Source organism: Syzygium oleosum, unplaced genomic scaffold (genome assembly GCF_021117445.2).
Source record: "Syzygium oleosum isolate NSW1041296 unplaced genomic scaffold, Sole_v2.1 Sole_v2.24, whole genome shotgun sequence".
Lineage (NCBI taxonomy): Eukaryota > Viridiplantae > Streptophyta > Magnoliopsida > Myrtales > Myrtaceae > Syzygium > Syzygium oleosum.
In genome coordinates, this window is record NW_026607508.1 from 6,067,527 (window position 1) to 6,139,615 (window position 72,089).

The 72,089-nt window shown below is 40.4% G+C and overlaps 2 protein-coding genes and 2 long non-coding RNA genes across 6 annotated transcripts; all 4 read left to right on the top strand.

Moving 5' to 3' along the window:
* Positions 1–18,650: 18,650 nt before the first annotated feature.
* Positions 18,651–25,549, top strand: LOC115661859 (uncharacterized). The gene is made up of 3 exons (XR_008814388.1): positions 18,651–18,689; positions 19,671–19,786; positions 25,447–25,549. It is a non-coding gene; the product is annotated as an uncharacterized LOC115661859 (long non-coding RNA).
* Positions 19,996–25,170, top strand: LOC115667658 (uncharacterized). 3 transcript variants are annotated; one of them, XR_008814385.1, is made up of 7 exons: positions 19,996–20,077; positions 20,203–20,292; positions 20,560–20,586; positions 20,722–20,751; positions 23,453–23,570; positions 24,418–24,520; positions 24,856–25,170. It is a non-coding gene; the product is annotated as an uncharacterized LOC115667658 (long non-coding RNA). The 3 variants fall into 3 exon arrangements; XR_008814387.1 differs by having other exon boundaries at positions 23,453–23,552; XR_008814386.1 differs by lacking the exon at positions 24,418–24,520.
* A 2,834-nt stretch (positions 25,550–28,383) lies between the features above and the next one.
* LOC115664017 (putative receptor like protein 25) lies at positions 28,384–29,175 on the top strand. The gene has a single exon (XM_030585966.2). It carries the CDS (start codon positions 28,384–28,386, stop codon positions 29,173–29,175), a length of 792 nt encoding a protein of 263 aa, XP_030441826.2.
* Positions 29,176–39,841: 10,666 nt separating this feature from the next.
* Positions 39,842–42,822, top strand: LOC115684155 (receptor-like protein 7). The gene is made up of 2 exons (XM_030608854.2): positions 39,842–41,123; positions 41,927–42,822. The coding sequence occupies exons 1-2, from the start codon at positions 40,043–40,045 to the stop codon at positions 42,820–42,822; spliced, it is 1,977 nt and encodes a 658-aa protein (XP_030464714.2). The 5' UTR covers positions 39,842–40,042.
* The last annotated feature ends 29,267 nt before the right edge of the window (positions 42,823–72,089 follow it).

Consider the following 72,089-nt stretch of genomic DNA (forward strand, 5'->3'; position numbering starts at 1 on the left):
ACGCCTCAGGCCCGACTTTCTTTCCAATGACCCGCGTAAACACGCCTCAGGTTCAACTTTCCTTCCACAGCCCGCGTAAACACGCCTCAGGCCCAACTTTCTTTCCAATGACCCGCGTAACCTACGCCTCAGGCCTAACTCACCTTTCACAGCCCGCGTAAACACGCCTCAGGCTCAGCCCTCCGATCGATCCGGGCTTTTCTCATGCACATGCACCACAATACAAAATTCACCATGCTCTTAGTCATATAAATCAATTTCAATCACCACCATTTTACCAATGTCAATCTAGCACGCCACATCAGTCAACTCAATTCATGCTCCCCACATCGGTCCACCGATCCGACATTCAAGTCAACACATTCAATAAATTCCAATTCACCCACAAGCGTCACGACAATTCAGTCATGCTATTTACCTCAGTCAATCACTAAATTAGCCACACAATTATCACCACAATAATTCATCAATTGGGCACACTCAATCTAATTAGCCCATGCCTAAATTAATTCCTAACCCGATATTAATCAATCCTAAACAAGTCTAAAAATACCCAAAGTACTAGGTAGGGTTTAGGAAGTCACTTACCTAAGTTTGGCCCGGGAAAAGTCGGCTCGGGCCCAAAATAGCCCGGGTGAACAGTACCGGACTGGGCGCGGGTGCGGGCCAACAGGCGCGGTGGCCGGCCAAAGTGGGCACAATGGCCGATCGGCGTGCCTGGCGCGCGGGCGCGATGGCCGTGCGGCGTGCCAGGGGGCGCACGGGCAAACGGACGGGAGAGACGCCCGGTCGGACGGCACGGCGCCAGCGAGCTCGGCCACGGCCCGGCCGGGCTTAGCCGCTGGCTACGGCCCGAGCCGGCCCGAGCCGCTTGGCCACCTGGCTGGCTGGCCGGGCCGGGCCGGGCTACTGGTCGAGCCGTCGACCGAAGCGGCGATTGGCAGTGGCGGCGGCGAATCGAAGAGGAGAGGTCACCGGGATGAGGGTGAGGGAGAGAGAGAGAGAGAGAGAGAGAGAGAGAGAGAGAGAGAGAGATCGGGCTGAGGCGGAGGGGCAAACCGGCGGCGACGGAGCGGCACGGCGCGGCTGCTGGCGGGGTCGGGTGGCGTCAGCCGGCCGGCCGGAGCGACGGCAGCGGCGGCGACGAACGCTCTAAAGCCAACTGGGAGAAGAAGAGGTTGGCTAAGGCGTTTGGTGCGGGCCGGGGGCGCTCGGGTGACGACAAGCGACACTCAAAGGCTCGGGCGGCGGCTGGGAGCCGGCTGCGACGACCGGACGACGGCCGGGGCTCGCCGTACGCGGCGGCGAGCCGAGCTCACGCTCTCGGGAGGAGGGAAGGCGCTGTCGGGACGGAGCCGCGAGCGACGCCGCGGCACGGCGAAGACGCGAGGGAGACGGCGGCGCGGCGGCGGGGCTGGTGGAGCGGCGTCGGGCGGAGGCGGAGGACGGTCGAGCGGCGGCTGCGGAGGCGGGGAGGAGCTGCGGTGGACGGGAGTCGGGGGAGGGAAGAGTGACCAGGTGACGGGGCGGCCGACGGGGCTGCAGGCGGCTGATCTGGCGGAGCGGCGCGGCGCGGCGGCCGAGATGGCGACGGCGATGCGTGACGGCCAGGCGACGAGGCGACCGACGGTGGTTGCAGTCGGCGAGCAGAAGCAGGAATGGAACCAGTCGGGCCGAAGACGAAGAAGGAAGAAGGAGAAAAAGGAAGAAGAAAGAAGGAAAAGAAAAGAGAAAGAAGGAGAGAGGAGAGAGAGAGTGTCAGGGGGGGTTGGTCTGCATGGGCATGGGCAGATGGGACGCAAGCAGGGGGGGAAACGTGCGCGGTAAGTGGGGCACGCAGAGGAGAGAGGAGAGAGAAAAATAATAAAAAAATTAACTTCAATCAAATATTAAATGCGATCCGATGACCCAAATTCAAAATCGAAAGCGATCTACCGGTCCAAAATAAGCCTCGCATATAAAAAGGGACAAAAGCCGAATTAATTAAATCAAACTATAGCGAGGGAGGTCTACTAGTCCAAATTCGCACCCGGTCAAAAACTCCCCTTTTTCCATTATTCCTGACAATCTCAACGCTGGCTACGATAATATTGACACCGTCCAATTTATTTCGTCCTGAAACTCCCAATAATCGACTGCCAAGTTCGGGGTCTAAATAACGGCCAGATTTGATCGAGTGCGATTCTAGCGAAATCTCTAATTTAAAATGATAATCGGGAGTGATCAGTTCCCGGGCGAGATTTTACTATAAGCACACTGACAAATTACGCGTTTTATAAAACCCAAAAATGGGCCGAAATTCGGGATGTCACACCATCAGTAAATTATGCCTATGAGTGCTTGTAATTGCTTGAATAACAGACATGGCATTAGTTTAATGCATAAATGGGTACCATGGTTGGCTAATCGTAATCCAAGGCCATGTCTTACCGACATATCTCTACCCGCGATGTGTTCACTGTCCATTGGAGCTTCGAGAGTTCCCATGAGATTTATCCTAGTTCATAATTCATTGTAATTGGGTTTACGGTCTTTTTTTTATATAAAACTAGGTGATGATATATAAAGTTTAAGATATTTTCAGTCAAAGATTACGATCTTTTCTTTTTGTGCTTCGAGAACTAGGAATACTCCTAAAAACTGTAGAACGATTCATGTCCATCAATCTTAAAGATGGGCAAAAGTCTTTTTGCGAGTTTCTCGATTTTGGCCTTTCTGTTGAAAAAATTGTGAGATGTCATTTCAGCGGACCAACTATGCAACTATAATGTGACATGAACAATCAATCACGGCATGTATGAGAATCTGACCTAACTTGTACCTTGTGGATGTGTGACCATTTTTTTCCCTGTCCAAAAAAATCCCTAATTACTTATAACTCTTAACATTATCTAAAAAAAGGAAGTGAGAGTTAAATAATATGTTGAAATTGCAAAATATTTATGGCAAGATCTACATATGGTATGGCCAATCTTAATCGTCACTTCGTCGGTACCCAATCTCATATGGATTGTTGATTCATTTATAAGAAGCTATGGAAACAACGACTCATCAATAGTCAAGCGGCTAGACAAATTGAGTGTGCTTGTTATTTAAACCCAAATATTTAAATTTTTCACTAGCTTGTATTAAGTTAAATCTCAAAGTCAGATGTCGCATACATATTATTATTATTTTTTGGTCACATGTGTTATAATATGTCTCGACTTTGAGTCCGCGAACAAAATCCAACCTAAGATAAATAAAAGGAAAATCTGGAAGTTGAATATATGTAGATATCCATCGTGGAAATCTATATTTTATGTTCGGTTTTGGAGTCTGGCCAAGGTGCAAAAGAAAAGGAAAGTCCAAGATTGGACTTTGTTGACTAATCCCACTTTGTTTGTCCTCTATGGCCAATTGTGTCAGAGAAGGAAAGATAAAAAAAAAGGAAATAAAAGAAAAAGGTGGACTTGGGTTTGACCGAATCCCACGGATTCCATTTCTTATTGGAAGTTGGCCTGATCGTCACTTGGTGCAATATATGTATTGTTCTTGGTCTTCGTCGTTTGCTATCTATTGAAGCGCCGTTTACAAGGAGTGCTTGGCAGCGGGCTATCTTCGTGCGTTTCTTATTCGTGAATTACATCCAAGAGAATTAGTGTTCAAGCGATTAAATTCTTGTGGTAAAAATTTATGTATAATTCTTTTGTGAGATTGATAGATTATTTCGTGAGAAATTGTAGAGCTAAATACTGCGTTAATTATTAGGTGTAATTAGGACTTGAGAAACACTTCGAGTGTTTGAATAATTCGAGTGTGGTTGTAATCTTTGTTGTATCGTTTAATCTATAGTGAAATTTCGTGTTTCCCTGAAAACGTAGATCACTATGACCGAATCACATAAATCTGGTGTCCGATTTATTTTCTTATTGTGTTAATTTTATTGTTCGATCACTTACTTCCGCAATAGCATGCATATTATATTTGCCTCTTTGAAATTTTATCCAAAGAAAATAGATTTCGCAAACATATTAAAAAGAAAACCTCCTAGATTTTGATTAAACTATTGGCAGCCATGAAGGACAATGACCTGCTTACGTGGAGATGATAGGTCATCCAAAGAAAAATAACTATCCCAAAAGACTTTTGACATTTTGCCTTTAGTCACCCCAACGTGTCCTTTCACGTAGAATTTTGGAGTGGCTAATAAGAAGGCCCAGAATTCCCATCCACTGAAGTTGCTAACCATGAAAGCTATGGCATGACAATCTCCTCTTGCTTCCATTACATACGTGCTCTAATAACAAACACAAAAGTTTAAAAAAGAAGAAGAAGACAATATCATGTCACCCTCATTAGTGTACATGCTTTATACTTGGGTCATGTGTCGACAATAGTCTGCTTCAATGATGGAATGAGCCAATAGGATTTACATATTGATTCCATTGACCTGGATTGTTCAAATACCAAAGATGGTTTGGTTATAACATTTCATAGTGTAGTGTAGAGGTTACATTTTGGTTGGAATTCTGATGTATTTGCCCCTTGGACAAAAAAATAGAGAGATGAAATTATTAGAACTGGCAAACACGAATAAAGTACCTTTTAGATATTTCAATTATATACTCTTTTTAGGGAGAAGTAACTCTCAATCGAGGGAGACTCCATCTTCTCAACTCGAATTGTGATTTTCTCTCTCGATTTGATTGAGAGTATTGTTTTCATATAGTATTTTTTTTTCTTTGTTCATTGTGACGCTTTTCTCTGCTCACTAGGTGTGTTTTCCGTTTCCATCATTAGGAATCAATCTGCTACTTCAGATCCTCTAAATTGAGAAGTCAAACAGGATTGAGGAGAAATACAATGAGTTCATGCTGCACTGGAAGCGGTTATACGTGTCACGCCCCGAACCCCATCGAGCTCGCGACATCCCCTGCTCCGGTCGAAATGATGCGACGTCCCAGGAACGTCGCCGACCCAACCCAAACATCAGAGCCACATGCGGAAGCGAATAATAAAACCCCGGACAAATAATGACGACAACGGGGTAGAACAACTGAACAATCCAGCAACCACATATTCATACAACACCAAATATACAAACATCATATTCCAGACATAAATACAGACTAACATCCTCAGTCACCGTTTAAACAAAAGATCGAGGTCTGGTTAACTTAACTTCCCTATGGGTCAACCCGATTTACACAACCCCTAAAACAGTAGGGAAAAACCTAAGGATCGCCCTCGTCCAGTCTGCTTCTAAATTTCTGGCTTGAAACTCTGGAACTCACCTGCAGCTCCACTGGGCACCAACAGCAGCTCCCCGGACTTCCAAAAAGAAAAGGCGCACTTCCCGGGTTTAGGGCCGGGGGTCTGAAAGTGGCGGTTATACAACCGTGAGACGAATCTCAATAAGTGTACAACCCCAAACCCCACGTAGGCACTCACGTACCGCCAGACGAAAACACATATAACACACAACGATCGGCCAAACTAACAATCACATGCGACCCTACCTGGAATCCATCACGCACGTTCCTGCACGTTAGACAATAACACAGCCAACACATCACAGCAAGGAATCACAGACGCGCGCGTGCCTCAATTATAAGACAGAAACCACTTGGGCACGTCTCATACCGTGCCTAGCAGTTTCTACCCCATAATTAAGCATCACATCACGCGATACAAACACACTCGCACGCTACTCACACCATGCGTCACTTTCCACAATCCTCTCGCTTGTCTTGCCAAATCCCACTCATTCTCAACCTTTCCACCACTACCGCGCCCGCGTAAAACGCATCAGGCCAACGGTCTTCTGACCTCGTCAGGCATCGTCACCCCGTCGGGCCGGGCATCGTCACCTCGTCAGGGACGGCATCGTCCCGCGTAAACATACACGCCTCAGGACGGAATCCTACACACACTTTCCTTCTACCGCGCCCGCGTAAAACGCATCAGGCCAACGGTCTTCTGACCACGTCAGGCATCGACACCTCGTCAGGCCGGGCATCGTCACCTCGTCAGGGACGGCATCGTCCCGCGTAAACGAACACGCCTCAGGACGGATCCTTTCCAACCAATCCCACATTTCCAAACCTTCGTTCCACACTCTCCACACGTACCACGCCACCACACAAACACACTGCCAAACATACACACTTCACACACATTCCATAATTTCGCATTCTCGTCACACGAACACGCACCATTTAACCACACGCGAATTCAATGCACATTCACATCACCATATCACCAAACTTCACGGCTACATAAACACGGCACGCCACCACACCACATTCAGCCCAATGCACAAACCAAATCAGCCCACAACGATTTCCAAGCCAACCAACAAGCACAATCACACAACCACGCACAAATTTCCATTCAAGGCACAATCCCATTAATTAATCGCACAAATTAATTCCGATCAAACCCCAACATCACAGCCCTAATCCAAGCTCCCTAAACCTCAAAATTCTTCGCCTAATCAGTCCGCAACCACCAAATAATCAGTCACTCAAATCAGTCCCGAACAGCCCCTAAAACAGTCACAAATCGCCTAAACCGAGTCCTAAACGAGTCTAGAAATACCCGAGCTCCTAGGTAGTATTTGGGGGAGACACTTACCCAAAAAAGGCGAGACAGAACGGGGCTGGAACGGGCCGGGACAGCGGCAGCAGCGTCGCCGGCGATGTACGGACGGCGTGAACAGTGCACCGTACGGACGCGGTGAACAGCACTCCCCCGCACGGACATCGTAGACGGACAGTCGGGACGGTGCCCATGCGAGGTGCCGGTGATAGCTCGCGGCGTCCGACGGTCCCGGGCGTGAATGGCAGTGAACCTGTGATCGACGGTGGAATGCACTCGTAGGGACACTGCAGTACGGACTGGCTACTGGACGGCGACGCACGGCGAGGCCGGACGGGCCGGGTGTCGACGAACAGCGATCGGGGCTCTGGCTGCGAAGCTCCGCGGCATCGTTGCTTGCGAGACGGGAAAGAGAAAACAGAGAAACAAGGTCTGTTTTGGACAAAAATCTGGGCCGTGGTGGCCGCACGCAGGTGGAAATGGTTGCCGGTGATGTTGGCTTGGTGGGCAAGACCGGCATTGCACGTTCGGCCAACAAGATCGAAATGGCGTAAACGTAATCGCGTAACAAGAAACGGAGAAGAAGAAGAACTTGCATGGGGGAAAATAACCAAATAGCTGAGAGGAGAGAGAGAGGGTCTGGTCAAATAGGTCAAAGATAGCTTAGTGGGATCCAAGTGTCACAATCTAGGTCCATCGGACAATTTTGCCCCTAATCCAAGGGCCCAAATTTGATCCAATCCAATAATTTAGGGGTAGAATGGTCATTTGCTCTTAACCATGGTTGACCAGACCTGAGTTAAGCCTAACTCACCTTGGTTAATCCCAAAATTAAATCCAATTTTCGGAATTAATCAAAAATGGCCTAGGGGCATTTTCGTAATTTTCCGATCCCGAACCGAAATTCCAATTTTTGCACATACGCGTTCCATATATGCGTGGCCAACATAATATGGCGTCGGAATCGCGAAATTCATCGCGCAAGCCCTCGAAAATCCACGTCAAAGTCTCGGGAATAAAATAATATTATTTTTCCAATTTTTTGTCGAAATTCCAATTTTTGGCCAAAACCACTCTGAATGTGCGTGGCCACCCCAAAATGACCTTGGCCGCGAAAAATAACCTCAAACGGCCTCCGAATCCAGCCTCGGTGCCCACAGGGCAAACCGTAATTTTTCCGGCCCCGGACCGAAATCCATTTTTTCGCAGAAATGGGTGGCCCCAAGGTTGGGCAAGCCAAAAACGTCATCGGCCGTCCAAAATTGTCACTTTCAAAATTCTCGATTCCCGGGCCCGAATTCCAAGAAATGACTAAAATCGAGCAATAGCAACTTTAGCTTATCTCTGGCTAACGGGTGGCTCTCTGGAATTACGCGCTCTCGACCCGTGACCGACACTAAGTCAAATCACGTTTAAGTTTACTCCACCCGGGACGACCTCGGTTGTCATATAATTGCGAGGGTCTGTCACTAGTGCCCTTTGGACACGATCAATCAAATAGATCGGTCTCGGTTGGCTCAAAACATTCCCTCGTCAATCGATATGGTCGAAGTCGAACCCAGGTCGAGTTCTTTGGTCGTGCGAACTCAATCCCGTAACGGCCCTACCCCTAAGGTTAGCATCCCGTGAATGCGCATTTCCGGGTGAGACCTCACTATAGTGCATTGGTCAAATTTATTTCTTAAATCCCGGGAAAAGGATCGAAAATTCAGACTGTTACAATACGACTTTTCTGAATTTTGGAAGCTCTCATCTCTCGATTTAGATCTAGATCTGGGAGCTCTTCTCTCCTGATCTAGATTTAGATCTAAGAGTTTCTTAGAGGTGTTGTAGCTATTGGAGAAGGAGATTACGGTGTGTGTTCATCACTTACGATGATGTGAGATTCGGTGATTAGCCACATTCGCGCTGTTTTGATACTGAGACAGATTTGTTCTTGTGAGATGAGAATGTGCTTATCACAATAGTTTGTGCTTTATTGTTTTATTTTACTATTTGGGATTTGCTTTGTTTTGAATATGGCATGTATCATCTTGAGATCTTGAGATATAAATGGAATATTTACTTTCGACGAAAAAGAAAAGAAAAGAAAAGAAGAGTCTAAAGGCTGTAGTTATCAAGCAAGAGACTAGTATGGTCGGAGGAAAATGCAAAAGTTGAGAGATAAGATGAAGCCATGTGTGATATATATAAATAGTGAGAAGATGTTTCTGTGGTGGGACAATTGGCATACTCTTGGGCTACTAAGGATACGAGAATATTCATCATTGGTTTCATCTCTCTTTTCATACGGACAGTGGAAGTCTGACTTATGCGATGACATTGATGTATAAGGGCACGGAAAGGGAATATATGAAGATTCAGTATGTCCTCGTGGCAATTGACCTCTCCAATAACAAGTTCGAAGGGTTCATTCCTAAACTCATTGGAGATATGAAGTCACTTCTTATGCTCAACCTTTCAAACAACTTCCCCATTGGTAGCATCCCTCCTTTTTTGGCCAACCTGACAGTGCTCGAATCACTGGATCTTTCCTAGAACAATCTTGTGGGAGAGATTCCTCAACAACTAGCCTGCCTCACATTTCTTTCGGTTTTCATTGTCTCTCATAATCGACTATTGGGACCGATACCACATGGGACGCAATTTGACACGTTCGGGAGCAGTTCATTTGAGATGAATGATGGTTTGTATGGAAGTCGTCTGCCAAATAAATGCACAAATGGTGATAATGCTCTAACACCACCATCTTTCAAAGTAGATAGTGAAGAAGAGTGTCTATTCGACTTGGATTGGAGAATTGTGCTGGTTGGCGCTGGAGGTGGGTTTTTGGTCGGTATTGTGCTAGATAACTTGATCATTGACAAGAAGAGTAGGTGGTTCTTGCACTACTCCAAGAAAATGGCAAAAAGATGGAAAAGGTGAGGAAAGCTCTGGCAGACAAAAAATACGCAGCTAGATACTTACGCTATGTGTTTAAGTAGCTTGTTGAGAAAAGTTCTACATGCATGTCTGAAGTTTCTAATCTATGTTTGTTTGCATGGTTCATTATACTAATATGGAGATGCTGTTTTCTTGCTCACGAAAGTTATAGTTCTTTAAGTTCTTAGTGGAATGTCTGTCCATATATGCATCAGCAATGTAAGAATGTTTTGTTGTAATATTACTTGCCAAATGACTCAAGAATATAGAGACATAATTGAGATGATTAGATACTAATGAAAAGCCAATTAATATCCATGGTGGACGACAATGTAAAAAATTTCGTTGAAAACAAGAAGATTGGTGTAAAGAATTTCGTGGTTCACAAGTAGAAAGGGCCTTGCTTTAGTTCATTGAATGTATATTCGGATGAAATTTTCATAACAGAGGATTAGCAATCCGTGCCATGTCAAGATATTCGTGTTGGTTATTTATGTCATTTTATGTCGATGGACAAATGTTCCAATTTGTTTAATTATAAAGTGTTTCCCATAAAACGTGTCATTGTGTGTCAATTTCGAGTGTAATCGTATCAAGTTTCAATTTTTCTCGGAAAATTTGTACTTGTGTTCAACTCACCTAGGAATTGCCACTTCCCATACTCTTCTTGACATTAGCTTCCAATTTAAGTGAGTTACCAAGAGTTTTGGAAACTTATTTTTTTAATCTAATGCGGTATCCTACACGAAAGATATTTTCATAGGGATCATCTTAAGTTAAATGTAAAATTGTTAGCTTAAGGAGCATATAATTTAATGAGTGATTTAGTTTTATGATCATAAATGTAAACATGAAATCTAAAGATATAACGATTTTAACAGAACTTTCTTGAATTGAACATGAAAATCCAACGTATAGGATCTGAATGAGTAGAGTATTGAGCAGGGGCCGGGGATAAGAAAAAGTATTATATTTCTGCCAGTTCATTTAATAAGAATGACGAAAAATATGGAAAAAGAGGAGAGATAAGTTTGTAATTTACTAAAGTTCGTACCAATTAATGACATTAGCGATAGATTGAAACTGACTCACAAACTTGTATTTAAAAGTAGGAATTACTAAGGAAAAGTTAATGATTTATAACAATTTAGAAATGACCTCTGCGTTTAATTTAATACTGAACGGTCTGAATATTTAAAAACCTACACATATAAACTTTTAACTTTATTTCAAATCATTGAAAATGTTTTTTTTTATAGAATTTGTGCTGTTGAAACACATTTTTACCGAATCATCTTTTACAGATTATGAGAAAAAAATCCATATGACTCAACACATCCCAAAGATATAGAATAATCTGTTACACACATGAAATGAAAAATTCAAATATGACATGCTAAGTCGGTGTTATAAAAGCTTTGATGATTTCATGAACTAAAAATTATGCCACTTCATGTTGTTTTTGGGTATAGAGTAGCATAAAATTTGCTCTTTTCTATGGCTAAATCCATTTTGAGTTTGATAAATGCATTGCTTATGAAGTGAAGGTGATCCTCCATGACCTATCGATTCATAAAGAGCATGTCACGGGCTTCTCCATGCTTAACGAAGGGCATGTCATAGAGCAGAAATTAGTGAAAATTGCATAGTTATGGGCTACTTCATCCACGCGAAACTTTGGCTAGGAAGCGTCGGCTCCACGTTGTACTAGGGAAAAAAAGTAAAGAAAGGAAAAAAAAAGGGTTGATTTGAAAAACTTGCCAGGAATTCCAAGATGAGCGGTGCGAACTTTTGTCCACTATCTTTTAAAGATAAAAATTTGACTTTTTGTCTCTTAATTTATGTGCCTTTTCAAGGTCTTATACTTTCAATTTATCTAATCAAGTTCAAACCTGGCACTGATTCTAACAAATTTGAATTGACTTAACCGTCCGGACTGTTCCAGAGTACGAAGCGGAAACGAAAAACTTGCTCTTGGGGACAAGTTAGTGCCAAAATGCCTTTCCTCAAAGAAAATTTAGGTTGAGGGTAATAATTCAGTCCACACGAAACTTACATAAAGTGCCAAAATGCTCGTCCTTATTTTCCACCTTCAAAAGACACAAAGGTCCATGGAGCCGATTAAAAGAACTAATAGAAAGTTTCGTCTAGGAAGCCTTATCACCTCCTTGTAAAGGGGCAAAAAGAGAGACAAGAAAGAAGAAAGGTTGACTAGAAAACTTGCATGCAATTTCAAAATGAGCACTGCATCTGTTGAAGGTAATTCTACTTTTCTTCCTGAATTTACGCACTTTTTTAGTTGAGCGATTGAACTTTAATATATCTAATCAAATCCTTAAATTTTCATTGATTTTTTAGTCGAATTTAATCTTTGATACTAATTTTGATAATTTCAAACTGAAGCGGTTGTTAGATCATGTCGGAGTACGATGTGGAAAAAAATTACCTTTGCAGCCAAGTCCATGCCAAAATGTGTGTCATTACAAGATATTTAGTTTATATGTAACTATTATTCGTGCCAAAATGTCCCTCCTATATTCTCACATTCTTCAATAGATAGAAAAAAACTAATTGAAGAAAATAAAAGAATGTTTTGTCTAGAAAGCTTTCTTCGGTCGTCCATGGGAGAAAAATCGAAAAGAAAGAAAAAAAAGGTTGAGTAGTGTTGACACCCGAAATTAATTAGAGATTTCGTCGTGAGGATATATGAATAAAAGGACAAGAGATGACATCACCTGTACTAAAATGACAGCTGGTAGGTACGGACAGTCATAAGCGGGAAATTTGAAATTCAGATAGAGGGGGATGAAAAATGCTGAAGGTATTTTCGTCGAAGATATCAACAAGGAGAAGACGGAGAGAAGCTATAAAAGATTCGATGAAAGCCTTTGTTCCAGAAAAGACAGATGTCCAAGTGCTAAAAGTGCTTCTCATCGATGAAATCGATGAAAAGGGTGATGGATGTTAAGTCAGAAAAGCTCGATGAAGGTCCTTATCTCTGTTGAATAAGTGCCAGACGGAGAAAAGCTATAAAAGATTCGATGAAAGCCTTTGCTCCAGAAAAGACAGATGTCCAAGTGCTAAAAGTGCTTCTCATCGATGAAAAGGGTGATGGATGTTAAGTCAGAAAGGCTCGACGAAGGTCCTCATTTCCAATGGACAGATGTCAAGTGGAAGAAAAGTTCGATGACGGTTATCATCCCAAGAGACAGGTGTCAAATGGAGAAAAAAGTTCGATGAAGGATATCATCCCAGGAGACAGGTGTCAAACGGAGGAAAAGTTCGATGACGGTTATCATCCCAGGAGACAGGTGTCAAACGGAGGAAAAGTTCGATGACGGTTATCATCCCAAGAGACAGGTGTCAAACGGAGGAAAAGATCGATGACGGTTATCATCCCAAGCGACAGGTGTCAAACGGAGGAAAAGATCGATGACGGTTATCATCCCAAGCGACATGTGTCAAACGGAGGAAAGGCTTGATGACGGTTATCATTTCGAGAGACAGGTGTCAAATGGAGAAAAGGTTCGATGACGGTTATCATCTCGAGAGACAGGTGTCGAATGGAGGAAAGGCTCGATGACGGTTATCATCCCGAGGGATAGGTGTCAGACAGAAAACCAATGGGCTCGATGACGGTTAACGTTTCAGAGACTAAATGGGCTCAAAAGCAGTTCTCACTTCGTACGAAAGATAAGATCGATAACCGTTGATAAACAGGTGTCATCACATGAACGGTAAAGATGAAATCAACGGTAGAGATTGGATACAACACCAAGAACGGTTACCAAGTCTGCGCTATAAATAGCATCTGATTACCAACAGAAAACCCCCCCGGCACACATGAACAAAACAAATGTTGTCTTTTATCTTTACTTCCCAGTTTCGCACTTTCAGCTTTTATAGTTATAGTCTTTATTCTCCAGTTTCGCACTTTCAGCTTTTATAGCTATAGTCTTTATTCTCCAGTTTCGCACTTTCAGTTTCTTTAGCTATAGTTGCTCAAATCTTTGTAAAGTTTGGACGCTGCCAGCAATTAGATGGATTTGTCTAGATCTTCCGTAAAACTCAAGTTCCTTATTCACGCCTGGATTGCTTCTGTCCAGAATTAGATCTAGAACTCAGTCTCCTTTTATTAAGAGCCGAGGAACGACTTTCGGTGAATTATATTTTGTCGTGAGGACATTTTTCGACGAAACAAGTAGAAAACTTCCTTGGAATTCCAAAATGAGCAGTGTGTTAGAAAATTCTAAGGAACTAAAGACCCGATTATACATGGACGAGCAAAACTCTCGCATAATTAGGACCTAATGCGGAAACGTGAATAAGTCTGTACTAACCTCCGGCCATTGATATTGTTCAATTGATAACCTGAATCGTCGAGCATTGAACAGTAGGTGAAAGGATATCTCTAGCCAATTGCCCTCTCGAACATGATGGTGTGTTTTCGATATATGAGAGGGTTTAGCTTAGAAGACCCTTTTATGTCCATCGCACCCATTCATACGACTTCTTCCATCAAGAAGTCATGCCTTTTGAGCAGTCACAATATAATGGACAATTATCACGCAACATAATATGGAGAATAAACGTTAATGAAATTAACTAAATGTGAGAATAATAGACCGAATGTGAGATCACATTATGGAGATTATAGCACAATGTTTTTTTGGTCCACTATCTCTCATAAGGTAAAATTCTCCTTTTCAGAAAACTTGACTGGAATGCCAAATAGTAGTGCTCTTTTTGTCCATCAAGGGTAATTCTATTTTTCGTCCTTTAACTTATGTATTTTTTTTCAAATCAAGTTCGTGAACTTCTAATTAATTTATCTAATCAAGTCAAGCGTCCAACACCAATTCTGATAAATTCGAACTTACGTGGTTATCGGACCATGCCAAAGTTCGAACAGACAAGTCCATGCCAAAAGGTGCATCCTTACAGACTATTTAATTTGAGTGTAATTATTCGATCCACGCAAAATTACATAAGATACCAAAACGCGTTTCTTCCACCTTGTTCAAAAGACACAATGGAACCAATTTAAAAAAATCAAAAGAAAGTTTTGTCTAGGAAGCTTTGTCTTCTCCCGTCGTAGAAGAGGTGAAAAGAGAAGGACAAAAATATTTTGATTAGAAAACTTGCTTGGACTTCCAAAATGAGCAGTGCAGCGTCGTCTTGGGCCACCATATGCTAACGGTAAGTTTTTACTTTTCCTCTCTTAATTTAAACTTTTTCTTTCAATCAAGTTCTTGAATTTTTAATTTAGTTAATCAATTCCTTAAACTTGCATAAATTTTCTAATCAAGTTTGACCTTCGGCGCCGATTCTGATAAGTTCGATCTAACGTGACTATCAAACCTTGCCAAAGTATGACGTGGAAAAAAAACTTGCCTCGCCGTGGGATATCCAAGGGGACTTTTCCAGAAAAGTGCGAATTGGAGAGATTAAGGTATCGTAACCTGGAAAGATTGCCGAAGCCGTATGAAATTGAAGAAGAGTTGAAGTCATTCCAAGCAAGATTGAGCGATTCCAAGTGGAGTAGGCGAAAGAGGCTGCTGTTGGAAGTTTATGGTACCAAAGAGACAGCTACTGCGAAGGTCAGGGCCAATCACTTGACCGGTGGTCTCGTCGCACTCTACGCCATCCCAAGATCAACAATCTCATGTCCATCTAGAGACCATGATTCAACCTTCGGATAAACACAAAGAAAATCTACTCTAGTGGTTCGAAAACTTCTCTTAAATTCCATCAAGGTTGAGCTCTCATACGGATGGCATAGTGACATAGCAAGTGAAGTATGAATCATTAGGAGGACGATCCAGGTAAGAAGCGCATAGACTAAGGATGCCATGATTTTTTTGTTTTGGTTGCTGAAGTTGGCTAATGTATGCGAGGTAAAGTGCGATTGAGAAGCTTTTATAGACAGCAATAACTGGTCACATTCATTGGAAGTTAGCGCTACTTGCATCACTTGTTGTATGTGGAAAGAGGCATTCTTACATAGATCATTGATAACATCTGTCTTTGATATGAACCCCGTACCAAAAAATAGCATGATCCAGACATGGACCTTGAAGAAACAAAATCACGCATTGTCCATTTAAATTATCCAATACATCATCTTTGTCTACTTTTCTAGTTAAATCGCACACTCGTAATTGCTACACAAAAATAACAAGGTGTTGGTTTAGATAGTTAGATAGTTTGCTCGTCTCCTTGTGGTCTTGGGTATCAAGCCTTGTTGAGAGCGCTTTAAACTAAAATCCTGAATGCACTGAGTCAATATAAGAGAGGGCGCCCTTACGATCACCCAGGGAAGTGAACTAATCAAGGTGTGTGAAAACTGCCCCGTCCCAACTACCGCTTCATTGCTAAATTTGAATTTAAAAAAAAAATGCTGCATAGAAGTGATTGGCCAGATAACTTATACCAAAATATAATGAACGAATGGATAAATATAATATGTGTATGGATGTTATTCATGTAAGCTTTCATCCTTACTTAGCTATCTTCAATACAACATTGATCAATTAATTAGTTGGATGAAACAACATTTTAATTGTCTAGATTGAACTCGACTAATTACAAATGACTTGAGCTAACAAGTTTTGTATAATTAGTGTATTCTTGATACCATATCCATTAAATATCATACTATACAATTTACATTTACAATTGAACAGGACTATATAGACTCCATGCAAAAATAAATAATCGTGATTTTCAAAGATATTTTGTCATTATTTTTATGTAAAACGAGGTGAAGATACGAAATCTGAAAATTTGCAATCGGTGACTACGATATTTTAATTTGATGATTCGAGAACTAGGTGTACTTCTAGGATATGTAGAACGACTCCTGCTCGTCAATCTAAAAAATGGGCAACGATCTTTTTGTGGGTCTATCGATCTTGGTCTTTTTTGTGGAAAAAATACAAGATGGCAATTTAGGGGACCGCCTATGCAATTATGATTGCCCATGAACGATAATCACGGCATGCACGACAATTCAACCTAATAGGTGCCTTGCAAATGTGTGACCATTTTTTTCCCTTTCGAAAAGGAAAATGCCTATTTGCTTATAAGCCTTACCATTATGTTCAAAGAAAAAAAACAGGCGGTGAGACTTAGGCAATGTGTTGAAATTACAAAACATCTATGGCAAGACATACATACTAATGGTTGATCATAATCGTCACTTTATCATAATCGTCACTTTATCATGACTTCAATCTCTCATGTGGATTGTTGATTCATATATAGGAAGCTATAGAAATAATGACCCATGGGGAGTCAGGCGGCTCGACCCACTGAATCTGAATGTGCCCGTTATTTACGTCGAAAATATCCACATTTTTCACTTATTTGTATTAGGTGATATCTCGCGTCCGATTTCTCCCATAGCTCAAATTTGCATCTTTGATCTGATTTGAGGTAGGCCATTGACAGTGAAACTGAAGATGATAGGTCACCCAAAGTAAAATAGTGAGCCCAGAATGAGAATACTTTGGCATTTTGCCTTTAGTCACCCCACGAGTCCTGTCACATGAAATTTTGGAGTGGCTAAATGAGAAGCCTCAGAATTCCTATCCATGAAAATTGCGTACCGTAAAGGCTACGGCATTACAATCTCCTCTGTCTCTTCTATGACATAAGTGCTTTAATAACAAAGACAAAAATCAAATTAAGAAAGAAAGACCATATCATGTCAAACTCATTAGTGTACATTGTTTATACTTGGGAAATTTGATCTCGATGTTCCATACATGCTGTTTCACTCAGAAAGTGAGAAAATCTTTCACCAAATAGATTGATTTTGTTTTATTGTTTTTTTTATAAGGAAAGGATCTTGTATTGTTCTTGGACAAAAAATTACTTGGCTAGAAATTGAAAGACGAAATGAAGAACAGGTTATAGAATTTAAAGTGCTAGAAAGTAAATGTACGGGACATAAGACCGAACGAAAAATAATTAAACTTCATTGTTTAATGTTTGGGAAAAAGTGCGTGAAATATTCATGGTGAGTATTTATAGCCCACTAACAATAGTTGCATATAAGCAATTAGTACTTCTAAATACAAATACTGCTACAGACCTTTCGTGATCACATGCATACATTCCGTGCATTGATAATCATTATTCACAAGAAGTTATTGGGATAATCAACTGTCACTTGGTACTGAAACCATCGTCTAGTGTTGAAATTGACACATCTCACTTGTCTTCTAATTCCAACACTTGAGCAAAATTTGCAAATGACAAATCATCAATGATCGATTTCAACTGGCAATGATATCTATTGACAATTTCTCTCATTTGACAATCTTACTAAGCTATAATTTAGTACTCTCTAATCAACCCCCTTTTCCACAAATGACCTCTTGGATAGTCGGCCAAACTCATCACTTGTCAATAATAAAAGTTAGTCAATTTTTGGTGTAAACACATGCTTTGTTAATCCAATGTGTCATGTCATTGAGAGATCGGCCTTGATACGGCTCAAGAGGAGTCTTGGAATCAACCGAGCAGGCTCTCGTCATGTTTATCCGAAGCTCCAATCATAGTCATCACTAGGTGGAAATAGAGATGCTCATGGGAGGGCTGTGGAGGGCGACGAATTCAGAGATCACATTGCCAACCTTGACCGTAGTAGCAGTTGTCTCTCCAATACCATACAACACCGGTCTTTTTAAAAAATCTAATCCGTTGAGACGTAACGTGTGTAACGCAAATACTAACGGACTTTGCAATTCAAATTTAACGGGAGAAGAAGAGATTATACGATTGTAAGTCCGAATTATTCCCAATTACCAAATCTTTGACCAATCATCTTTTCTTAAACATATTTAATTGTCCTTTCTCTCTCTTGAATGTTTTTTTTTGGTCGAATCTCTCTCTTGAATGTACAAATAGAGGGAAAAGTTGTAGCTGCACCACCCTATCCGGCCACGGCGCCCCTAATGTCGCCGGAAAGAAAAGGGCCCGCACCGAATCTTATTGGGCCTTGGGCTTTCGGCCCACCATGCTGGTCAAGAAACAGCCAAAAGAATCGGGTCAGGCCCAAAACCCGTTTTCTTTTTCGGATCCAATACGTGAGCCCTAGGGTTTTACGTACGAAGCGATATAAAAGCTTCTCTCCGTCGGAACCATCTCACCGCCTCGGTTCTCAAGCTCCGAAGCAGGTACCGTTCGAGCTCGATCCTTTGGAATTATCGGTGCTGATCATCGCGTGATTGATCTTCGGCCTCTTGGGTCGCTCCTTCTTCGGTTTTGATTCGCGTCCGATTCGCTTCGATCCCATTTCGGGTTCGAATCTGTTTGCTTTTTGCTCCGTTTGGGATCCGCTTGTTCGTTTGAAAGCTTCGGCATTAGTCGCAGTCTTCGTCGTCGTTCGCGAGCTCAATCTGTTGCGTATGGCCTTGTTCGCCCGATCTAATTGGGCCGTTACGTGTTGTGAGATGCGAGGAGGTGTTTTCTTCACGAATCACGGGTGTTTGTTTTCCTGCCGAACGTATTGTGTTGGAAATGCCGTGTGTTGTTCTCGCTCGACCTCGTCTGTTGGAATTGTTGTTGAAATTATTGTTGGAAGTAAGTGTTTCCATTTTCTGGGCATGAGGAGGTTGAAATCAAGTTTTGATTTTTATCTGATTGTACTGCTTACTTGTTGGAATCGTTCGCAATGTAGCATTTTGTTGGTCTAGTGTGCAGGGGGAGTGTGAAGGTTTGAGAATGTCGATGCCCTTCGAATGGGGATTGTAGTTTTAAATCCAGACATGTTTCTTGTAGTTTTAAATGAGATTTACTCGGATTTCTGCAGTCTAGGAATGTCCCGATTTGAGCTCAAACATGTTGAAGCTTATTTAAGCTGTTAGTTGACAAAATTTAAAACTCACTATTGTTTGGTTTACTCGCTTACTGTGTCATTCTTATTCTGAATTGAAATTATTGTGTCGGCAATGTGGAAGATACTGTGCTTATGATATTTAGTTTTCTGAATTTCTATATAGGCTCTGAAAGCCAGTTTTAACATTGTGCAGAGTGTAAAAAACAAACTTGCTGTACTTTTCGTTAATGTGTTTGAATCATTTAAACTTTTGGTGATAACATATAAAGTACATCTCAGAGCCATCTTAACCTTAAAAGCTTTGTCTTTTTCATTTTAGGTAAGTCATGGTTAAATATAACAATGTCGTGCCAAATGGGCACTTCAAAAAGCACTGGCAAAATTACGTCAAGACCTGGTTCATCCAGCCTGCGAGAAAAGCTAGAAGACGCTTAGGTAGGGGTGTCAACCAAAACCGCGCCGGCCCGGCCCGACCCGCGCCGGCCTGGTCCGGCCCTAAAATTTAGAGTATTTTAGGGTCAGGCCTTAATCTTCTTCGAATATGGCCCTAAAATTTGGGGTATCATTAGGATTGGGGTAGGGTCGGGCCGACCCATTAACACTCTGGGCCAACCCATCTCCTCTCTCAGTCTCTCCCATTCTCTAGAGATGAAAAATCCCTAGATCTAAGCCAGCCGATTGCCGACGGAATCGATCGCCTCCATCGCCGTTTCACGACAGCTTCAGGTTTCTTCTGCAAGCCTCCATCGCCACATCTGCGACAGCTTCAAGTTTTTTTGCTGTTTGTTTCTTGCAAAAAGTTGATTCACGGCGATCTCATTCCTATCTTGGTGGATTGAAAAACTTTGCAGGGTATCGATTTGGTCACCGGAGGCAAGAGCAAGAAGACCAAGCGCACGGTGCCGAAGTCCGACGATATCTATCTCAAGCTTCTCGTCAAGGTCTGTCGGTGACTCCACAACGCGGTTTCGTCTTCCTTTGCATGTGCTTCGTTTCGTGTGAAACCTCAAGCGTTCATCGTTAGGCTTTTATTGTGGGGCGGAGGTTCAGCGTTAGTGCAATTTGAAATTCGTTTCCGGAATGCTGTAAATCATGGAAGGAAATGAATCTGTGAGCTGAGACATTTAGGGTTTCATTTTAGTCATTGATGTCTCCGTGCGATCTTTTGCTTCGATTGACTTTTTGCTGGTCTTGTTTTCCTTTTTTAGGGTTGGGAAGACTTCTCTGATGAATCAGTATCTTTTTGAAACCCAAATCTCCTCTTTCTTTTTGGGCTTGATTGATTGATTGATTCATATATATTCTGAAACCCAGATCTCCTCTTCCTTTTGCTTCAATTGACTTTTTGCTGGTCTTGTTTTCCTTTTCAGGGTTGGGGGACCGCTGATTGTGCTGTATAGGTGTGACATTCCGAATTTCGGCCCATTTTTGGGATTTATAAAACGTGTAATTCGTCAGTGTGCTTATAGTAAAAATCTCGCCCGGGAACTGATCACTCCCGGTTATTATTTTAAAATTGAGATTTCGCTAGAATCGCACTCGATCGAATTTGGCCGTTATTTAGAGCCCAAACTTTGGTGTCGAATTTCTTGGAGTTTCGGGACGAATTTAATTGGACGGTGTCGATATTATTGTGACCAGCCTCGATATTGCCCGGAATATGTGAAAAGTGGATTTTTGATCGGATGCGGATTTGGACTAGTAGACCTCCCTCGTGGTAGTTTGATTTAATTAATTTGGCCTTTGTCCCTTATTATACTCTAGGATTAATTTGGACCGCCGGATCGTTTTCGGTTTTAAATATGGGCCGTTGTATCGCAATGATTATTTGAATGAACGTTTGTTTCTCTCTCCTCTCTGCTGCGTTGCTGCTGTGCACGTGTTTTTCCCCCCCTTGTCATACTCTCTCTCCTCTCTCTCCTCTTTTTCTTCTTTTCTTCTTTTCTTCTTTCTTCCATTCTTCTTCTCTTCCTTCTTCTTGGCCCACGACTGCTCCAGCGTCTGCTTCTGCTTCTTCTCCTTGCTGCCCGTCACCGTCCGCCCGAGCTCGCCTGACCACCGCGTGCCGACGCCGATCCGCTCACTAGCCGCCGCGCCGTCGCCGCCGAGCCCCCCCTCTCCTTCTCCTTTCCCTATTTTTCCCAGCTGAGCCGCACCGTCGCCCCTGTCCACCAGCTCGCGACTATGCTTGCAGCTCGCCGGTATTGCTCAGCCGCTCGCCGGCCGGCCCTGCGTCGCCAGCCGCCGCGCCGTGCCGCCCCGACGCCGTCGTCGCCGCCCCCTCCTTAGCCCCATCTCCCTCTACCTCTCGCTCTCGCCCTCACCGCCCCAGCTCACCTCTCCCCTCTCCTTCGCACCGTCGCCGTCGCTGCCGCGTCGCCGTCGCCATCCAGCTAGCCCACCGGCCAGCCCGGTCGGCCGACCCGGTCGCCCCGACCCAGCCGGCCCGGTAAGCCCAGCCAGGCCAGCCCAGCCTAGCTCGCAGCCAAGTCACCCCGGGTCGTGGCCGAGCCGTTGCCTGCTCGCCCAGGCCACGTGCCCGACGCCTTGCCCGTTCAGCCCTAGGCGCCTCGCCCGTCCAGCTCGCCGTTCGCCCCGGCACGCCGTTCGGCCACCGCGCCTGCGCGCCAGGCACGCCGATAGGGCCACCGTGCCCGCGTTGGCCGGTCAGCGCACCCGTTTGGCCCGCGCCCGTGCCTAGTCCGGCACTGTTTACCCGGGCCATTTTAGGCCCGAGCCGATTTTCTCCGGGCCAAAACCAAGTAAGTGACTTCCTAAACCCTATGTAGTACTTTGGGTACTTTATGGACTTATTTAGGGTTTAGAACGGTTAGGGCACGGTTTAATTTAATTATATTGCTATATAATTGTGTTAGTTGGATTGGATGAGATTATATGCATGATTTGGATGTTCATATGTGGCCGATTGAATGTCGAGTTTGTGGGTTTGTGTGGCGTGCCGTGAATTGAATTGAGTTGTGAATGTGGATCGTTGGGTGCAATTGGCGTGAAATTGATTGAATTGAATGGCGTGTGTATGCATGTCGATTATAAGCCCGGATTGATCGGAGGGCTACGGACTTGGGACGTGTTGACGGCGGTCCGTGTGAAGGCATGAATGGCCGTGTGCCAAATGGATGCGGGCTTGAGACGTGTTGATGGTGGCCCGTTAAAGGTGTGTTGGACCGGGACGTGTTTACGTCGGTCATTAGAATTGAGCCCGGATTGATCGGAGGGCTACGGACTTGGGACGTGTTGACGGCGGTCCGTGTGAAAGCATGAATGGCCGGTGTGCCAAGTGGGCCTGAGGCGCAGTGGCGCGGGCAGTGAGAATGGACCTGAGGCGCAGTGGCGCGGGTCGTGAGAAAGATGTTCGGCCACGCATGCGAATTGAGTGTGATTGAATTGGCTGGTTGAGCGTGTGATTGAATTGGTTGGTTGAATTAGTTGGATTGATTGAGTGCAAGTGTGGTTGGTGTTTGAGCGATTGTGATGTGTTATTTAATTACTATTATTGTATTATCACGTTGTGACTAACGTGTAGAGTTGGCGTGGGCTTGATGACGAGGTAAGTACAATGATGCGAATTTTATATGTTATGGGGTAAATTGCATGTATGACTTGTCTGGGTACGCATTGGCCTATGTGGGGTATAGGGGGTTGCTTATTGAGACTTGTTCTCACGGTTATTATATAACCATTTCAGATCCGCGACCATGAGTGATTGGAGACGCTGCAAGGGTATCTCGGAGATCGAGGACGGGTTAAGTACCCGGTATTTTGAGTTCCCCTTTTTGTAGAGGAGTTAAGTTTGTGAACTATTGTCTCTTTTGAGGAATGTGGTTCTGTTGTTGTGGCCTAGCTTGGGATTGTCTTTTTGTGAGCGTCGTATGTATCTGCCAAGAGTAGGAATTACAGTTATTGTTTCGTGCTACTGCTACCCCTTGTCCTTATTATTTGTCTGGGTTGTTTCTATTTGTTTCCGCGCGTGCCTAATCTCTGATGTTTGGGTTGGGTCGGCGACGTGCCTGGGACGTCGCATTCAATGATCGACCATCGAGGGGTGTCGCGAGCCCGTTAGGGTTCAGGGCGTGACAATAGGTATGTGAATCGCAAGTTCAGCAATCAGTATAAGGCGACGATCGGAGCTGATTTCTTGACGAAGGAAGTTCAGTTTGAGGATAGGTTGTTCACATTGCAGGTGAGCCCCAAAAAAAGGGTGAATTTTTGGCATGGTTCCTAGTTTCTTTTCCGTGTAAATTGTATCATTTGAGCATGGATTTTGAATTGCATCTGTTGTGCTCATCGGTTTCTGCGAATTTAATGGCCCTTATTTGATTAAAACGATGTTGATTAGTTGGTGACAACCTTTGGCTTTCCTGCTCTGAAAAATTTACCATGATTACTCTGATACCGGGCTTTGTCTACATAGCATATGACTCAAGCTCAATGACCCATGGACTGCGTAAATCTCTGTTTCCCACTTTTTTTTCCCGATAAATCTGGTTACCTGGAATGCAAGAACTCACCATTTTGCCGCTTAAGGGACCTTTTTTTGCAAATATATGTCGTCCAGATTGGTTGAGCCAATGCCAATACAATCAAATTGCTTAGGTGATTTATTACAAACTATTTGGTCTAACAAATGGTCTGCTGTTTTCAACATGGAATGCTATTATCAATCTCACTTAGATGTTAGCAACAGCATAACAACTTATCACTATTAGCATGGTGGCTGCATTCCCTTTGGGATTTTGTTACTCATAAGGCATATTTGAATCTTAACTAATTATGCAAAATATTACTAGGAAGATATGGTTTCCCTTCTGGGTCCGACTTGGTGAGAATTCAGCTATGCAAAGTTCAGACCTAAATCTCTAAAAAGTCAAAACATGGAGTATATACACGAGGGGGCTCTAATTTGGGACCTATTATGTTGATGAAGATATTTCGAGGGGGCTCTAATTTGCTTTACGTTGCAATCCCTTTGCTTTTCTTTCTTCTTTTTCTCTTTCTTTTTTGTTTGGTGGGTGAAAATTGAAGTTGCTGTTGTTGGGTGTGAACAGTTCCCGAACGAGGTGTGAATTGAGCGTCTCCATTTTTGAATCGGGTGGTTTCTTTCAGTCGTTCAGAGCTTGAGGATTGAGCAGAAGAAAGCCTAATTTAATTGTAAGTTGTTTTAGCAGAGAAGACCTTTGCATGATTTAGTTAATTTTTGATAGTAATTAATTTTTATGCCCTACTCAATGTTTTGTTATATCTCTATCTGTGATAGAATTTGGGAATTCAACATCTTCTTATTTAGTTATGCTGTAATCAACTGGAAATTTTCTTGTAATGACAAAAAAACATTATTATTTTCGTAGTCGTCGTCATTATTATTACTATCATCGCCAACTTAACTAGAAACTTTCTTTTAATGATAACAGCATATTTATCCTTCTTTTTGTCCCCATTGTACTTTATGAATGGTCAATGAATGCTTGTTCTTTTGCTTTGATCAGGGCTGCATACAAAGGATATGCTGACACAATCAAATTACTTCTTTTTAGAGATGCATCCCAGGGAAGACAAGATAAAGAAGGTGTAGTGAGTATACGCATGGCAATCTTACTTCTGTTTTGTTGGTCCTCATGATGAGATGGTTTATCAGTAGCTCAAATCCATGTATAAAACCCATGAGCACTTCTGTTGGATAATCTTAGAAGATGTTGTGATTTTGGCATGCTGTATTAGGTTTTGCACTTTATTCGATCAAAGCAAGTTTTAATGCTAAGAATGGGAGCAATCATTGTTTCTAATGCGGTACTTTTTTTGTATCGTGTGTTGTTTCCAATCTATCTGCGAAAAAAAAAGGGCCCGACCCGACCCGGCCCGGCCCAAACCTTGTGGTGTACGGTGAACAAGGTCTTGGGTGGGTCTGGGCGGGTCAAGCATGACCCTATAGGTTTCGGGTCGGGTCGGGTATCAAGAAAGCCTGACCCGACCCGACCCATTGACACCCCTACGCTTAGGTAATTAAATTGCTCCCTTTATATCGAAGTGCTGTCATTCTTATTCTTGGAGCATTCTGATGTTCTTTATTTTGTGCCCAGCTCGGCTAAAGAAGGCTGTGAAGATTTTCCCGAGGCCAATAGCGGGTCCACTCTGACCAGTTGTTCGTGGTCAAACCCTGAAGTATAATATGAAGGTCAAACCCTGAAGTATAAGGGAAATCTTAGGGCGCGCATGGAATCCATTCTGGAACAAAATTTCTACTCCAGAATGCATTCCGGAACAGAAATGCGTTTGTTAAAAAATTTCCGGAATGCATTCCGGAGGAATTTTTGCATTCTGGAGCAAAAACGCGTTTGGTAAAAATACATTCTTTTTTTGGTTCCAGAATGAGTTTTTGCTTCCAGAATGTGTTTTGGGCCAAAAAAAAGAAGCTAGTTTTTGTAGCTTCTTGATTCCGGAATGCATTCTCCCTATTTTCTCACAAATTTTTTTTTTCAGAAAATGCATAAAAATTGAAAAATTCTAGAAAAATTCATAAAAATTTCCAGAAAATAAAAAAAAGTCAAATTTCGGGAAAATATGAAATTTGGAGAATTTTAAAAAAAATCAAAAATTTCAAAACTTCACAGAATAGCTTAAAATACATGTGACCACCCACTTTGAGTGAAATTTAAATTTTTTGAGGTGCCCAAAAAAAATCAAAAATTTCAAAACTTCACAAAATGGCTTAAAATACCTGTGGCCACCTACTTTGAGTGAAATTTTAATTTTTTGAGGTGCCCAAAAAAAATAAAAATTTTCAAAACTTCACAAAATGGCTTAAAATACTTGTGGCCACCCACTTTGAGTGAAATTTAATTTTTTTGAGGTGCCCAAAAAATTAAAAAATAAATAAAAAAATTTCAAAACTTCACAGAATGGCTTAGAATATCTGTAGCCACCCACTTTGAGTAAAATTTAAATTTTTTGAGGTGCCCAAAAAAATAAAAAAATAAAAAAATTTAAAACTTCACAAAATGGCTTAGAATACCTGTGGCCATCCACTTTGAGTGAAATTTAAATTTTTTAGGTGCCAAAAAAAATTTTAAAAAAATAAAAAATTTCAAAACTTTATAGAATGGCTTATAATACATGTGGCCACCCACTTTGAGTAAAAATTAAATTTTTTTAGGTGCAAAAAAATCAACAAATCAAAACAGATTGTTCAAATCAATTTCTGAGTGAATTAGTCATGTTTTACCAAACAGATTTCTCCTTTAAATCAATTTCTAAGCAAGAATTCCAGAAATCAATTTCTGGCAAGAATTTGATTTCTGGAGGAGAATGGTTACCATTCGTACCCTTAGTCTCTTGAATGAGTACTATGCCTGGGAGTGCTATTTCTCAGGATCGATTTCCTCTTCATTGGGGAATCTTTCTCATCTCACTGCACTGCTCCTCAACGGAAATAACTTGCAAGGTCGAATCCCTATTTCCTTTGCTGATCTTACCCAGCTAACGCTCTCTTCCAATAACTTGAGTGGTGATACTTTGGAGTGGGTGGTCAACTTGACAAAACTTACCATCTTCGACATTTCAGGTAATAGTTGAGGAAGTTTTCTTTTCTTTTTGGTCGGAAAGCTGAGGAAGTTGAGGGAGAAGAAGCCATGGTTCAGAACCTGGCCGAAGTTGCCGAGCCGGAGGGCCTTCTGGCTCATGCCTATCGCTAGACTCGAAGCTCTTGAGGCAGCGATGGTGGTTTTGCTCGTGGCCATCCCGGGGGGTTTTTGGTGGTGGTCCTGGAGGGAGTGAGCGGTGGTGGAGCTTGAGTGTCGGTGGTTCCATGGATATATCGAGAGAGAGAAGGAAAGAGATCCGAGAGGGAGAGGGACTTTCCAACTTTTTTACGGTGGGCCCCACAGTGCCACTTATCATCACAATTGCACCTATTATTTTCGGGCGACTAGATTTTTTAGCTAGAGAGAAAGATGAAATTGAATTTAATGGTGTAACTAACGCTCCTCGTCTCGTATCTTTTTTTAACCTTATGTTTGGTAGATAATTGGTTAAGCGGTGGATTGCCATCTTCATTTGAGAACCTCAAGCAGTTGACTTGGCTCGGCCTTTCTCGCAACGACTTGCGTGGTGATATTTCAGGCACATTGCGGAATCTGAAGGATCTTTAAGGGCTTGGCCTGGAGTCGCTTAATCTCAATGGCGTACTCAATGTAAATGATGTATTCAAACACAAGAACTTGAGATATTTATATTTGTCCTACAACAATATATCGTTCACCAAGTCATTCATCAATGCAGTTACATCGAAGCTTTACTTCTTATATTTGGATTTGTGCAACTTGACTGAGTTCCCACAGTTTATAGGCTACTTAAGTGAATTGGTGCGGTTAGACCTACGACACAATAGAATCCAAGGGACCTTTCCTAGATGGATGTGGAACAATAGCAAAGAATCTCTCAAGTATATAGATCTTTCTCACAATCTTCTAACCGGCTTCGAAAACGACCAGACCGATCATCTTTTGCCAAATGTGATGTATCTTGACGGTAGTTCTAACTCGCTAGAAACAACACTCCTTGTCCCACCACCCTTGGTCATGCTATACAACATCTCAAACAATTTCCTATTTAGGAAAGTTCCAACATCCATTTGTGAAGTGAGCTCTCTTGCAATGCTCGATTTGTCCAACAATGCTCTGAATGGCACACTTCCTCCTTGTTTGGATAGTATTGGTCCTTTGATTATATTGAATCTCGCGAGAAATAAATTCGAGGGCATGATTCCTCGCATTTACCCAGATGGTTGTTCATTGAGGATGATCGACCTAAGAGAAAACCGACTAAGAGGGATTTTTCCGAGATCTTTAGGAAATTGCTGAATGCTGGAGTATTTGAATCTCGGTGGCAACCAAATTAATGATACATTCCCATTTTGGTTATCGGAATTGGCCCACCTAAAAGTTATTGACTTGTAGTCCAATATGTTGCATGGATCCATAAAAGATAATCTAACCTGGCTTAACTTCACCAGTTTACACATGCCGGACCTATCCAACAACAACTTCAATCGTGAACTTCTTTCCAAGTTGTTAAAGAGTTGCTACGCCATGAAGGTCATCGTTGGTCAAGATAACTTGGCATATTTGAGTCTTTTTAAATGGCTTGATCTATCTTCTGTTTCATTCAATGAAGGTATGGATCATGCGATGACATTAATGAGTAAGGGCACGGAAAGAGAATATGTGAAGATTCCGGATGTCCTCATGGCGATTGACTTCTCCAATAATAAGTTCGAAGGGTTCATTCTTGAACTCATTAGAGATCTAAAGTCACTTCGTATGCTCAACCTTTCAAACACTTTCCTGATTGGTAGCATCCGTCCGTCCTTGGCCAACCTGACAGTGCTTGAATCACTAGATCTATCGTGGAACAAACTTGTGGGAGAGATTCCTCAACAATTAGCCCGCATCACATTTCTTTCGTTTTTCGTTGTCTCTCACAATCGTCTATTGGGACCCATACCGCGTGGAACGCAATTTGACACATTCGGGAGCAAATCATTTGTGATGAATGATGGTTTGTGCGGAAGTCCTCTGCCAAATAAATGGACAAATGGTGACAACGCTCCACCACCACCATCGTTCATAGTGGACAATGAAGAAGAGTGTCTATTCGACTTGGATTGGAGAATCGTGTTGGTTGGCGCTAGAGTCGGGTTTTTGGTTGGTATTGTGCTAGAGAACTTGATCATTGACGAGAAGAGTAGGTGGTTCTTGCACTACTCCAAGAAAATGGCAAATGGATGGAAAAGGTTAGGAAAGCTCTGGTAGACAAGAAAATATGCAGCTAGATACTTAATGCTCTGTGTTTAAGTAGCTTGTTGAGAATAGTTACACATGCATATCTGAAGATTCTAATCTATGTTTGTTTGCATAGTTCAGTATACTATTATGGAGATGCTGTTTTCTTAGTCATGAAACTTACAGTTCTTTAGGTTCTTAGAGGAATGTTTGTCCATAGATACATAAGCAACGTATGAATGTCTCTTGTTGTAATATTACTAGCCAAATGACTCAAGAATATAGAGAATCTAATCTAGGACCTGGTTTATCTATCTTGAATAAGAGCATTTTTTTGAAGCCTGTAAATACTGCCATTTAGAGACGTAATTGAGATGAGTTGATGCTAATGAAAAGCCAATTAATAAACACGGTGGACGATGATGTAAAAAGTTTGGTTATCCATGGAAACCAAGGAGATTGGTGTGAAAATTGTCATGATACTTAAGTAGAAAGGGCTTTCATTTGCTTCAATAATTTATCATTTTTCCGGTTGTTCACGGGCTCAAACTCAAGATTTGTTCTCCACAATTTGAATGTACATTCAAATGAAATTTCATAATAGAAGATTACCAATTTGTGTCATGACAGGATATTCGGTTATTTATGTCATTTTGTGGACGTGATTGATTACAAAGTGTTTATCATAAAAAATGATTGAAAATGTGTCATCCCGTGTCAGTTCAAGCTAAGTCATATTGAGTTCGTGTTTTTCTCGGTAAATTCGTGTCGTGTTCGAGTTACGTTGATATCTAGGAATTGCCACTTCCCATGCTCTTCGAGGTATTAGCTTGCAATCAAAGTGAGTTACCAAGAGCTTTTGAAACTAAAATTTTAATCTAATATAAAAATGTTCGCTTAAAGAGCATACATTTAAATGAGTGATTTAGTTGTATGAGTATAAATGTAAACATGAAATCTAACCAAATAACGATTTAAACAAAACTTTCTTATAATTCGTGCCAATTCTTTTAATGAGAATGACGAAAAATATGGAGAAAGTGGAGACATAAAGGGTACGAAAGTGCGTACCAATGAATTCAGAAAAGACCTTATTGTTTACTTTTTTTGAGTTTAACAGTTATTTAATACTCAACAGTCTGAATATTTAAAAACCTACACATATGAACTTTTCAATTTACTAAATCAATGAAAAGTTATTGTAATAGAACTTTGTGACTTTGAAATTCATTTTTCTCAAATCATCTTCTTAAGAATAATGCGAAAAAAAGTCCATATGACTCAACACGTCATGGCGATATTTAATAATCTATTACATGCATGAAATGTAAAATTCAAATGCAACACGTTGAGTCGTTGTTATAAAAGGTTTGATGATTTCATGAAAAATAATATTCTGCCATTTCATGTTGTTTTTCAATATAGAGTAGAATAAAAATTTGCTCTTTTCTGCTGCTAATTCGCTTTTGAGCTTGATAAATGCATTAATTATGAAGTACATGTGATCCTCCATGACCTATCGATTCATAAAGAGAATGTCACGGACTTCTCGATGCTTAGTGAAGGGCATGTCATAGAACAGAAATTAATGAATATTGTAAAGTAATGGGCTACTCTATCCACGCAAAACTTTGGCCGGGAAGAGTCGGCTCCATGTTGAATTAGGGAAAAAAAGAAGGAAAGGATAAGAGGGTTGATTTGAAAAACTTGCCTGGAATTTCAAGGTGAGCGGTGTGAACTTCAGTCCACTATCTTTTAAAGGGAAAATTTGACTCTTAATTTATGTGCTTTTTTTGGTTAAGGTCTTCAACTTTCAATTTATCTAATCGAGTCTAGCCCCTAGCACCAATTTTAATTAATTTGAACCGACGTTTCTATTGGACCGTTTCAGAGTACGAAGTGGGAAAGAAAAACTTGCTCCTATGGACTAGCTAGTGCCAAAAAGCGTTTCCTCAAGAGAATATGTAGGTTGATTTTAATTATTCAGTCCACATAAAACTTATGTAAAGTGCCAAAATGCGAGTCCTTATTTTCCACCTTCTAAGGACACAAAGGTCCATGGAACCAATTAAAGGAACTAAAAGAAAGCTTTGTCTAAGAAGCTTATATAAAGTGTCAAAATGCGCGTCCTTATTTTTGGTCCACTATCTCTTGAAAGGTAAAATTTTTTAATGTATGCATTTTTTCAAGCAAGTCCTTTGTTGCCAAAGCGCACATCCTAACAATATATTTAGTTTGAGTGTAGTTATCGAGTCTACATGAAGTTTATATACAGCGCCAAAAATATGCACCCTTGCCACTAAGGTACCAATTTAGATGACAAGAGAGTTTTCTCATCTCGTTATGATTTTGGGTTCAAATCTTTAGAGAGTACTCCAAGGGTAAAATTATTATGAGAAAGTGTGTTCATGAAACCGCTCGGGGAGATGGAATAGTTGAGGTACGCGAAAGCTAGCTCAAGTACTACCTAATTGGCCATGTACCAAAAAAACGAAAATGCGCCCCCCATTTTCCACCTTGTTTAAAAGACACAAGGGAACTAAGTAAAAGAAACGAAAAGAATATTTTATCTAGGAAGCCTTTGTCCCAACCTGTTGTACAGAGAAGAAAAAGAAAAGGAAAAAGAAATTGATCAATGCTCGACTGGAATTCTAAATAGCAGTGCTCTTTTTGTTCATCATTTGTTAAGGGTAATTTGACTTTTCGTCCTTTAACTTATGTATTTTTTTTTCAATCAAGTCCATGAACTTCTAATAAACCTAATCAAGTCTTTGAACTTGTATAATTTTTCTAACCAAGTCAGGTGCCCAACACTAATTCTGATAAATTAGAACTTACGTGGGTGTCGGACCATGTCAAAGTTCGAGCAAATAAGTCCATGCCAAAATGCGCGTCCTTATAGAATATTTAGTTTGAGTGTAATTATTCGACCTGCAAGAAACTACATAAAATATCAAAATGCGCTTCTTCCACCTTGTTCAAAAGACACAAAGGAACCAATTTAAAAAATCAAAAGAAAGTTTTGTCCAGGAAGCTTCGTCTTCTACCGTCGTACAAGACGTGACAAGAGAAGGACAAAAAAAAATTAGATTAGAAAACTTGCTTGGAGTTCCAAAATGAGCAGTGCAGTGCCGTTTTGGTCCACCATATGCTAACGGTAAAGTTTTACTTTTCCTCTCTTAATTCACACTTTTTCTTTCAATCAAGTTCTTGAACTTTTAATTTAATTAATCAATTCCTTAAAAATCCTTTATTTTTAAGTCCAACCCTTTGGCACCGGGAAAATTACCAAAAAAGTCCTAAACCTTTTGCAGTTGTACCAATTCAGTCCTAAACCTTTTTTTTGGATAAATTCAGTCCTAAACCCTTTGCAATTCAGCCAATTTAGTCCTTTTAGCAGGCCGGAACTGACGTGGACGCCGGCCGGCACTGACGTGGACGCCAGCCGGTGACGTAGCAATACTTTAATATTTTTTTCGAATTATTTTTTTCCTTTCTCTCTTTTTTTTTTCTTTTCCTTCTTCCCCCTGGCCAAACTGGCCAGGGGGAAGCTCGCCGACGAGGTCCATTGGGGAGGCTCGCCGTCGCCGGGCAAGGCGAGGCGACCTCGCCCAGCCTCGCCATGGCTGTGCGACGGCGAGGGCCGGCGAGGGTGGAGCTCACCATGGCTGGACGAGCTCTGCCCTCGCCGTCGCTGGGCGAGATTGGCGTCGCCCAGCCATGGCGAGCTCCGCCCTCGCCGGTCCTCGCCAGATCTGGGTGACGTCGCCCTTGCCGGCCACTCGCCATGGCCGGGCGAGCTCGACCTCGCCCAGATCTGGCGAGGTCGAGCATCGCCGTGGTTGTGCGACGGCGAGGCTCGCCCTCGTTGGCACTGGTGAGGACCGGTGAGGGCGAAGCTCGCCCAGCCATGGCGAGCTCCACCCTCGCCGTCGCACAGCCGTGGCGAGGCTGGGCGAGGTCGCCTCGCCTTGCCCGGCGACGGCGAGCCTCCCCAGTGGACCTCGCCGGCGAGCTTCCCCCTGGCCGGACTGGCCAGGGGGAAGAAGGAAAAGAGAAAAAAAAAAGAAAGGAAAAAAAAAGAAAAAAATTAAAATATTGCCACGTCATTAAAATACGTCCACGTCAGCGCCGGCCGGCGTCCACGTCAGCTCCGACCGGCCAAAAGGACTGAATTGGCGGAATTGCAAAAGGTTTATGACTGAATTGGCAAAAAAAAAGATTTAGGATTGAATTGGCACAACTGCAGAAGGTTTAAGACTTTTTTGGTAATTTTCCCCTTTGGCACCAGTTCTGATAAGTTCCATCTAACGTGGCTATCAAACCATGCTGAAGTATGACGTGAAAAAGAAGTAGCCTCGACAAACAAGGCACCATGGAAAATGACGTAAATGTTTTCCTTTACGGACATGCTGTTGACACCTAAATTTTAACTAGTCATTTAGGAACAATTGCATAGAAAATTAGGGATTACTTTTTTAACCCCTAAACAAAAAATATAATTAGATGACATTGCATATAGATATTAGGAGCATTTCTTTAATAGTTAATTAGGCCCATATAGTTCGCATATCTATCGGACCGACGGCAGATGGACTCGAGCGAATGGTTCCGAGCTTAATTGAATTGATTGAACCAAGCCCATGGCTGAAAATTGCCTCGCGCTTCACACATGTTGGCCAAATTACACGTGTAAAATACACGTGGAGTGCTCAATTTAGAAAAATCAACTAAGCTACTAAGTTACCAAAACTTTGGAAGTTTGAGCAATCACCAAGCTTGTGTGCGAGAGATGGGAATATTATTTTGATCATGAGCATATATTGGTGTATACACTTCGGCCAACAGAGAGTAAATATCGAAAGAAACAAAAGGAAAAGAATAAAGAAGCGGTGGATCTTGAGGAAAGTGGACTAGGGAAGAATCGGTTAATATCAATGAGAATATTTGATTGAAGGACAATATCCAGCAAGGAGTCGGTAAGCAGAGATTATAAATTGAGGTATTTTACACAGAAGAAGGGGAGGGGGGCTTTTCTTTTGGATCGGATCAGACACAAGAAACACAGAGGGAAAACACGAGAGCGAGAGAGAGGAACGGGGGGAGAGAGAGGATCACGGGTGGACTTGTCCCGCCGCTGCATCCGTGTGGCCTCACCGCCGGGCCTCCACCAACATCGCGCACGCTCACGGCCAGACCTGTGGCCGTGAGTCACTGCTGCCCCGAAGTCGACACTGCCGTGCCCGTGTCGCCCATTCCAACGCCGGGCTGGTTGCTGCTTCTCCCTGACATCCGCAACTCCTGCCGCTGCTGTCGCCAGCCCGATGTTGCTGCTGTTCCGAGCGCACAACAGAACCACTAATTTCGCTGGTCCCGTAGTCCCGGAGGAACAGCTTAGTCCCAGCCTCGTCAAAGCAGCCACTTGTCAACTCCAGCAGCTTCCCAGACGTCATTCTTCCAATATCAGTGTCCCTCAAGCAAAACCACAGCACCAGCAATCTTCCTGCACCAAGACGACGAAGCCGCACATTCGGAGTCCCAGCGACAGTCCAGGCAAAGTCTCAGAAACCCAGCGAACGTCCAGCAAACCGGCTCCAGCGTCTCCTTCAACGAGGCCTCGTCGTGCCCGGTTTTGAACGGTTTTGAATCACTCCCAGTAAGTCCAACCCAGCATAGAGTCATTCGGTGGTCAAAGGAAAAGCATCCAGCCAAGAGAGGTGTATAATTGATAAGACAAAATCGTGAGCCAAGGAGGTGGTTTGCATGGTCAAAGTAAAAGAGAGCTTGATTGGTGAATAGAGAGTTTCAAAGGGGGTTCGAGTTCTTCAAGGAGTCCCCAGACTACCGCCTACTACGTGATTTTCCAGTTCACGAATAACAAGTTTCTCGGAGTGATCTTGTTGCGACCAGCAAGCTTCGATCACAAACGGAGCAGCCTCCCGCGGGGAACTCGGAGCAACGTTCCACCGCGACCGATTCTGTTCCAGTCTTTCCACCATACCAAGTACACCGCCAGCCTTGGCCCCGCAAATCACACCGAGGAGCCCACGACCACACCATCGAGTCCCAGTCGCGAAACCGTCGGCCACCGTCCCGATCCGCGATCCCGAGACGATTCAAACTTGGAAAGTAATCCGTGAAATTAGGTAAGGTTCTTATCTAATTTTTTTTTTTAAATATTTGGATTCCTAATTTTACGTGTTTAAATATTGCGTGATTTTTGTGGATTGTTAGATATTTTAGGATGATGCATGCGATATCCGTGATATTTGAAAACACCCCAAATTAGGATAATTTCCTAATTTAGCAACGTATCTGGACGATTATCCGACCTTATCCATAAGGTATGATACGCGGTGATATGGAAAATTGTTATCTTGTCCATAATTACTTGGATACGATAATAAATTTTATTTGCTTTTCAAACTTGAACAATCAACTTTCTGTCGATAGCTATAACCCTATAGATATGACCGTTAGTTTGATTTCTTTGCCTTATCTGAATTTGAAGAATCTTGCGGATTGCGTGGATTGTTTGAATGTGATTGGTATTTTGTTTGATTGTTTTCCTTTTAAATAAAGAAAATCTAAAAAAATTGTTAGTTAGATTTAAATTAGAAATTGTTTTAATCTTAGTGGATTATTTAGGATATTTAATGATTTCGAATTTTAATAAAAATCCAAAAAAAAAAGAATCACTTTAGGATAGATCAAATCATTTTCTCTAGGATAGATTGCATGTTAATTTGAGTAATTTTTAATTCCGAATTTCATTTGAAAATACCAAAAATAAATCATTTGTCCGTCATTAGAATTAGGTCACGTCGTCGCATGACATATAGTTTGCATGTTAGGCTGCATTAATCGCATGTTAATTTTTGCACGTCATTACATATAGGTTAGTTTTCATTTAAATAAGTGAAAATCTAAAAAATATTGAGTGAACTGCTTGTTAATTAGAAATCATATTAGGATTGTTGATGTGATTTTCTAGCTAACAATGCAGATGCTTACGTTGCTTCAAGGTAAGTAATTCTCCCAATCTTGCAATTTATTTAATGTTTTGATTATTGGGTGTTACTTTGATGGTTTGCGCACCCGCATGATCACCTCACATGCTAGTGACTAAGTTAAAATGAATCCAAACTGTCTGCCAAAACATTTTTTGAAAAGAAAAGGTACCGAAAGGGCGTTAGACTAGATCTAGCGTAACCAAGTCCCCGAGCTTAGAATCTCTGGTTCGTAGGAATAAAACATATCTCCCTATGTTTTATTTAGGTTTATAATCGACCTACCATAAATAGATTAGTGGCAACTCCAAGCATGAAAACTTTTGCATGTTAAAAACTTAAACCCTAAGTTGCGAATTGGTAGGGCTTGGGAGGGCCCGAGTTAGGCTTAGTCTTAACAATCCATTAGCCTGAGAAAATTTAGGTCGCGACACATGCTACCGTTAAGATTTTGCCTCCACGGGAAAGACCGAGGGTCGACAAAGTGACAATTAAGATCAAGTATACGATGTATGTCTTGCCATGCTATAGTATTAGGAGATGGGTTTATCAAGAGGATTCCGAAGTCTGCCATGGGATGTTACTCTTGGACTAATCACAAAATACTCGACATATTGCCTCTCACTGCCTTCCTTTTTTGAATAATTTTAATATTTATAAGCAAATTGTGGTAATTTTTTTGGCAAAAAGGGAAAGAAATGGTCGTACATCCACGAGGTGGAAATTTCAGGTCGAATTCTCATGTCGTGATGGATGGGTTCATGTGCAATCATGACTGCGTGTTTTAACGCGGCATCTTGTTTCTTTTTCCACGGATCGGCCAAAATTGAGAGACCCGTAAAAAAAAGCTAATGTTTTAACATATGATTGTACTTCAAACCAAAAAAAAAATGATTGTACTAATCGCGCATTATCCATAAAATTATTATATACAATACGTATATGATCTTTGTCTCATTTTCTATTTAGTCGGTACACTTGTAATTGCTACATAGAACCACCAAGGTGTCGGTTTAGATGGCCCGAAGTTTTCTTCTCTCCTTGTAGTATTGGGTTCAATCCTTATTGGGAACACTCTCGAAGTAAAATCCTTATTGGACCAAGTCGATACGAGGGAGTACGCCCTTAAGATCGTCTAGGAAAATGAACTGATCAAGGTGTGCAAAAGCTAAATTACGAAAAAAAAAATGTTACGTAGAAGTTGATTGTTGTCGGGTTGGTTGGTTGAACTCAAAAGTCAAGTTGCAAAGCCAAAACTTAGATTAGGAAGCAAGGTACACAAAGGTTACCATACCCTAACTTTTGTTTCTAACCCTTAGATATACATGAAAAAATAGGGTACTAGTGCTAGATTACGTTAAGAAGACGTGCGTGATGTGCTAGTTGAAGTGGCCATCTCAGATTCTCCCCTCGACTAGTGGAAGACTTGGAAGACGACTTTTGAGTCAAGGTGTGGTTGACGTCTTATGCCGAAGGCGGACTAAATGATGAAATGCAACGTCGACTTCACTTACACGGCATGCATTTGAATTTTTTATCAATAAGGTGTAGGAAGTGCCTCAAAATTTCCACTTTAAAGCAGAAGAGATCCGTGGTCCGAATCTTGACCCTTAAAATAAAGTGAGGAAAAAGTAACTTGTATGAAATTTCACTGGCCCTTGTCCTATTACTTCTTTTGAAAAACGCAGTTCATCTAGAAAAATGTCGACTTAACAACAGAGTCATCGATCCTGATAAACTCGTCCATCATCAAAGTCAAAAGATATGAACCCTAATGTAAAATCCGAACGCGCCCTATTACTAACGTGGTTAGCGATCAATCTATTCACTCTTGTTTTTTTTTATTGATCAATGTAATTGTCTAGTCAGCCATCAAAGGATTTAACTATAATTAACTCTATTAATCTTTTTGTTCCCTTTATCGTTTCCTCGTTATTTTAGATTCCTATAAAGCGATTACACCATGAGGAGTACTATATGACATGGTTCCACACAGATTTTGAGCAATTAAGAGTACGTGTACTTTTAACTTTTTGTTGTTGTCGTTGTTGGTTTCAGTACGTACAACTATAAAGTTGAATAATCTCATTAATGTCTTCTTTCGGAGAGGGCGTAAACATAAATTAAGTCTAATCTTTTGAGAATAATGAAGTGTTAAGCCAATTTCTTTTAGTACGCTCTTTAATGACAAAGTATTGTGAAAAGAGTGAGAACAAAGTTGAATTCTTTTTCTAAATTTGAATCAAACAGAAAGATTTACGAAATGAAAAGATGAACAAAGATAACACTAGTGCAGCATAAAAAATAAAAACTAAGCAAACATTTTTGCAGGAAAGTTAATCCAAAATGAATATAGATTAAAGATAGCAAAAATACATTAGGTTGTTAAGAAATTTAATCACTGCCCAAATATATTTTGTTCACATACATACATACGTACATACCTACATACATATATACATACATTCATGCATACATACATTCATCTAAATAAATAATCTTCCCATTTTTTAACGCCGAAAGTCAAATAACTAATCTTCCATATGCTCAAGAAAATTTGATGTTTATGCAGTTTTAAAAAAAAATGTTGTTTTAATGTGTGCACACACAGTACATTTTACTAGTAATATCAACTATATGTTAAACATTGAACTATCCCTTCTTTTTGCCATAAAACACCGAACTATCTTACTTGATTTTTCTGGTAATACAAATTGATTCGATAAAAACATGAGATTTTTTTTTAACTTATCTCGCTAAATTTAGGATTTACAACGTAAATTAACCCTTAAACCCATCTATTAATAGCCTTAAACGAGTGGAAATCGTAAAATTATCCCAATCCCAGTGCTTAGGTTAGTTCAACTGGTTTGTCACAAGGAAGAAAATTCTTTGTTGGGTTTTGTCAAGTTTTGGTATTTTTTTCTTCTTTTCTACGCGAAAAAGACGGGAGGTGTCATTTCACTGGTAAGTGGACCATGCCAATAGTACTGGCAATGAATGGTCAAACACGGCACAAGAAAATACAGCTTTTGACAGATGATGCCTTCATCTTGCTTGGACTCTTGACTCTCCCTACCATTTTCAAGAAAATATCGTATGGTCTTTGGATAGGTAATGGGCTCTACAGTAGATTCTAATTGAGAGGAAATATGTAAAATGATTTAAATTTGTTACTCAGCCTGTACGCAAATTGTGTCAGACGCATGATAGCGCACGCGATATAATTAAGAGAGAAATTTCACTAATCAAAAATCAATATGAAACAATGAATGAGAAAATGAGCATTAAACTTGATGAATCCCAAAACAAAATGACTTTTTTGGTGATAATTTCAAGTGAGGTAGGGAGAGAATAGATGTATAAGTGAGTTTACAGTTAAAGAGACACGGGCCCACCTATAAAAATGGGCTTATTGATGAAAGTCCGCACAAGCAACTCATATGGATGAACAAACAACGTTGAACAACCTCTGTACTTGAAATTACGCCTTCAAGCTGTGAGTCAAAATCAAATGACATGAACAATTTTACATGGGAGATTGTTGCCAATTTCCACTATGTCACCAAAAGAAACGAATGGATACTCTATCGAAAGCATGACAGAGAAATATAGATAAAAGGGGACAATGCCAAGCCGCTGCGCTCGTGCTCTGGATGATAAAACAAATGTATATAGGTCTAACGTCGTGCAGTTTTCAAACCCATACAGAAGGCATACATAAAATCCATGAAAAGTATTGGGGTCAAGCACTTTGAATGGCCAAGTAGCAAGATATTTCCATTGATAGAACGAATTGTTGCTGCCTATAAAAAGCTTCTCCGTTGCACTCTCCCACGAAAACTCACTTCAGTAACCAAAAGAACAAAACACAAAAGCAGAAAAATATGGCAGCCTTATCATTATATCTGCTGCTTACTTGGATGTTCCTACTCTCTCTCTTTCGTACTAGGCTTGCTGAGGTATCATGTCATGCGGATGAGAGCTCTGCCTTAATGAAATTCAAGAGAAGTTTCAAAACCAACACGACAGATTGGCGATGCGTTTATCCAAAGGTCCACTCTTGGTCTCTGGATGGAAGTGGAGATTGTTGTTCGTGGGACGGCATCGAATGTGATGAGGTCACCGGCCGAGTGATTGCCCTCAATCTCAGTAAGAGTTGTCTCTTGGGCACCATGAGTCCCAACACCACTCTCTTTCAACTCGTTCACGTGGAGTCGCTCAATCTTGCTTACAACAGCTTCGACTTCTCCCCAATCTCATACGGCTTCAGCAATCTTTCGAGGTTACAATGCCTTAATCTCTCCCACTCAGATTTTTCCGGTGAAATCCCTCACGATATCTCGCAGCTATCCCGGTTAGTTTCTCTCGATTTGTCCAGTCCTTGGGGCCCGACACTTCATTTGCCCAACATGGGCGACCTTGTTCATAATTCGACTGGGCTAAAAGAAATCGATCTTTCTTTTGTAAGCTTGTCATCACCTGTCCCTCATGTGCTAGCGAATTTCTCTTCCTTGACATCGCTTTGGCTTGGATATTGTGGATTGAATGGAGACTTTCCGGTCAACATTTTTCAGCTGCCAAACTTGGAAGTCCTAGACATTGGTGGCAATTCCAACCTTTCTGGTTTTCTTCCCAAATCGCATTGGGGTTCTCCATTGAAATCCTTATACCTTTACTATACCAACTTCTCGAGAGAAATACCCGCTTCGATCGAAAATCTTAGTCTCTTGAATGAGTTAATCGCCTGGAATTGCCATTTCTCAGGATCGCTTCCCTCTTCATTGGGTAATCTTTCTCATCTCACTAGACTACTCCTTGACGGAAATAACTTGCAAGGTCAAATCCCTGTTTCCATTGCTGATCTTACCAAGCTATCGATGCTAAGGCTCTCTTACAATAACTTGAGTGGAGATACTTTGGAGTGGGTGGTCAACTTGACAAAACTTACCTTCTTGGACATTTCAGGTAATAGTTTCTTCCTCTCTACCGGTTCGGTCGGATCTCTTTCCTTCTCTCTCTGCAACTTCATGGAACCACAGATCTATCGAGCTCCATGGCCGCTTGCTCCCTCCCCGACCACCACTAAAACCCCCGCTGCGACGGCCACAAGCAAAACCAGAAACAGGGACTTCCTCCTCTACCTCAAGGCCTACCTCGGCAAGCGAGACGCCACGAAGATCATCCTCTCCTCCTCCCTCCTGCCCGAAACCCTACCCCCTCCATCAATGGCCGCCACTTGCGTGTTCTGTCGAAGATCAGCGCGTGGGCGGAGTTCGTCGGGTACATTGGGAGCGTGAATCTGAAAATTAGGGATTTGAGGAGGTTGCGGGAGGACGAGACGTGCGTCGAGTCGAGCATCGAGATCGCGACGTCGAGGGGGATCAATTGCGAGGAGGAAGAGTTGAAGTTGAGGAAGTTGTGGGAGAAGAAGTTGACGATGAAGAAGCTGTCCGTGGTTCAGGACCTGGCCGAACTTGCCGAGTCGGAAGGGCGGTGGAGCGCAAGAGATGGGTGGTTCCATGGAGTTGCAGAGAGAGAGAGAGAAGGAAAGAGATGCGACCCGAACCGGCAGAGAGGAGGAGAGGGAGAGAGACTTTTCCAATTTTCTGAACGTGGGACCCACAGTGCCACTTTTTGTCCACTGAGTGGGCTGGTGCATAGATGACGTGGCGTCACATTTGCTCCTAATATCCTCAATTGCGGTTAGTCCATGGTGTAACTAACGCTCCTCTTGTTTTGTGTCTTTTTTATTTCTTTCTGTTTGGTAGATAATCGGCTAAGCGGTGGACTTCCATCTTCATTTGAGAACCTGAAGCAATTGGCTTTGCTCGTCCTTTCTCACAACGACTTGGGCGGTGATATTTCGAGCACATTGTGGAATCTAGAAGATCTTGAATGGCTTTACCTGGGGCCACTTAATCTCAACGGCGTTCTCGATGGATATGATATATTCAAACTCAAGAACTTGAGAGGCTTATATTTGTCCTACAGCAATATATCGTTCACCAAGTCATTCAGCAACGCCACTACATCGAAGCTTGCCTACTTATACTTGGATTCGTGCAACTTGACCGAGTTCCCACAGTTTATAGGCTACTTAAGCGAATTGGTGCTGTTAAACCTACAACACAACAGAATCCGGAGGACCATTCCTAGATGGATGTGGAACAATAGCAAAGAATCTCTCGAGTATATAGATCTTTCTCACAATCTTTTAACCGGCTTCGAAAACAACCAGACCGATCTTCCTTTACCGAACTTGAAGTATCTTGACATGAGTTCTAACTTGCTAGAAACAACCCTCCCTATCTCACCACCCTTGGTCGTGCTATACAACATCCCCAACAATTTCCTATCTGGGGAAGTTCCAACGTCCATTTGTGAAGTGAGCTCTCTTGTTGTGCTTGATTGGTCCAACAATGCTCTAAATGGCACACTTCCTCCTTGTTTGGGTAGTATTGATCCTTTGACTATATTGAATCTAGCGAGAAATAAATTTGAGGGCATGATTCCTTACATTTACCCATATGGTTGTTCATTAAGGATGATCGACCTAAGAGAAAACCGACTAAGAGGTATTGTTCCGAGATCTTTAGGCAATTGCGGAATGCTGGAGTTTTTGAGAGGAGGTCAACTAGGCTTTAACCAGGGAAGTAACTCTTGAGGAGGTTACTGAGGCAACCTTCCAGCTAGGCGGGTTAAAGGCCCCCGGACTAGATGGCTTGAGTGGAAAAATTTTTCAATATCACTGGAAGGATATCCAAAATGAAGTATTCAAGGAGGTAAGACTTTTCTTTAGTTCAGGAAATCTTAACCCTGAATTAAATAAAACCTTTATTACCCTCGTTCCTAAAGTTCCTAATCCAGAGAAGCTAGATCAATTTCGCCCTATAAGCTTGTGCAATTTCACTTACAAAATCATTTCAAAAAGTTATGGCTAATAGATTGAAACCGTGGCTCCCGGAATTGATAGCCAAGAAGCAAAGTGCCTTTGTTAGTGAGCGACAAATTCAAGACAATATATTAATAGTACAGGAGGTACTCCATCAGTTATGAATTCGAAAAAGAAAAGAGAAATTCCATGCAATGCTCAAATTAGACATGAAAAAGGTGTATGACTGGGTGGAATGGGATTTTCTGGAAGCGAGTATGCTGAGAATGGGATTCTGCGAAACATGGGTCTCCTAGATTATGAAATGTGTCTCCATAGTCTCATACAGTGTTAAAATGTATGGGGAACCTTTGCCCACCTTTCAGCCTACTAGAGGAATAAGACAAAGTGACCCCCTTTCTCCCTACCTCTTTATCATTATGGCTAATGTGCTATCTGTTTTGCTGCAGAAAGCGGTGGAAAATGGAAGTATCAAAGGGATCAAATTAAACCACTTCTGCCCAACTTTATCTCACCTACTTTTTGCGGATGATTTAATACTCTTTCTTGAAGGAAAGATTGTTGAGTGTCAGAATGTGGCAGCGGTTCTGAATCAATACTATTTTGCGTTTGGACAAGCAATAAATTTGAATAAGTTACCCACTCATCAGTGGCCGCGTTGGTTTGTGCTCAGTTCCTTTCACGAGAGGTCCTGGGTTCAAACTCGTCCATCGGTGATTTAAGTGGAGGGTCGTGGCGGTGGGATGCTGCGCTAGCCTCCCTCGAGGACTAGTCGGGCATCACCGCTGGTTTGAGCCCTAGTTCGCCGGCCGCGCGGACACCTCGGTTATCAAATTTTTTTTTTTTTGAATAAGTCATGTATGTTTTTCAGCAAAGATTGCCCAAGAGAATTAAGAAGAAATATGACATACGAGCTGAGAGTTCCTGAGATAGAGAAGACAGGGAAGTATTTGGGAATGCCAACCAATTGGGGTTGCTAAAAAAAAACAAATGTTTGCTTGGATCCTCGATAGAGTCAATAAGAAACTGGAAGGTTGGAAAGAAATTTTTTTATCTAAGGCAGGGAAAGAAATTCTCCTTAAAACAGTGGTGCAAGCTCTACTGCAATATGCTATGTCTATCTTCAAAATTCCCCTATCCATTTGTCAAACTGTTGAAAGGAAAATTGCAGCTTTCTGGTGGAAAAATTCTTAAAATAGGCGGGGGTTACACTGGAAAAACTGGGACACTCTTAAAGCAAGAAAGGATGAAGGTGGCCTAGGTTTTCAAGACTTAATTACATTTAATGAGGCAATGTTGGGGCGATAGGCATGGAGACTAATCCATAATCCATACTCTCTCTAGAGTCAACTTTTTAAAGGATTGTATTATCCTCATATAGATTTATTACATGCAAAAAAAGGTTCAAGTCCCTCCTGGGGATGGCAAAGCTTGATTTTAGGCCGTAATGTCATCAGTCAGTCAATTCAATGGGTGGTTGGAAATGGTGAGAGAATCAACATAAGGGAAGATAAGTGGTTGTCGAGAGGCTTGATTGGAGGGCCTGCGAACAGAGAGGATCCAACTCGGGTATCCGAACTAATGGTTAGGGAGGAAGCCAAATGGAATGAAAAAAGGGTGAGAGAGTTGTTTGACTTTGAAACAACCCAGGAAATTTTAACCATTCCCATTAATTCCCAACTTCTAGAGGACAAATTGGTGTGGACACCAACCAAAACAGGGCAGTTCATAGTGGAGAGTGCGTATAACAACATAAAAGCACAGAAAGAAACACCAAATCAGAATCAAGTTTCAACGTCATACCAGAATTATGGAATAGAATTTGGAAGGCAAACTTACAACCCAAAATCAGATTTTTTTTTTGGCAAGTCTGCCAAAATGCCCTCACAACTAAGGAGAATTTGGTTCAAAGACGGATCATACTTGAAGCCACTTGCTTGATATATCAACAGAATCCAGAATCCATAGAGCATCTATTTCTTCTATGCCCCTAGACTCAGCAAATGTGGAACAACCCATCAGTAAACATTAAAGTCGATAGGTACGTAGTGACTCGAATAGAGGAATGGTTGCTGAAATTTAATCATACCTCTGTATCCGTTGAGCTCCTTGCTTTATTATTATGGCAGATCTGGAAATCTCGGAATGACTTGGTATTCAGAACTCAGAAGTTAAATCCCCAACACATCGTCACCTCAGCCATCGCCGCAAAGAAAAACCTGAGTAGATGGTCAGAGAAAACGAATGGAAAACCGCAAACACAGAAAGAATTACCTCCGATTTGAACCCCTCCTCCTCCTGGGGTGATTAAAATTAACGTCGACGGGTCTTTTGTTGCCGAAACAGGGGAAGGGGCCATTGCGTGTGTATGCCGAGACAGCCGGGGTATCTTGATAGATGGGTTTGCTCGATCGGTAACAGTCTCGTCAACGATTTAGGTGAAGGCCGCTGCTGTGCTTGAAACCCTAAAACATTTTGAAGCAAAAAGTGAACTGAAGATCATGTTAGAGACATATCGAACTGATCTGGAGATGATGAGCGAGGGAGCAGATCAAGTGAGTTGGGAAGCTTATGCATGATCACCGAAGCCTAGGCCTGTGCAAAGTTATTCAGCAATTTAAAGATGACCCATTACCGAAGAGAAAGTAATCAAGTTGCAAATTGGGTCGCCAAAGCCCACCATAATAAATGTTTACCGGTTAATTGGGTCACTTATCCCCCTACTTGTCTTTTGGAATTGCATTGTTTTGAAGCCTGTATAATGTCGCAAACTTTTACTTGAATGAGTATATGATATAATGTTTTCTAACAAAAAAAAAAAACCTGGTCGCCCTCGATTGGACTTTGAAACTTTCTTTCCCCTCCATGATGTTGCCAGGCAATCTCTTAACGCTAAATCCGCCCAGAGTGAGACACAATCTGCAATTAGTGAGTCATGGAAAGTTAGACCAATTATCCAAATCATACATTGGAACGATATTTAGTTTGATTAAGACAAAAATAGTTAAGCTAAAAAGATAATACTCTTGGAAATTCATACCCTTAGAAGACGAAGTCGGAAAGCTTATTCTGGTAGATCACTGATCTGACTTTTCAGGGTTAGAGCACATGATGATGCATCTCCTATTGAAATTAAGTGTGCTTTCATATATGGACCATAATCTTTAAAGAAACAAACTGATAACAATTTAGATACTGATATAGGTTTCTTGATGAAAAGACTGTAGACATCAATAGAACAACTTCATGTAAGCCTCGAGTATGTGAGACATGATCATTGGATGCATGTCAAAAGAGGTTTTCAAAGATGATGCATCACAAAGGTCTTGCTTTGAAGCACTTGAAGGACTAGTAAGAAGGAAGAAACTCAGTCGGCTAATGCGTCGTGCAGCAAGAGGTGAAGGGCTCTATAAATAGGTAAATACTTAGTCATGCTCATTGTTGGTGCAGATAGACTCACACAATTTGCATTTAACACGTTCCCATACTAAGAAATACTATCAACGGTAGGGTTTGTTAGAATTGATTTTCTCTAGGAACGCGACCATATGCATCCTGTTAGTGATTCCTTAACTATTTAAGAAATGAAAAATCTAGACCGTTGGATTGTCAATGATTTTGATGGATGGAAACGTCAATAGCAATATCACGGTATTGAAAGTACCAATTATATGTTTATGATAAAACCTTAAAGTACATAGATAAATTGCTATTTACTAATGAAAGTTATAGTTCATTACATTGGGCTCACATCTCTTTCATATTATTAATTAAAGTAGTTGCACTTACCATTGATCGGAAAGATCTCCAACAACAGTTAAACCCGTTCATCTAGCATACATGTTGTCTAATATGTCTCTAAATGAGAGAATTAACATTGTCTGAGCAATTAAACAAGCAAATGCAGAGAACTATTTTTGTCCATATAATTAACTATTAGGTAAATAGGAGCATTGGACGTATTTAACAACTATTTTTTAAAGAAAATATGCAACTCTTATATGATATTACCCATAACAAGAAGCCGTAGCTATGTTAATTATCTTTGAAATGCATTAATTTATAATTACAAAAGAACAATATATAGATCGAAAAGTCAAAAATTATTTCAAACATTGTATCTCATGGTTATTGCATCCATACAAAAGATAAATGTACAATACATAAATGTACATTTTATCCGATTCTCGACAACAGAAGAGCATACGCGTATGTCGATTGAAAATGTGAAAAAGTAATCATTCTGCACACGTATGAAAAAATGCATGAAGAATTGAATCGAGATCTTCATGGTATGCTTGACAGTTCATATGGGTAAATCATTCACCAACTCAGATAAGAGAGTTGGGACAAAATGTAAACCGACTCAGATAATCATGTGCACACGTACAAAAATATACATGAAGAATTGAATCAAGATCTTCACGGTCTGCTTGCCAGTTCATATGGGTAAATCATTCGCCGACGCAAATAAGAAAGTTGGGACAAAATATAAATCGATCGGTTCAATTATAGCAAAACCTTTTCCTATTATTTGAACTCGAAGTATGTATGCTTGGTCAAGTTTACGCAACAACAGTCATCAAAGTGGAAACTTTTTGGGTTCGCATGTTATTCAAGGCGAGCAAAGACCCTGCTACAAGCTCAAAACAAGAACCAACGCTGACAAACTCAATCAGCAACAGCAATGTTCCTACAAGCCTAATAGCAGTGGCAGCAATTAAGAAACCCATTCAAAGAGTTACCATTTACGACACAAAGCCTTGTGCTTATCCAAAGAAACATTCAAACAGTTACCAACCTCTTCACTTGAGAACAGATTGAGCTAGATATAAGCAAACTAAGATGGCCTGAACAGCAATTGAGGGAAGCCAATTCCTTCAAAAGATGAGCAGGCCCAAGCAACCCAGTGGCTCGATCAATGTGGTGAAGTTGAAGTTTAGATTCGTAGATTTGCGATGAAAAGGAATATGCAAAATACTGATGATTAGAGTAATTACAGGGGCAGCAGAGAGAGGAGACCCGCATGATCCACTTAATCAAACTGTCTTTGGTGGCAGACAGATTGTGCATAGTATGTTATAATTATAATATCAATAATGTGATTCCACATTCAGTTTATTACCCACATTAATTAATTTCATCGACATTTATTGAGCGCATTAAAGTACGTGATAACTATGGTAATTGCCCAATAGTAAGATAACTATCTTGATGGAAAAAGTTATCCAAGCCAAACCCTCTGATTATTGAATCTGATTCATTGATCTGAGATATTAGAAAACACATCATCAACATTGAGAGGTCAATTGGCTAGAAATATCTATTCATGATCGTCAAAACTCCGCATATCAGGTTCTCGATTTCATCAATGGCCGGAGGTTAGTACATAATTTTTCACTTTTCCGCAATCGATTATGATTATGCATAGTTTTTGTTTATCCATGAATAATAAGAATCTTCAGCCTTCTGCTAGATTTATAATTCTAACATAGTAAGGCAAGCAAGAATCGAAGATTAGTCATCCTCGAGATATATGGAAAGACGTTGAAATCGCACTTGGATGTGATATTAACTATAACCACCATTGGAAATTATGTTTTGAATGTAATAATTAGATTTATAACACTTTATTGAAAAACAAGAAGATTGATAACCCTCTTTGAGATAGAGTCATTCCTCGGATCACCTTGTATGTTAACCGAAATCCAATGAATTTACCTAATCACTCTTGCTTATTGCGAAAGCGAGACTCGAGTATACTTCAAGAACGTAAGAAAAGATGAGAAAAGTGTCAAAAAAGTCCTAAACCTTTTGCATTTATGCCAATTCAGTCCTAAACCTTTTGCATTAGTGCTAATTTAGTCCTAAACCTTTTGCATTAGTGCCAATTCAGTCCTAAACCTTTTGCATTTGTGACAATTCAATCCTAAACCTTTTTTTGGTGCCAATCCAGTCTTAAACCTTTTGCATTGGTGTCAATTCAGTCCTTCCGGCTAATAGCTATTCACGTGTCGAAGAACTGAATTGGCACCAATGCAAAAGGTTTAGGACTAAATTGGTACAAATACAAAAGGTTTAGGACTGAATTGGCACCAAAAAAAGGTTTAGAACTAAATTGGCACCAATGCAAAAGGTTTAGGACTGAACTTGCATCAATGCAAAAGGTTTAGGACTGAATTGGCACCAATGCAAAAGGTTTAAGACTAAATTGACACCAATGCAAAAGGTTTAGGACTTTTTTGGCACTTTTCCATAAGAAGGATAAAGCGCAATGCAAGATCTCTAATTAGGGAAATGAAGATATATTATTCACGGAACTAATGCGCACTTTTGATTCTAATGGGTTTTAGGGGTATGCCACCCATGTTGAGCTAACCCAGCACAGAACTTACATAATGTAACTGCCGGCTGCAAAACGAAACTGCCAAAAGGTCGACAACGTTCTTTCTCCTTTTCGTGTGAAAAAAAGAAAGGAAACGTATCGGTGAAGTTCTCTCAATTGAAGAAATACAAAAAATGCATATTCGGAGTGGGATTATTCCAATTACACTAATTGTGTGAGGAAGAGGGTAAAATTAAGAAATCAACCACCCACTTTTTATTAAGAAAGACAGAATCCCTTAATTGTCATTAAAATGCAATAACCAACCTCGTCTTTCCACCATACGTCAGGAGGTTTGGAAGAATTCCCTATTTTTTTTTTCCTTCGAATTTTAGATAAATATTTGTTTTCAGTTATCAAGAGAATACGTTCGAGCTTGCTCTCTTGAAAGAAAAAATTATGTAGTGGCAAGAAAGAATGACATCAAATTGTAATGTCTCTGCCCAATAAAGTAAAGAAGTTTATTGTTAGTTTGTAACTTGACCGTGAAAGAAATCTAGCTGCAAATTTGAAATCTTTCGCAATTTCACAACAATATAAGTGAATTTCTTATATTACCGAAAAGAAAAAGTTTCCTAAAATCATCCAAATCACACTTCCTCGTCTTTCATTAAATTTCCCCCTTTGTTTTCACAAATATGAATGTGCTTCGTCTTTTCTTTTCTATCTCGCATGACATCCGATTCACTATTTTCTAAGGAGAACCTAGTCCAGTTTGCAGTAGTAAAGAAGCTCGATATTGCAACCAAGAGGTGAAATACTGATGCTTCATTAAAAAAAAAGGGAAAAAAAAACCAGTAATATCGCGTCGTGGTCTCTAAACTTGAATCATCGTGAAGCCGATCCATGCGAGAGATATGGGTCTGCTAAGTTCTAACTAAAGAATTGCGACTCTAATTTGTTCTCAACTCGTCTGAAGTCTCTTGGACTGATTTCTTTGCCCCGCCTATGAAATTGACTACCTTGGCCGACTGAACTTACGTGAATCGGAGATTCCCCCTGAAATTCCGGGGTCTCCTAAAGGGGAATTCGATTCTTGGGCAGACGCCGGCAGACGCCGGCGAGGTCGTCGAGATCCCAGAGGTGCCATGTCCGCCGATAACGTTGACTTTGACGGCAGGTCAATGTCCTCCTCTCACGTGATCCCCATTGTGCCTATCTTTAGATTTTCCAAAGACAACAAGACTTTTAATACAAAGATATACCCACATTGTTGTCTTTGGAAAATCTAAAGATAGGCACATAAAATGTGGGTAAATCTTTGTATTATGACTACCATATTTCGTTAACTGAAGATGTGAGGCTTTTGATTGAAAATACATACTACATTGTTCCTACACAAGATGGCCAAAGGAATTACTTTCATCTCATTTTTTGCATCACCCACCCACAGTTCTTTCAACACGGTTCCTGATAATAGAGAGATAAACATTATAAAGAGACCATATGAAACGTTTTGACAGATTTAATCTCGATACAAAGCAAATAAACAAGAAAACGCGGGAAAAAAAAAATAAAGACGACGACCCGGTGATGATGGGATGTTCAGTGTATGAACTCGAAATGCTGCTCTGGCGAAGGCGATCCCATACTCGTAATAGTCCATCAGAATGAAGAGCAAAAGCAAAAACAAATTTTCCCCAGGCAAATCCTGCATCACCAAATCCTGCACAGTTCCAGCCAACTTAACCCTGTATGCCTCTCTAATTACTTATACCTATCAAAATTTTGCCAATACAATCGCAAGTAAGATGATTCTAAGAAAAACGAAGTCTCATCATTCACCAAATGGATCGAGCAAGAGTAAGAGGGAAAATCACCAAAGGATGCATCTAAGTGTAAGCCAGAAAGGCCACATCCAAAAGTCAAAGCCAGGTAAAGCAAGCTCCCTGATCTCCCTAATTAATGACACCATGGAAAATGAGATGGGACGAAACATTCGAAATTATGACCTGATCAAACAGAGAAAACGAAAGCGAAGTATCCAATTCGATTTCCAATTTGATAAACTGAACTGCTATAGGGTCAATCGCAAGTAAAATCTAACTTAAACAAACAGTCCTGATTTACTTTTACTTTGTCCATCTTCGTCACCCGTCTCGGTTTGACTTTCTCAAGTAAAGGCGTCCGATCTTTTTTTTTTTTGGGTCGAATAGAGTCGTCCGATCTTTCAATAGCCAATTTCATTCTCACACCCCTTCTTTGTTCTCTCATCTCACGCTTTTCATATCTCGGCCTTAGTAATCAGCATGGGTGACTTGTGCTTGATTTGCGAATCTCTCACGAAAAAAAAAAAGATCAAATGAAAGTAGCAAGGAACGAACGCAACTCACAAGTCCATTGTAAAATCGGCTGGTTCGGTTCTAGGCTGAGTCCAAGGAAACCGGGCTTGGCTCCTTGTTCCAAGGGAACTTGGAACTATCCCTAATTGGGCTGGCACTGGGTTCTAGCTTAGGAATCGAACTCGCTCTAGAAATGATCACTCCCAACATCTTTACGATATGATTGTAAGTGTTCTCATTTTGTAAGATGTTAGAGTTGCACATTTTAAAGTTGTAAATATTAATTCATTTCTTCATCTAAAGAGTTAAATTCTTAAAACAAGCCAACATCTCACAAGATTTTTCATAACATAAGAACAATAGGTTCCCAGTTCAAATCTTAACATCTTTTTATTTGCCTCTTGAATGATGAGTTTTCACTATTTCAATTTTAGACCAAAATCCAATCTACACGTAAATAGTTCGGTTATCACCACATTTGGTAACGACTTAAAAGTTTTAGAACAGTTAGGCTATAATTTTGTGACACTATCGATTATCAGTGTGGTCAGATTGGTGGGACCATCATGGCCAGACCGTGGTTAGTGCACCTGCTTTTGGGGCATGTTCGGCTCATTTCACACAATGAAAGACCATAATTCTCTTTAAATTTATCAAAAGAAATTGATTTAGTCGAAAGAGGAAATTATTTTTGCAAAATCAGTTTTCAAAATAATAATCAGAAAATGCAAATCAAAGTGCAAATTATGTTGCTACTGATGTCGGGAAAAAAAAGATTTTTCTTCGGATTGGATGATGCTATATTATTCTTTTTTTTTTACATAAAAGAAGATTGAGCATTGCTATTGGCGAATTATCTCTGTTTGCATTTTGCTTTTCGAATTGGCCGAGAGAGTTCAAATTCAGTGCTTCGAAAATTTTATGGGTGATTGAGGAGGGAGATGCGCAGCGAGGGCAAGCCACTTACAGCAGCTTCTCCACCTCTCTGGCTTCAGCTAACACTTCCATTGAGTTCCCATTTTTTGGGTTCGTAATGGCAAAAATTTTAGCTTCAGGGTTTAATTCTTAGCTAGATTCCAGTTCCATTTGATGTTCTCTTTTTAAGAGAAAAGCTGATGACTATTTGTTAGTTTTGTTTTGTTTTTATTATTACCATTGATGGCCAGACCACGGAGTAAGTGCGGCACATCCGTGGAATCGGTGCGCCTCGAGCTCTATGAAGACATCGGGTCCAAAGTTTCCAACTTGGATGATAACTCTAGGCCACTTGGTTTTCGTTCTCCGTGTGATGGGTTAGTTCCTAATTCTCCGTCTTTTATCGTTGTCTTGTTGTAATGCTTGAGATCTTTCGGAGTCTCTGTTTTAATTGCTGCGTGTTACATCCGGATTCATCATATTTATCCCAAGAGTGCATTCTTCTTGAAGGATGTATTGGGTTCTCGGAATAGAGTGGGACGACATGTTGAATTACTAGGGTCCATCCTGGAACCCCTTTGCTTCACTATATTTGGATGGGCTGATCTGGAAAGAAGAGAAAAGATTCATTCAATCACTAGGGAAAGGAGAAGAATCGATTAACTGACGCGTTACATTTGGTACGGGTGATTAGGACAGAAGAGAATGCAAGGAAATCTCTCATCCATTCAAATCATCCCATTTTCGTTGGGATTGGGGACTTACTAATAATCACGTTCTAGTTTTCTTTTTTTTGGTCAACCAAAGTAGATTTTTATTTATATCATAAACGTGATAGAGTAGCTGAGCCCAGACACGGGGCATCTTTACAAAGCAAGGCCCAGAGGGCCGGGGGTGGAGAAGACAGCCAGTTCAGTGGAAGAAGTTTGTTTCGGTGGTTTTTCGCTGCCCAGTCTGCAACCGAATTTGAACTCCTTGGACAATACTCCAACTGCAACAAAGGGAGGTCCACAAGAAGGTCCCTGCATTCTTTAATGAGCACTCGAATCTCCCAATTGACTTGATCTGCACCCGACAATGTACGAATCAGTTCAAGTCTATCTGACTGAACTATAACTTCCTTCAAACTTCGCTGTTTTGCAAATCTCATTGCCTCCAGTACAGCTAGTGTTTCAACTTGAGCCACCGAGGATGCCTTGACAGATTTTGTGAGTCCATCGACGAGAACCCCGGTGTGATCCCGGCAAATGCACGCTATCGCACCGTCGGTTGATCCCTCCACAAGCGAGCCATCAACATTGATTTTCAGCCTCCCTCTCTCCGGTGCAATCCAGGTAGGTGAAGCTGCCCCTTCTCTTCCGTTCCCTATTTTTGCCATATGAATCCCCCATTTTTCATAATTTTCTTCCATCACTTGCGCAGCTTCTACAGTTTCCTCTGCATTTGGATTTTGGCCTCTAAAGATCGAGTTGTTCCGAGATTTTCAGATATGCCACAGAGTAGTCGCCACCATTTCCAGAGATGGTAATCCATTCTGTTTCTTTGTAAACTTCATTAAACATGCTTCAATTCGAGTTATCCCCTGCTTTGAAACAGATAATTTAAGTTTTGGGTTAGACCATACCTGTTGGATCCAGGGACAGAGCAACAAAGTGTGTTATGTTGTTTCCACTTCGCTTCGACATAGAGTGCACAATGGATCAGGTACTATTTTCCTTTTCCACAAATTTTCCTTCGTTGGTAATGCGTTCTGACATGTACTCCACAGAAAAATTTTCACTTTTGTGCATACCTTTAGATTCCATATAGAGTTCCACAGTGCTCTGGGTGTTTGAGTAGAGGATGAGGGTTGTTCTGCCAATTTCTTGCTCGATTCTTGCCTGATTATATTATGCCCATTTTTTATTGTGTAGCATCCAGATTTTGTTCCCTTCCAGAATAATTCATCATTTGTTTCCTGTGGTTGAATTGGAATGGACAGAAATTCTTGCTTTGTTTGTTCATCGAAGAGTTCTTCAAGCTTTTGCTCATTCCATTGGCCCTCTGCAACATCTATCAATTCTGCTACCTTCTTAGGTTCATTAACATTTGCTGGCCCTCCAATCACTCCCCTCTTCAACCATTTATCTTCCCTGATATTTACTCTCTGCCCGTTTCCAATAGACCACATTGTTGAATTTGCAATGGCATCCCTCCCCACCAACAGACTTTGCCATCCCCAAGATGGTCTTGTTCATTTTTCAGCATGCCAGAATTCCTTTTGGCTAAAATAAATTCCCTTCATAGGTTAGATACTTATCTTTTTCAAAACTACATAGGTTGAAACATATGGATCAGATTCACTTACTCTAATTGAGCCAAATGCAAGTTTTAAGGTTTTTATTGTTGAGATATCTCCGTTGAAATCTTTGACTAGACATAAATTTTCCGTCCGACGTCCAATTGACTCAATAATTGCACATACGAAAAGTCTAATCCGATTGTATAAATGCTGTTCGATTTTAAAAGAAGTGTCAAGAGTACGAATATCTAGGAATCAGACCAAACATACGGATGATTTTTTCTTTGTTAAAAATCCGATTGCCATGATTGAACTTAAGTAAATTTATATGATTAAAAAGCTCTAAACCTTCAAGTATTTTAAATCATGTAATTTAGAAATATTATGGAAAATAATATTTATGCTTTTTTTTCTCAAAATTGGCCAAACTTTGACCTGGCATAACTTATATGTTCAATGTCCCATTGACTCAAATTTTACCCTTATGAAAAGCTCGTTATCCAATTGTTTCAAAAATGCGATTCGATTTTCAAAAAAAGTGTCGGGATCATTAATTTTAAAGAATAAGACCGAACGGCCGGCCTTCATATTTTCTTCATTAAAAATCCAATTGATGTGATCGAGCTTAAGTAATTTAGATGATTCGAATGTTCTAAATCTTACTAGGTCAAGCATTTAATATCATCTATTTGGGTCCGACCAACAAAAAAATCATATATTTGGGACAAAGTTTGAAAGATGATATTTATATATAATTTAACCAAAATTGGCCAAACTTTAACCGAGCATAATTTTTATATAAATGTTTGAGAATCATAACTAAAATTTTTAAAGATATATTTTCTTCATCTATTTTTGCATATTTTAATTAAAAGAGATAAAGTCTAGGGATTTTAACACTACCTGAAAGACATTCTAAGACAAAATATTTCACCACAACTACAAAGAAATTAGAGAAGCGCAAAATATAAGTTCATTGAATATTTTATACTTGATGGTATGCAATATCGGACAAGCGTTGTGCTTTGAACCACACTTAAATTTGCAAGTAACTTAGTTTCTCTTTTGGTCTAACGAAATCTTTATTCTCTATAGTAATCTATATCTATGGATGATGAGCATCCTTCGCAAGATTTATCGAAAAGGTACATACACGATTAAGTAATAGGTCTCCAAATTATAGAAAATTCCTATGGTCACGGTTTCTCGGGAAGGTATATCCACTATAAAACTATTTCTGTGCCTCCATCTTGCCCCTTCATATTGTTGTTTTATATGGTTAGAACAATCTTTCTTCCAACATTTGGCTTTATGGGATCAAATCTTTAATTGCCAAATCGCAAGATGGTGACCAGAAGAATGGGGCGCAAACATTTGAATCAAGTGGCATAGCTCCTAGTGAGGTCGACTTAGAGCTAACATGCTTTTGTAATTTTCAATCACCAATTCTCACGGCATAGACAAGAAATAACGTAGGAAGAAGGTTCCATGGTTGTGTTAAGTTCGATAGTCCAAGTTGCTGCGATATCTTCATATGGGTTGATCTGAAGATACTTGATCGAGCAAGGCACATAATAGTTGACTTCCTTGAAAGGAATCAATCACTGTACACATCAAGCCAATTGAGGCGTGACAAGGTTGACGTGAGCCCATTGCTAATAAATATTTAAAGGAAGAGCCTGCACCCGGAAGAAAGAAAAGATAGTATATTAATTGACATTTGTTTTGTGCATGTGTTGTGTCTTTGTGCCGGATATGTGTAATGTGAGAGTTGGTGGGAAGTTTCTAAAAGTTTTCCACAGATCACTGTTTTATTAAGATATTTCAAGGTGTAAGTGAATTAGTGATGTGAATTGAAGGTAGGCAGATTTAGGACTCATAGTTCTCTAGTCTGATGTGAATGTACACCCTTCTTTTTTGAGATGAAACTAACGAAGTTTCGAGAGGAATTCAAACGATTGGATTTGACAGGGAAATTGTGTGCATTTAGTTTGCTTAATTAGTGGGTGAACTACTGCTGGACTTCGGAACAATCTGCACAAATGTTATATCACCTGTTGGCACATTCTGTACAAATATTTCACGGGTTATCAAAATGTTAAAATCATTGAAGTAGAAATGAGCTCACGTCAAAATACAAATAAATCCAGAAAGGATAAATCCATTGAACAATTACTAATTATAACATCTCAGAGCTCTGTCTCTAAAGTTGTAACCACCAAAAAAACATAAAGAAAGAGAAAAAAAAACAAAGTGACGAATCCTCCTCTTGAAGTTACCAAAAAATTGGACATAGAATGTCTGTCATGTCACATAGATTATAAATTGAGTGGGCCAATATTCGTACAATATAATCATTCGACAAAAGTTAATGTACTATAAATCGAGGAGGACTATAATTGAGTTTCGAAACATCATCCATTCGTTTAGAGCCCGACTAGCCTAACGGTGGAGATTTTGTAATGGTAGGAATAGTCAAATGTTAGCCACGCTTTTTCATGGAAGAAATTGAAAGATTGGTTCCTTCAGTTTCAATTTTTTTTTTTGACTTCCCATGGCTTTTTATTTTCTTGGTTCAATTTAGGTTTCAATTAGAGGATTTAATAAGGCCCAAAAAGCACTAATTTGAAAGGGAAACTCTCATAAATCCGGTATTTTTTTGAATATGAAGGATGAAAAAACAAATTAAATGCCGAAATATAGATAAACACAAGTAGAAAAACATTATCACTATCTAAAAAATTCATCAATAATAAGTTAGTAGACGAAAAAATTACTGTGTTGATTTGAATCTCGTAGATGAAGATATGCAATGACCTAAATAACATTACAAGATCAATCTTAGGATCACATGAGTCAAAGCTAAAGTTAAAATAAAAATAAAAAGGATATTCCATCGAGTTCAATATAAAGTTTATATTTGAGTGATGAAGTTTCGTTTATTTGGGAACAATATCCCCAAATCTTTTCATTGGCCTGGAGAATAACATATACTGTTTTAAATGTTGCAATTTAAAAACTTTAAATATACTTAAATCTTTTCTTTGGTGGAACAATATCCACCAAAACTTGTGGGTCAATATCTACTAGATAATTACCTTAAATCTTTTTAGTTTTTTGACCGATCTTTACCCCTTGTGGCTGATATTGCACCGTCCCACCGTTTTCTACTCGTTTCCCATTCGTTTAAATACGTACTGTTGAACAAGTCAAACGCGAAAATCAACTTTTAACCCCATTATGTTGAATCGCGAAAATCAAGTGAGATGTGCAAAAGATCCGGCTAAGATAACCGCTCGGAAGGAGATATCGGAGGGGAGGTGACAAAAAGAGAGAGGAACACAAAAAGAAAATCTCTCGGTGACGTCTTTGAGGACTCGATATCCACTCCCGTTCATCTGCGGCGATCTTCCGCCGTGACTCCACCGCGAGCTCCGTCACGCCGGTCGTGCTCCTCCAATACACACTCGAATCTCCCATCCATCGCCGTGACCCTCATCTCCATCAAGCCCAGTTCTCAGAGAGCTCTAAAACACTTCGTTTTGAGGATTTCTTTCGTTCACGAACCGTCACAATCGCCATCGAACGTTGTCTGAAGCTGTCGTCTGAAGCTGTCGTCTCCATTATCTCACCGTCGTCCCGAATCTTCCCTGCATCTCCTTGTTCTTTGGCCGAGAGAGAATTCGAGGAGGTCTATTCTCGCTAGAAGTTTCTGGGGCGCATCTTCACCGGGGACGCTCTCCAGAATCTCGTCGTACTAGTTTGACTAATAATCGCGATCAGAATTCCTCCCAAGCAAGGTAAGACTCGAAACGCTCTGATTCGGTTATTTTGCAGATGAAAGGTTGGTTTGAATTGAGATGTTGCTGATGTTTGTCTGGAAAGCGATTAGGGTCGGAACTATTTTTTATTGATAGGAATTAAAACCTTTTCTAGAAATACTTTGGATTGAAAAGTAGACTCAGTATTGCATATAGAATTGTTTTCCACGATGCTCACCATCTTGTTCGATTAAATGCATATAGATTAGAAAAATGCTGATTACTAATTATGTTTGCTAAGTCAATTTCCTGTCAATCCAGAATTTCTTTCACATACCGGTTGATTAGATTTCCATTACATTTTGTCGTCCTTGAATACATTATTGATTCCCTGTATCTGCTTCTGTATGTATTTGCATGGCCTAATATGGTGACTATTTGCGAGAAAATTGCCGGAGTTGAGGCAATCTCATCTTCTGTCTTGGAAAGTTATGTTGTTGGACTGGCAAACGGTGAGGGCCGAAGATGATAACTAACAAAGTTTGTCTTGAACAAGACGATGAAAGGAATACAATAAAAATATCAAAATCAAAAAAATCAAAGAGAAAAGAAAGAAAAAGAAAAATAATGCCCTGATTTTGGACATTCCTCACATTGACTTCTTCCAAAACTATCTACCAGCATTAAGTATATATATGTGTGTGTCAAACAAGTATCGACACACACACTCTCTTGCCGCTCATCTTTGATTCCTTTCCGTTGCTAGTCTTCGAATATTTTCGGAAGCTCAAGCGACAGACGAGCTCTCCTTGAGAGCCCTGTCGGGGCACGGTTGGGCACTGGGAGGACAAGTGTCACAGTTGTTGCGAAGCTCGGGAAGGCGAAGAAGCAGGAGTACCCCTGGCCTGACAATCCGGATTCAAATGTGAAGGGCGGAGTCGGTTCCAATCTCAAGCAACGGTTCCGCTGGATAATTTAGCAAAGTCGTTCCAATCTCAAGCGATGTCACGCCCCACTTCCTCCTGATGCATCGGTCAAGAGATCTAGGAATGCACGTGAATCAAATATAGATCCGTTTCCACAATCAGATATTGAGAGCTTTTTTGGAGGTCGGAAATGCGAAGTTTATTCGCAATAACAGACATAATTTGGCGAGAGAGAGAGAGAGTGATCAAAACTCTTAGGTTCTACAGAGATATTTTGTGCATATTGTTGGGAAAACTCAATCCCCGATCGACACATTCGAAACATATTCGAAACGAATTCGATCAATGCGGAAAACGTGCCAGATGACCATCAACTTGTATCACCGATCGTACAGGCATATCACACAACGAACATACCCGGTATTGTCACAGATTAAGTGCCACTTTGCGCTTAAGAGTTCTTCGATCGTCTTTCATACTCGTTTGCGTTCCGAAGAAAAAGCAGAGAAAATGTTATTTTTTAAGGAGTGTGTTCTTTTGCATATGGAAAAAAAATGTTAGTTTTTCCAAGGGGTGCCTACTATTTATAGTGATAGGCAAATAACTACCTTGTGGGCCCTTGTGGCTCACGGGCTAGGTTTGGCCCATCTTGGGCGATCCACCCATTATGTCTTTCATCTCCCACTCGCCCACGATGAGCTAAACACAACTCTCTTCCTTGCAAAGTTCATATTGGCAAATAATTCGTGCGACCAGCATATTACGAGAGCTCGTTGTTATACATCTGTTAGGAATATATAACAACTCAAATTGGGCATTATCCAGAGTAGAATTAGTATGCAGTTCCCTAGATCAATTAGTCACATTTTTTATCTCTCTTGATTTCTTTTAGTATCTCGTATATTGTATTCACAACTATGATTTACTCAAAATCATAATTGGTCGACCTGTGAATACAAATATAAAATGTGACATCATAAATTAAATTGATCTTCCTCTTTCCTTAAACCTCTCCATTTCAGTCCAACTCACTTTTCTAGAAATGCCCCGTTAGACCGAATTATCATGATCATCGGCAACATCCTAAGATAGCAAACACTGAATAGAAATTTTGAGAATAAGTAAGAGTCGTGAGGGCACTTTAATTGAGAAAAAATTATTTTCCTCAAGAGTCTCACACAACTTAAAAGTTGAGATCATAATTTTTTTGCCAACTCTTATCTGTCGTCCCATGCATACGTAATATGAAATACGTATTACGGTATTCTCTCTTTTTCTCATAGAGCGTATGTCTTTACTCTCAATACCGTACAGATGATAGTTTAGACATACTCAATGTCTAACTTGAGTTCACAAATCTACTCTATTCATAAGCGTCTATCAGAACTTACATCTGGCATTAAAGACAGGTAAAGTGAAATATGTGGGTCATTTCACTTTCGGACATAATAATCTATATGGCCTCATCTTAACATTCTGTTAAGGCGACGTCCATGCTTCAAGCTTGAGCTCTCAATTATCACCTAGATAACAAGCTTAAAACTGTCTCATCTCTATTCATCACACAGTGAGTAGAAGCGATTACCCGTGTGAGTGGGCTAATCTCTCATCTGTCCGACATACCTTTTCAATATAATACACTCAGCATCGACATTCACAAACGTCATACAAACTTATAGGCATTGATAATAACAAACTTCATTAAGAGTGAACATTCAGGGAAAATTACAATATTCAGTACATCATATTCTACATAGTCCTAGATATCTCACATGACCAAGGAAAACTTCTCTAGGAATCAGCTTCGTCATAAGATCTGCTATCATCCTTTGTGTAGATATGTACTTCACGTTCACTTTCTTTCGTGCAACCATGTCCTTGACATCGTTATATTTGATATCTATACGTTTAGTCTTTCCATGGTACTTGGGATCCTTAGTGTACGCTATTGCTGCTTGGCTGTCACAATAGACCAAAACTGGGTTTGCAGCATTCTCAGTAACACCTAAGTGATCCAAAAATCTTCCAAGCCAAACAACTTCTTGTACCGCTGCTGATAGAGCCACGAATTCGGCTTCCATTATAGATAAGGCTACACACTGTTGTTTCTTACTGCTCCAAGATATGGCGCCATTATTAAGTAAGAACACCTATCTAGAAGTAGATTTCCTTTCTTTTAATTCTCCTCCCCAGTCAGCATCAGTATAGCCTTCAAGGTGTAGATCACTTCCTTGATAAGTCAGCGCATAGTAGGCACTTTCCTTTAGATATCTCAGGGTTCTTTTGACGGCGATCCAATGTGCTTGACCTGGATTGGATTGGTTTCTACTTACCATTCCAACTGCATAACAAATATCAGGTCTTGTACACATCATAGCTATCAAGCTTCCGACAGCACTAGCATATGGAACTTGTTCCATTTGCTCCATTTCTTGTGAAGTCTTGGGGCACATTCTGTCGCTTAATGCTTCGCCCTTTGCAATAGGAGTATCTATTGGTTTACAGTCTTGCATATGGAATCACTCAAGGATTTTATTCACATACGTCTCTTGTGAAAGGGATAGGGATTTCTTTGAGCGATCTTTTGAAATCTTAACTCCAAGAATGTATGCAGCTTCACCCATATCTTTCATCTCAAAATTGGAAGATAACCAATTCTTGACTGTATTAACAAACTCCATACTGCTTCCGGCAATTAGTATATCATCAACATATAATGATAAGATCACAAATTGATCTTTGGATCTTTTTATATATACACAATTATCTTCACTAATCATTACAAAATCATTTGCCATTATGGCATTGTGAAAACGTACATACCATTGTCTCGAAGACTGCTTAAGGCCATATATCGACCTCAATAGTCGACACACTTTATGCTCCTGGCCTTTTGTAATGAAACCAACAGGTTGTTCCATATAAATTTCTTCCTCTAATTCTCCATTGAGGAATGCAGTCTTTACATCTATTTGATGTAATTCAAGATCCATACTAGCTACTATTGCCAGAATAAGGCGAATAGAGGTAAATCTAACCACAGGAGAAAAAGTTTCTTCAAAGTCAACTCCTTCCTGTTGATTATATCCTTTCGCCACAATGCGAGCCTTATACTTCTCTATTGAGCCATCAGCTTTACGCTTTATTTTGAGAACCCACTTGTTCCCAATGGCTTTGCGTCATTTTGGAAGGTCAACCAATTCTCAAACTTGGTTTGATCTTAATGACTCCATTTCTTCTTCCATTGCATGTATCCATTTTTCCTTATCAGGGCACATTAGAGCATCGTTCACATTCTTCGGCTCATCTTCATCTTGTGGGGCGATCATGAAAGCTTCTCCTTCAATGTCAAAACGTCGATGGGGAATCCTATTACGACTTGACTGTCATATGGAATGTTGTACTCCTGATGATTCACCGCGTTCCATTGCGCTCCCACTCGAATTAGATAATGGTGGCATCGTCTCTTTAAGTGGTTGCAATTGAGACTGGGTTGCATTCAACTCTCCATTTGTCACAATGCTCCCACTAACTTAACTATCACGATCTACAGATTCGTATAGTGAGTAATCTCCACCTACTTCGCCCTTTTTAGGAAATTCATTCTCTAAGAATGTGACATCCCGTAATTCAAATTCAGTTATACTTTCGCTTTCTTGCTCACCTATGAATACATATCCTTTTGAGTGCTCTGAGTATCTTATAAAAATACTCTTTTTGCCTCTTGGGCCTAATTTTCCATACTTGTGAGAAGACTCACGAGTATAGGCAGCACAACCCCAAGGTTTTAGAAAGCTTAAATCAGGCTTTCTGCCTGTCCATAACTCATATGGAGTAGAAGCAACTGATTTAGAAGGCACACGGTTAAGTATGTAGGTAGCAGTCAACAAAGCATCACCCCAAAAAGTGATGGGCAAGTTAGCTTGTGCCATCATTGACCTAACCATTTCCATTAAGGTTCTGTTTCTTCTTTCCGCAACACCATTTTATTGAGGAGTATGTGGAATAGTCAGTTGTCTTTCTATTCCCTTTTCATCACATAAATTTCTGAATTGATCAGACAGCTATTCTCGACCTCGATTGGATCTTAATATTTTTATTTTTTTGTCTAATTGATTTTCCACTAAGCTCATAAATCTTTTAAAGCAATTTAAAGCCTCGAACTTATGAGAAATCAAATCGACATGTCCGAATCGAGTATGATCATCAATGAATGTGATGAAATAAACAGAACTGTGCCTTGCTTTTACATTCATTGGACCACAGATGTCAATATGGATTAATTGCAAAGGAAATTCAGCTCTTGTTCCTTTTCTAAATGGTTTCCGCGTTATTTTTCCTTCTAGGCAATACTCACATATGGGCAAATTAACCTTTTTAATATTCCCCAATAAGACATCTTTAGCCAATCGATTCATTCTTTGTTGGCCAATATGACCAAGTCTAGCATGCCATACATTCACATCATTCTCATAAGAATCAGATGATGTAAATAAGAAATAACTAACATTAACTTCACAATAGTTAACATCTAATACAATGAAACCATCTAAAAAATATCCGGAACCATAATAACTTGTACCTAAAGACAAGTCTACACCATTGTTATGGAAGTTTACATTAAAACCAAGTCTAACTAAAACCAACACCGAAACTAAGTTCCGACGAATCTCCAGAGCAAATAGCACATCATGTAGGAACAATGTGCATCCACCGCGCATAAGTAGTTGACAGGTGTCAATGCCTCTAACCTCTACTCTTGAATTGTTCCCCACGTAAATCCACTTCGTTCCTTGTGGAACTCGTCGGAACTCCACGAAAGCTTCTCTGTCCTTCGCTACATGGTCTATGGCTCCCGAGTCTACAGTCCACAAAGGATTAGATTCAGTTAGAAACACTGAACTAGACACATAAGTAGCATTTTCATGAATACTAAGGGTTTCTACCTTCTTTGGCTCGCCACAGTCGCGAGCAAAGTGGCCCTTCTTGCCACAGTTGTAACATTTCACTCTTAAAATGTTCTTCTTGAAAAGACGCTTTCCTTTCTCCCATTGGTTGTGCCTCGGTTTCTTCCCTGAAGGACTTGCTCCCTTGCCTTTCCACTTCTTTGACCCAGCAGGGTGCTTCCTCTTGGAGCCCGAAACTCCATGCGAGCTAGAACCAGCAAAGTAAATATCAGTTTTTAGCTTAGCCGCCATGAGGCGATCCTCTTCCAGCTCAAGATGCCGCATAGCATCCTCGAAGGTCTTGATACCCTTATTGTGGGTCAAATGGATCTTCATGTGCTCCCAGCTTTGAGGCAAGGAGCGGATTACTGCCCGCACCTGCTGTTCATCAGTGAGTATGTGGCCGGCATCCTTCAGCTCACTAATCATATTCGACATCTGCCTCAAATGTTGTTTCATGGTCTTTCCATGAGACATCTTGTATGAGTCGAAATGGATAGTGAGTTGTCTCAGTTTGGTCACAGAAGTTCAACCAAATCTTGATGCCAGTGCAGCCCACATGTCTTTCGCGTTCTTAAAACGTCTAAACTCTCGCATGATGTCATTGTCCATGCTGCTTAGCAACGTAATGCGAGCAAGAGAGTTCTTTCTTTTCCAAACAGCAAATGCATCTTTGTCCCTTTTGTGTTGGGCAGTTGTCTCATTCTCAAGTTCTTCCATAATCTGGTTAAGAGCTTTGAGTGCCTCTTGCTCTTCCAGCACATATTGAATCTTGAGACTCCAAATCTCATAATTGTCGCCATTTAATTTTTTTCTCCCTTATTAAGTTCAGCCACTATGTTCTTAGTTGCTGAAGCCATCGTATCTGAACATTTCAGACACATACGCACGAATTATTAAAGCATATCTTAATGCTTCATCAGCATCATGATTACATAAACTAATTATATTAATGAATAGTTTCACAAAAGGTCTTAGAGAGTCGAAAGTTCACTATGTTCCCAATCATCGTCTAAAAATCCTAATTTGAAATTATCATTAACATAATCATTTATGTAAAGAAATTGGTTCTTCAAAAGTTATACAAACTTTTAAGAACTTCCCACATATAACATAACATATAATATGGCAATATAAAATGAGAAATCGCAAAAATTCATAGCCATATATGTTTCATAACACATTTACAAATGTTTAAGAACATGTAATATCAACTTGAAACATGTACAGAATTGATTCCAAATCCTAAAAGAACAATATCAAGTGTACCAATCCAACACATAGACAGGAAATGACTCATAAAATTCTTTAGAAAATTCTATTTTCTTTGGCACATAAACGGAGGCTCCCGGAAAACCCCTAGATCCGGGCCATGGTTTGCGTCGAGACCCATTCCATGCAAGGGTTGATGTTCTCCTTGCCCCAACCCTTATGTATTCTTGCAGAAAATTCTCCACAAGCATCTTATAGCTTGGACCCTTTAAGGTTTCTTTAACCTTATCAAGCATTCTTCCCAACTCCTCAAGAATAGTGCATTTTAGGCCTCCGACTATTACATATTCCGGCATTACAAAACCGTTCCAAATGATATCCTGTATCATTTTGTTGACCTTGATGATGTGTGTCATCATATCATCTCCAGCGTCCCATCGATAAAGAGCTAGCTTGATTCTTAGTTTCTCAAGCCTCTCCTTTTGAGCTGCTGTTCTTGGGATTATCGGAGTGCATCTCCAATGTATCATTGTTCCTGCAACGAATGCAGAATAAAGGGATTACTTATAATCCATGATACATTAAGATAAGAAATGCTTATTCATATACATATGATCTAGCACTTGTATTTCAAAAAACTATAGAGAAATACTAGAGAAAATACTAAAGAATATACCCCTAAGTACGTGTACATAGGGTTTATCGTGCATTTTCACATTCATAAGTGCAGCAAACATGTAATATGAATATACCATAACGTAGAGCATTCCGATACGAGCACGTCGATACCAAGAACGCCCAAATCGGAGTTCAAATGAGCTCGAACGGGCCGAAAGAACACAATGGGGTTGTTCTACCCGGTCTAAACCGATCCGGTTTGACCGGTTTGACCGGTTTGACCGGTCCGACCGTTGATCGGTCAACGGTCAATGGTCAACCAGGTCGGGTCAACGTGTCAATGGCAAACCGGGTCGGGTCGGGTCAATGGTCAACCGAGTCGAGTCAACGGGTCAACGGTCAACCGGATTGGGTCAAGGATCCGCGCTCCGATGACGTCACGCTGATGTCATCATCGGCGGTTGGCGACACCGACGCGCCGTTTCACCATAGCCGTGCGTGGGACTCACGCGCCCACGGCCCTTGTCGGCGCGTGAGGGTGTGTGCGGCCTCCTCCGGCGACGCGCCGCCCCTCATTTTGCTCGTCTCGACGACCACTTTCTGTCTTTGCAATAAAATTCAAGTTTTGACGTAAAACAAAAATCGAAACATGCATGAACAGTTCGGCAACGCGAAGAAAATGAACAAAAAACGAGGCCGAAACGAAAAAACAAGCAGTATACACTTCAATGTTAGAGACGATACACATGCATGATCGGGAAACAAGTAAACGTGCTCTGATACCAATGTTGGGAAAACTCAATCCCCGATCGACACATTCAAAACATATTCGAAACGAATTCGATCAATGCGGAAAACGTGCCCGATGACCATCAACTTGTATCACCGATTGTATAGGCATATCACATAACGAACATACCCGGTATTGTCACAGATTAAGTGCCACTTTGCGCTCGAGAGTTCTTCGATTGTCTTTCGTACTCGTTTGCGTTCCGAAGAAAAAACAGAGAAAACGTTATTTTCGAAGGAGTGTGTTCTTTTGCATATGGAAAAAAACGTTAGTTTTTTAAAGGGGTGCATACTATTTATAGTGATAGGTAAATAACTACCTTGTGGGCCCTTGTGGCTCATGGGCGGGGTTTGGCCCATCTTGGACGGTCCACCCATTATGTCTTTCACATATCATTAGCATATCTGAGATTAGAAAAGGAAGCGCTTGCTCTTTAAATATCTAATTGTGGAACCATGCAAAGATGCGGCGCAAATTTTCATTTCAATAGGAACAAGGCTTGAGTTTTATTGTTATTGCTATTGATGCACTTCATCATCTTTCTTTTTTTTTTTTGCTAACTTCTATTCAGAAAGCTGGCGACCTACTTAAATGTTGCAGAGATAACTTTTGTACTTCGAGTTTAGTTTTCCATAGGGTCATTATGCGGGTATTGTGCTTTGGTGGTTTACTCATTTCCTAAACATGTTGAACGTGAATAACTGGAAAAGGGTCAAGATGGAGATAACAAAACCATAAGTGCCATAATATTCGTATGGCGCTCACTTGAGGCCATAACTTTTTTTTTTCGATCACCTAAGTGTCATAACTAATGTATGGTGCTCACTTAAATACCATAATTATATATCCAATCACTTGAGTGGCATTTAATTTTTCAATCGATTACTTGAGTAACATATTTTTTTTAAAAACGTTCACCACAAGTGCTATGCCACATCGGATTTCTAGAACTCTGGTTAACATTTTTTTAAAATTGTTGGCACTTAAGTGATCAATTGAAAGTTGTGATACTCAAGTGAATGTTTTTTAGAAGTTATAGCACTTCAGTGTCCCTATCGCGTTCTAGATGCATCTATCATACAGGAAATCTAATATCTATATATGGCGGTTGAAATCAAAAGTTGATGATCCAATATCAAACCACATCAAAGCGATATCCTGACAATTTAGTGTTAATCAAAAGTTGATGACTCTAAACAACAGGTGCGATTTTTCGTGAGACGGCAATCAGATATCTAGAATTTTAGTATCCTATAACTCAAAGCAGCACATTCATGTCAGAGAAGAAATTTCATTTCATAATCCGATCATAGACATATATGCTTTTGGGTTGCAAATAATAATGAGATTTTTCAAAGTCTGTGATTCCACAAAATTAAAGCTATTAATACTAGAAAACTGTTGAGGCTAATAATACAACATAGAGGGGGTAAATAGGTTGCTTTATGAACTTTTCAAACTTTTGTGGAAAATAGCTGGTGCCAAGTAAATATTGAGTTCAACTAGATGTGTGTGAAATGGTGACATGATTGTGAACGAAGATAAACAGGAAAATAAATACAACACATAAAGATATATAGTGGTTCGATTTTATCTCAAAATCTATGTCAACTCTAACCACTAACAGCTACAAGTCGGGCTACTATTAATCAGCTTTACAAGTTACACTCAGCAAACACCAATCCTATAAGACGATATATTACACTATCAGGAATTACGTGTTGCTATCACTTGGTACACTTGATCTTTCAGCGTAATTACAAGACAGCAAGTGTTACAGACAAATAGGAGCTTTTTACTAAGAGTACAGCAAGTAGCAGATTTCTGGATTTTGTATGAGCGCGAAATTCTCTCTCTTCCTCTAACTTGTTGGCTTCAAAGATCTTCTCTTTTATAGGCATCTTCAATGTGACCATTGAGGATGTCAAGGAAAAGAAGAATAGTCGTTAGAGTCCGTTGGTGCTCCTATTCGAGTAATCAGCTGCCCATACAGCCTTTTCCCAAACATTTGCATACTTTTTGAAATAGCTTCTGCTGCTGTTTTCTTTTAGAGTCTGTTGATATGGATTTGTTATCGATGTGGAAGTGTCACGTCAAGTTGGGACTGGATCACAAGGGTATATTTTTTAAAAATAAATTGAAATTTGCTTTTTTTTTTTACATAAAATAAAATTCGGGACAGATTTTGGACTGAACTTAAAGTTTGGAGTTTTTTCTAAGACAAAAAAAAGTTCGGGACAGATTTTGGACTTAACCTAAAGTTTGGGGTTTTTTCTGAGACAAAAAAAGTGTATGGCAGATTTAGGACTTTTCCTAAAGTTTTTGGTTTTTTAGGGAATTCACCTTGCGTTTAAGGGGGGATGTTAGTGATATTAGGATATTTACCTGATTTTGCATATCTCTTAGGACTATGCATATCTCTTAGGATTACACATATATCTCTCAAGATATGCACTATCAAAGGAGATATATGCATATCCTTGATTGATTATATTTGATATTGTGTTTATCTTAGTACCTTAGATAGATACCTCATTTCATGTAATCTTTCCCATTTATCGAAATATACAAAATTACTCTCTTCCACATATCTCTCTAACTTCTCAGCTATCCTAAATATCTCTAACATCCCCCTCAAACTCAAAGTATTTTGAAGATGTCAACTTAAGTTTAAATACTAGTCTGAATAGTGTCCAACAGCTAAGACATGACAAATAAGGCAGTATTCGGCAGCTATTCATAGCGAAACTTCTCGATCTTGCTGGTATGAGAGCGACGAGTCTAGTGGTGGTGTGGCTTCTCGAAACGACAAGCAAAACTTCGAGAATCGAAGGGGAAACAATGACCGGCTGATGCAGCTGGCTTGCAAAACGGCTTGCGAAACAATAACTATGAAGTACCTAGTGGAGCCTTTAGGAGTTCAAGAAGTTGAGGAAGAAGAGGGAGAAGAATTTTGCCGGAAGAAGGGATTGGTTCCCTTTTGTAGAAGGGACAATGATGGTGAACGCACATGAACAGGGGAAGAGAATGTGTGAAAGGTTAGTTTTTCATGTTTAAATTGTGATAATGAATGTTTTATAACATAAACGCAAGAGGGGAATGTGTGAAAGGTTAGTTTTTCTCTTAATTTTCGTTCTTTTTCGAGTATTTGTTGAATTAGTGGTATAAAATGTTTGAACTTCAAAGTTGTTTTCTTGATGGAGTCTCTCTTCTTTTTTCTTTCTTTTCAATCGATGGAGCTTATCTTATAATCATGCTCCAAGAGGAGAAAGCCATTCTGTTTCCTTTTCTCTTTTTTCTGTATTTCAAGTCTCCGATTTCTTCTTTCTTTGTTTGGTATAATGCCTATCTCACTCTTCTTCGTCTCTTCCGATGTCCATTTTGAGTAAGCCATTATATGCAAAGAGACATTTTTTTATTAGGGCCGAAGAGTAGAAAGTCAAACACCTTTGCCAAAATCATTACTCGTTCATATTTAGTAAATGGGACTGGCGGAGCACCCCTTTATCATTCAGCAACTCCGACTTTACTTTCAAATTTTAGTCTATTGGCTATTTCTTCTTCCTCTTTGTCCATTCTCTTCTCCGTTTCTCTCTTTTGTCTTTCTCTGCGTGAACGATGGGAGCTTTGATCGCACAACAGCAAGGTTAGTCTTTTCGTTTGTTGTTTTTAGTTCTATTATTTGTTTTTAGCTATCAAAATTCCCATATTGAATGAGTTAGGTCTAGATTAGCAATTTTTTAGATACCAAAGCAATCGAAAGATATCACCATGAAAAGCAGAACACACCCCTTTTGCCCAAAAAAGAGAGAGTGAGAGGAAGCGACTGATTTGACGAACATAATAGAGGTGAGTGATAAGACATCAAAGTCTCAAAATTTCATGAGTTTCTACTTCTGTGATCTTGATGAATGGAATGTTGACAGTATGCTAACTTCTTTTTACATCAGAATGCCCTGTATAATCGTCCACTCGAATCGGCTACTTTAAAGTTACAACAAGTCGAAAGAGTCTTGAAAATGGCTAAAAAGCATAAGGTATTCGCTTCATATTTCTTCTCATGTGAAGAGAATACATATCTTTTCCTATTATTATTTTTTTACACCTATGTATTATGTTTTAGAGGCAAAAGGAGGAACTCTACTGCATGATAATTCATATGAAAAAGTAACTTATTGAAAAACATATGTTGGAATTTGAAATTGCACATATAAGGGGATTGTTGAATGTCATGAAGCACCCGGTAGAGCCTCTAGGGGTGCAAGTACTTGAGGAAGAAGAGGGAGAAGAGTTTCAATGGAAGAAGGAATCGGTTCCCTTTTTGGAAGGGACAATGATGGTGAATGCACATGAACACAGGAGGGAAATGTGTGAAACATTAGTTTTTCATGTTTAAATTGTGATAATGCCTGTTTTATAACATAAACGCAGGAGGGGAATGTGTGAAATGTTAGTTTTTCTCTTAATTTCCCATTTTTTTGAGTATTTGTTGAATTAGCTGTGCAAAATGTCTGAACTTCAAAGTTATTTTCTTGATGGAGTCTCTCTTCTTTTTTTCGTTCTTTTCTATCGATGGAGCTTATCTTATAATCATGCTCCAAGATGAGAAAGCCATTCTTTTTCCTTTTCTCTTTTTTCTGTATTTCAAGTCTCCGATTTCTTCTTTCTTTGTTTGGTATAATGCCTATCTCACTCTTCTCCGTCTCTTCCGATGTCCATTTTGAGTAAGCCATTATATGCAAAGAGACATATTTTTTTATTAGGGCCGAAGAGTAGAAAGTCAAACACCTTTGCCAAAATCATTACCCATTCATATTTAGTAAATGGGACTGGCGGAGCACCCCTTTATCATTCAGCAACTCCGACTTTACTTTCAAATTTTAGTCTATTGGCTATTTCTTCTTCCTCTTTGTCCATTCTCTT

Bases quoted from the DNA above. Each gene is read 5' to 3' on its own strand.
- LOC115664017 (XM_030585966.2), top strand. From the start codon at position 28,384: ATGCCGGACCTATCCAACAACAACTTCAATCGTGAACTTCTTTCCAAG.
- LOC115684155 (XM_030608854.2), top strand. From the start codon at position 40,043: ATGGCAGCCTTATCATTATATCTGCTGCTTACTTGGATGTTCCTACTC. The intron at 41,124-41,926 runs GTAATAGTTTCT...TCTGTTTGGTAG, and splicing joins TACCTTCTTGGACATTTCAG to ATAATCGGCTAAGCGGTGGA.